General features: G+C 44.7%; 2 protein-coding genes across 5 annotated transcripts; one reads left to right on the top strand and one right to left on the bottom strand.

The window, feature by feature from the left end:
- Positions 1-13452: 13452 nt before the first annotated feature.
- On the bottom strand, positions 13453-41146 carry DNAJC17 (DnaJ heat shock protein family (Hsp40) member C17). 2 transcript variants are annotated; one of them, XM_044293475.1, is made up of 11 exons: positions 40999-41146; positions 36629-36698; positions 32936-32994; positions 32448-32535; positions 31541-31617; positions 30533-30629; positions 20832-20857; positions 16243-16320; positions 14665-14745; positions 13968-14096; positions 13453-13630 (listed from the first exon to the last, which is right to left on the bottom strand). In XM_044293475.1, the coding sequence occupies exons 1-11, from the start codon at positions 41089-41091 to the stop codon at positions 13511-13513; spliced, it is 918 nt and encodes a 305-aa protein (XP_044149410.1). In that variant the 5' UTR covers positions 41092-41146; the 3' UTR covers positions 13453-13510. The 2 variants fall into 2 exon arrangements, with proteins under 2 accessions (XP_044149410.1, XP_044149409.1); XM_044293474.1 differs by lacking the exons at positions 13453-13630; positions 13968-14096; positions 14665-14745; positions 16243-16320; positions 20832-20857 and adding exons at positions 23432-24140; positions 27975-28125.
- A 240-nt stretch (positions 41147-41386) lies between these two features.
- ZFYVE19 (zinc finger FYVE-type containing 19) lies at positions 41387-59074 on the top strand. 3 transcript variants are annotated; one of them, XM_044294937.1, is made up of 8 exons: positions 41387-41537; positions 43717-43838; positions 45146-45202; positions 47373-47533; positions 49556-49701; positions 50895-51006; positions 53846-54064; positions 59046-59074. In XM_044294937.1, exons 1-8 carry the CDS (start codon positions 41484-41486, stop codon positions 59057-59059), a joined length of 885 nt encoding a protein of 294 aa, XP_044150872.1. In that variant the 5' UTR covers positions 41387-41483; the 3' UTR covers positions 59060-59074. The 3 variants fall into 3 exon arrangements, with proteins under 3 accessions (XP_044150872.1, XP_044150870.1, XP_044150873.1); XM_044294935.1 differs by lacking the exon at positions 59046-59074 and adding an exon at positions 56325-56389; XM_044294938.1 differs by lacking the exons at positions 45146-45202; positions 59046-59074 and adding an exon at positions 56325-56389.
- Positions 59075-60014: the final 940 nt, after the last annotated feature.

Raw genomic sequence — 60014 nt, 5'->3', positions numbered from 1 at the left:
GCACATCTGCAAACCTACCAAGACATGGCCGTCCACCTAAACTTACATCCCAGGCAAGGAGAGCACTAATTAGAGAAGCAGCCAAGAGGCCCTTAGTCACTCTTGAGGAGCTGCAGAGATCCACAGCTCAGGTGGGAGAATCTGTCCACAGGACAACTATTAGTTGTATACTCCTCAAATCTAGCCTTAATGGAAGAGTGGCAAGAAGAATGCCATTTTGAAAGCAAGCCATAAGGGTTTACCACAAGCAACGTAGGGGACACAGCAAACGTGTGGAAGAAGGTGCTCTGGTCAGATGAGACCAAAGTGTAACTTTTGGGCCTAAATGCAAAACATCATGTGTGGTAGAAAACTAACATTGTACATCATCCTGAACACACCATCCCCAGCGTGAAATATGGTGGTGGCACCATTATGCTGTGGGGATGCTTTTCTTCAGCAGGGACAGGGAAGCTGGTCAGAGTTGATGAGAAGATGGATGGAGCTAAATACAGGGCAATCCTGGAGGAAAACCTGGTAGATGTTGTAAAAGACTTGAGACTGGGGCAGGGGTTCACCTTCCAGCAGGACAACGACCCTAAACATACAGCCAGATCTACTATGGAATGGTTTAGATCAAAACAGATTAATGTGTTAAAATGACCTAGTTAAAGTCCAGACCTAAATCCCATTGAGAATACGTGACAAGACTTGAAAATTGCTGCTCACAGACGCCCTCCATCCAAACTGACTGAGCTTGAGTTATTTTTTTCAAATGAGAATGGACTAAATAATTTCAGCCTCTAGATGTGCAAAGGTGGTAGAGACATACCCCAAAAGATTTGTAGCTGTAATTGCAGTGAAAGGTGGTCCTACAAAGTATTGACTCTTGAGGAAGACTGAATACAAACGCACGCCACACTTTCCAGATTTTTATTTATTAAAAACCTTGAAAACCATGCATCATTTTCTTTTTACTTCACACAGACTTGCTACTTTGGGTTGATCTTTGATGGGCAACCAAAAATATTATAACAGGGCCAATTAATACCACCATAGAGTGACAAAATATTACCTCTATACTGTTAGTGACGGAAACCCACCATGCGAAGGCCAATATAGTACAAGGTACAAATATTACTGTTACACCATGACTAATACCGTTAACACCACGTAGTGACTGATTAATGCTACAATACTACCACGGAATAAAATCTACAATGCAAAGATCAGAATTATTATCATACAGTGCCCTCTGTAGATCATATAAGTTATTACAATACGGTTAAATCACAGTGACTTACAATTGATGTCTCGTTGTTCACTTTTCCTGTCTTTTCCCATTGGCTCAGACCCCCATGATGGCTTCTTACCAGCGGCGAGTAGTCTCTGCAGAGTTTCCTACACAGATATATTTGTCTTCGTTTTTCCAGAACCTTTTTCCAAATTACACAACAAACTCCTCTTGCTGTGGGCCTTCAAATTCTGGACTTCAAAAACATGTTTGCTCCTGTTTTGGGGAATATTAAGCAGGGGCCCTAGAAAAAAACTGTGTCCAAACTGACTGAAGGCAGGGTCAACACAAGTAGGCAAGGCCAGCAATACCATATTGCAGCACAAAATACCGCCCCGACAGAGCAAAATACCTCAGTGTAACACAATAAACTGTCCCAACAACATTGAAAACCACAGTACAGCACAAAATAATGCCCCAGCACCAATATATACCTCCTCAGAAGCTGCCCCTCTGTGGTGACTTGTGCCAACCGTCACATTTTGTCCTCCTACTTCAGTTGCCACAGGATGGCAATACAGTTGAATCAGGAGGGCACCTGTTGTTTCTGGCCAGGTACATAATTATTTGACACCCCCCATGTTAATTAACTGTGGAAGCGATAGATCACTTATTACGCTACCTAGTTGGCGGCCATAAAGAGGGCTCATGCGGCCCTCCTGAGCACAGGCCCACTGGGAGACTTCCCTGTAGGATCTATGGCCAATCCGCCCCTGACAGATAATAAGGCATGTACTATAGCACTGAGGAGTTCTGTGTTGCCTAAATCATCCTTTAGGGTACTTTCACACATTGAGATCGCATTGTTGGTTTTTGCCGCAATTACTGCTCACATACAGTATGCCCCATATTAGGGCTGTAGTAAACAATTATTTTAGTAATCGAGTATTCTACCGATTATTTTGTACGATTAACTACACTGAACAAAAATATAAACCCAACACTTTCGGTTTTATTCCCATTTTGCATGAGCTGAACTCAAAGATCTGAAACATTTTCTACATACACAAAAGACCCATTACTCTCAAATATTGTTCACAAATCTGTCTAAATCAGTGTTAGTGAGCACTTCTCCTTTGCCGAGATAATCCATCCCACCTCACAGGTGTGGCATATCAAGGTGCTGATTAGACAGCATGAATATTGCACAGGTGTGACTTAGACTGCCCACAATAAAAGGCCACTCTGAAATATGCACAGTTTTGCCTTATTGGGGAGGCCACCATTTTCCCCACGCAGTGCAACACATCTCCGTCGCACAAAGCTGATCAGGTTGTTGATTGTGGCCTGTGGATTGTTGGTCCCCTCCTCTTCAATAGCTGTGCGAAGTTGCAGAATATTGGCAGGAACTGGAACTCGCTGTCGTATACGCCGATCCAGAGCATCCCAAACATGCTCAATGGTGACATGTCCGGTGAGTATGCTGGCCATTTAAGAACTGGGATGTTTTCAGCTTCCAGGAATTGTGTACAGATCCTTGCAATATGGGGCCGTGCATTATCATGCTGCAACATGAGGTGATGGTCGAGGATGAACGGCACAACAATGGGCCTCAGGATCTCGTCACGGTATCTCTGTGCATTCAAAATGCCATCAATAAAATGCACCTGTGTTCATTGTACATAACATACGCCTGCCCATACCATAACCCCACCGCCACCATGGGCAACTCGATCCACAATGTTGACGTCAGCAAACCTCTCACCCACACGTCGCCACACACGCTGTCTGAAATCTGCCCTGAACAGTGAAAATCGAGACTCATCCGTGAACAGAATGCCTCTCCAACATGCCAGATGTCATCAAATGTGAGCATTTGCCCACTCAAGTCGGTTACGACGACAAACTACAGTCAGGTCCAGACCCCGATGAGGACGACGAGCAGATGAGCTTCCCTGAGACGGTTTCTGACAGTTTGTGAAGAAATTCTTTGGTTATGCAAACCAATTGTTGCTGCAGCTGTCCGGGTGGCTCAGACGATTATGGAGGTGAACATGCTGGATGTGGAGGTCCTGGGCTGGTGTGGTTACACGTGGTCTGTGGTTGTGAGGCCGGTTGGATGTACTGCCAAATTCTCTGAAACGCCTTTGGAGACGGCTTATGGTAGAGAAATGAACATTCATTGCACGGGCAACAGCTCTGGTAGACATTCCTGCAGTCAGCATGCCAATTGCACGCTATCTCAAACGTTGCGACATCTGCGGCATTGTGCTGTGTGATCAAACTGCACATTTCAGAGTGGCCTTTTATTGTGGGAAGTCTAAGGCACACCTGTGCAATATTCATGCTGTCTAATCAGCACCTTGATATGCCACACCTGTGAGGTGGGATGGATTATTTCATAACACAGATTTGTGAACCATATTTGAGAGTAATGGGTCTTTTGTGTATGTAGAAAATGTTTCAGATCTTTGAGTTCAGCTCATGCAAAATGGGAGCAAAACCGAAAGTGTTGCATTTATATTTTAGTACAGTGTAATAAGAAAAAATGAATTAATAGATTTTCTTTCCTCTATAAACACTCATCAGCCCCCTGCCATCAGTCCCCAACACCCTTTGTTCTCCCCTGTGCGATCAGCCCTAGTGCATCAGTTCCCCACACTGCCATCAGCTCCACTATCCCTCAGTGCCATCGGCTGACCCCTCAGTTCCACTAGCTGCCTCCCAGTGCCATCAAGGCATAAGCTGTGGAGCAGCATCATGCATGGTAGATGCCAGCTACCACAATAAGCTGCATAACCCGCATACCGCTGTATACTGGCACTGATCCCACATGTATAACAGAAAGCCAGGACATAAAGTGCCACCTAGGCTGTAAGTCTCGCCCCCTCTTCTGCACCAGTGTGACCTTTCATGTCAGCCTCCAGTGCCAGCACATGGTACCAGCAGTGGCTGGCATCACTTGTTACACCATCCCCACTCCCCAGGCTCCTCGCCTGCTTGATCTTGTCCCGCTTCTGCTTGACATCAGGATCCGCAGGCTCCTTGCACACCACTCCGATAGGCTCTTTGAAGGGCCGGGGATTTAACCTGTCCGCGGCCGTGCCCCTGCCCTGCCCTGCTCCCGCAGCCGTCATTCTCCTCCTGGATCTCCCCCTTGATCTGGTCGGGCTTCCTGCAGCTCCCTCTCATGTTCCTCCCAGATCCGGGCGGGGAGGCGTGTGCGCTGCGGAGGACCAAAGGGGGTGCGCTGCGGAGGGGGCTGCTGGAAGAACACTCCACACTGAAAGGTAGTAGACTGCCGACCGTCATTGCAGCTCAACGGAGTGCAGCAAGGTACGGGCCGGCGGGTGACCATGGGGGGGGTGAGTTAGCAAGCACTTCACTCCCACTCCGTAGTCACATGAGACAAACAAATCCTTCATGCAAAAAATTTGCACCGAGGATTTTTTTTGTGTCGAATTACTCGATTTAATCGAGTAATCGTTTCAGCCCTACCACACATCGTGGAAAAATAGTGACACAATGCACTCTGCAGAAAATTTGGCTTTACTTTGTCACACCCCTCACTGCTCCTTTAAATATGTGAACTACTCTATCAACACAGGAAGAAAAATTAAATTGGACAGTAAAAACACCTAATTGACGTTTAAATAAATTCAAATATAAGTAAAAATAAATAAAAATACAAATAAAAAAGTGACATAAAAAAAAAAAAATCCCACCACTAACAGAAACCGTCACCATAGTCAGGGCGACTATGGTGACGGTTTCTGTTAGTGGTGGCATTTTTTTTTATTTATTTTTATGTCACTTTTTTTTTGTATTTTTATTTATTTTTACTTACCGTATATTTGAATTTATTTATTTTTGGCACATAATATGTCCGCCGGGAGGTAATTAAAAGACCTCTGGAGGACACTGACTTTTTTTTAACTGGGGCATCCACAGGAGCCCCAGTTATAGGGTAAACAGCCCCCTGTGGGGGCAAGACACACAGGCAGAGCTGCAGGGTCTCCTTAGACCCTGCAGCTCTGCCCCTCCACAATCTCCTGCCGGGACTTGAGAAGGCAAGAGTGGTAATAAATCAGTCCCGTCTGCAGGGTCCCCGCTGTGTCTCATAGCCGGGACCCGACATGCTCCTGCTAGATTGCAGGAGCAGGAGTTTTAATCCTAGCGCTGTAAGGGCTGCCTGACCGCTTATATACGCGCTATCTGCACGGGGTATGTGCAGATAGGACGTGCAGATAGTCGGTGGGCAGTCAGGAACAGGTTAAACATGAGCGATACAGTTATGCAAAGCAGTTCACGCAGTTCTCCCACAAAATAAATAAAGCATTGCCCACAGGGACGTCAAATGACAAAAGTAATGAGCCCAATACAGAAATGATCTGCCAGTATAAGTAAGTAGACCCCGAGCCTAGACTCAAGCGTGTGGCGGCAGTGCTGGTGTACCGCTATACGGTAGTAGGATTAACTAAACACTGCTATTTAAACACTGCTTTTCTGACAATTTTTTAATTTTATACTGTTGGTAATCGCATATTCTGAGTCTGCAATATCTGGAAGAGGAAGTCTCAAATACCACTAAGAGTCATGTCTTTTTTTACCCCTAGACAGAGGCGGACTGACCGGTCAGGCACTTTGGACGTGGTCTGAGGGCCAGGCCGGGATGGGGGCCCGCCGCAGCCATGCACTGCAAAGTTATTCACCTGGGCCCGGCGGCTGACGCAGCGTCGCGAATTGCGATATTACCTATAGGATAGGACTCAGGAGGGGCCCGGCCCGGACCTGTACGCGAGCCCCGGGCCCGGCCTCGCTGGGGGAGGGCCCATCACCGACCAAAACACCCACAAACTACGGCGGGGCATGGGAGCGCATAGTTCCCCGCCCCGCCGATCACCGCTAAGCCTATGCAGTAGTATAATATCATCACGCGCCTGTGCCGGGACGCAGCACAGTGACGTGCGCCGCGCCTGCCTATCTACGAGTGAGCGCCAGGAGTCTAGGACACAGGTAAGTATTGGCTTTTATTTTATTTTTTTTGTGTGCCAAGCCAACTTTGGGGGACATTACTGGGGGGGTACAGGAGGCAAGGATACATATTACTGAAGGGACAATGGGCGGCAAATTACTTACATGGGGAGCAAACTACTACATGGGGGCAGTGTGGGGGGAAATTAATACTGTGGGGCAGTGTAAGGGGGGGAAAAAAATTACTACTGTGGGGGCAGTGTGGGAGACAATTAATACTATGGGGGCAGTGTGGGAGACAATTAATACTGTGGGAGCAGTGTGGGAGACAATTAATACTGTGGGGGCAGTGTGGGAGACAATTAATACTGTGGGGGCAGTGTGGGAGACAATTAATACTGTGGGGGCAGTGTGGGAGACAATTAATACTGTGGGAGCAGTGTGGGAGACAATTAATACTGTGGGAGCAGTGTGGGAGACAATTAATACTGTGGGGGCAGTGTGGGGACAATTAATACTGTGGGGGCAGTGTGGGGGACAATTAATACTGTGGGGGCAGTGTGGGAGACAATTAATACTGTGGGGGCAGTGTGGGAGACAATTAATACTGTGGGGGCAGTGTGGGAGACAATTAATACTGTGGGGGCAGTGTGGGAGACAATTAATACTGTGGGAGCAGTGTGGGAGACAATTAATACTGTGGGAGCAGTGTGGGAGACAATTAATACTGTGGGGGCAGTGTGGGGGACAATTAATACTGTGGGGCAGTGTGGGGGACAATTAATACTGTGGGGGCAGTGTGGGGGACAATTAATACTGTGGGGCAGTGTGGGGGACAATTAATACTGTGGGGGCAGTGTGGGAGACAATTACTACTGTGGGGGCAGTGTAGGGGCCAATTTGTACTGTGGGGGCAGTGTAGGGGACAATTGGTACTGTGGAGGCATTGTGAGGGACAATTACTACTGTGATGGCAGTGTGGGGGATGTTGCTATTGGGTAGGAACTATAGGAGCATTTCTATTACAAGGACATATTAGGGGACATTGTTTTTCAGGGACACTATACAGGCATTATTACCTGGAGCACAATATAGGATGTTATTATTACTAGGGGCACTCTAGGGGACAATATAATTGCTGTAGACACCACAGGGACATTTGGGGGTCATTTATCAAACTGGTGTAACGTAGAACTGGCTTAGTTGCAACCAGATTCCACTTTTAATTTTAGACAGCTCCTTTTGTAAATGAAAGGTGGAATCTGATTGGTTGCTATCGGCAACTAAGCCAGTTGTACTTTACACCAGTTTGATAAATGACCGCAATTATGAGAAATCTAACATGTCTGTGTAACAAACTCTGTAGAGACGAGATGCAGCTGAAAGAATTTGTCATGGTTGTCTGGGGCAAACGGAGGAGAAGAGGAAAGAGAAGATCTACATGACAGGAGATGTCACTGGAAGTAAGAGGTATATGGTGCTGTATTCCCCTATATGTAGAGCTGGCTCACTACTGTGATCTGCGTCTCATCTTCTGCTCCAAGTCATTTTTTATTATAAGGCTACTATCACACTAGCATTAAAGTTTTCCGGTATTGAGTTCTGTCATAGGGTATCGATACTGGAAGAAAACGCTTCCGTTTTTTCCCCATTCATTGTCAATGGGGACAAAACTGAACTGAACGGAATCCTCCAAAATGCGTTCCGTTTAGTTGCGTTCCCAGACCTGAGAGCAAACCGCAACATGTTGTATTTTGCTTTCCGTCCTGAGATGTGGAGAAAGACGGATCTGACACAATAGAAAACGGTTCCATCCCCCATTGACTTTCAATGGAGTTCATGACGGATCCGTCTTGACTATGTTAAACATAATACAACCGGATCTGTTCATAACGGATGCAGATGGTTGTATGATCAGTAACGGAAGTATTTTTGCCGAACCCTGCCGGATCCAGCAAAAACGCTGGTGTGAAAGTAGCCCAAATTTTAAGATTTGGAGCATTGCTGACAACATGGTTAGATCCATTGTGTGGGGATCATCCAAAAATTCTACTATGACAGTATCTAACCATCTACCCCCATAGCTTATACTTAAACATACAGTTCCTCTTAAGTTACATTCCCCTTGAAGCTGGACCGTCTCATTCATTCTGGAAAGAAAGTCCTGAACAATGGAAGGATCGGGATACATCCACCAAGCTGCTATAGTTTTTCAAGCTTGATAAAATAGTCTCCGATTACCTAAGATCATGTCCCCATCCACATCATCAATGTCTAGTATACCTAGCAGGCAACATTTTGGCTCCACAACTTAGGCTTGTTTCACACTGCCGGCAGCCTGTTCCGGCATAGAATGCCGAGAATCAGCCGGACAAAAGGGCATCTGTCCGGCCGATTCTCGGCATATTTGCTGGATCGCAGCTGGATCACCACCAGACCCCTTATAGTTAATGGGACCAGACGGCAATCTGGTTGGGTCCAACAATGCCGGATCCGGCAGGCTGCTCCCCACCGGATCAGCAAAACGCAAATTTTATACATGGATTTTATACATATGGAACAATAAAGGCTGTTGGAACATTTTTGGAAGCTGGGCCTATCTTGCATTTTTCAGTTGGACTAGTGTTATCTTCCTAGCACCACACAATTGGGTCAGGTGAGCTCAGCAACACAACTTCTTCTCTGCTTGATTACGCTGTCAAAAAGTACAGTCCTCGAGTCCTTGTCCCTTTGTAACATTTCTAGCCTAAGTCTAGGGTTCTTTTCTTCCAAATCAACTCCCGAAATATACCCAGAATTTTATAAAATAACCTAAAAAGCACCCGTAAAAGATGCATCAGAATGAAGATCATTTTAATTAAATATCCTCTACCAATTGGGGACAAGGGTATCTTACACCAAACATTTACCTTATTGCCAAATCTTGCTAACAACTGTTCTAAATGATCTGAGACAGATTTGGGTACCCTTCAAACAAAATTGTGATGGCAAAGGATCCAAGGGAAAGAGAACAGATTTTTTCCCAATTGATGGTCAATCCCGATCTCTTACCAAAATTAGTAATGATATCCATTATGGGCTCTGTTAACCTTTTCACATTACAGCAACATATCATCTGCATAGAGGGAGACACGCTCTTCCCTGCTCCCTCTGTGCAAACCATCAAACTCCCTGGACGCACTTAGGTTCAATTGCCGTAGCAAAGAGGAGAGGAGACAGGGGACAACCCTGCCTAGTTCCCCTCTCCAACGCAAATCTCTCAGATAGTCCCCAATTTGCTTTAAGCTGCGCACTAGGATGGTGATATAGTAGTAGTACCAATTCAATAAATACTGGTTCAAATCCCATAGGATATCCCTAAACTTCTCACAAGTATTCCCACTCGATGCTGTCAAACACTTTGGCAGCATCAAGTGGGAGAACCGCCCAACAACCAGACATCGCCTGAGGAAATTACAAGTTGAGATACAGCCTACAAATACTTATGCAGGTGGCCTTACCCGGCATAAATCCCGATTGGTCCTAACAGACCACAGTTTAATCAACTTATTGGCTAATGATTTGGCTAGGATCCCAACATCATGTGTCAACAATGAAATAGGACGATAATGATCTGGCCGACTAGGGTCCTTCCACGGCTTGGGTATTGCTACATCTAGAGATGAGCGAAGTTTTGAAAAATTTGATTCAGACGATTGACCGAACTTTGTCTCGAAATTCGATTTGTTCCAAATTAATTTGTCACGAATCACGAAAAATTAGGTATACCCAGGCCCCTCTGCCCAATTATATTTATCCCACCTGGTAGGCCAATCTCAGTCAGAAGGCTTGGAACTTAAACTGCAGGGAGAGTGTAGGGAGAGTGCAGGGGGAATTGTATCGCCATGTGCATTATGCTCTAGTGCACCCACATTCATACTTAATCCGTTCTGTAGTTACAGGCAGTTGTAATTTATCGCTGCCTACATCACTGTTCAGAGCACCAAGATTCATAGCTAATGCTTTCTATTAGCTGTCGAATTACTGTGCATCAGTATTACAGGTCAATAAAAGCGACAGGTCTAATTTATCGTCGTGGACTTAACTGTGCAGTCCACCAAGATTCAAGTAGTCAGCAGCAGTGGCAGTAACAGCGTGCACCAAGATTCATAGCTAATCCCTTCTGTTAAAAAGAAAAGCATACAGCACCTTTCAGTAAAGCAAAATGTGCAGGAGCTGTGTCCATAAGGCTCCTTAGTGGAACAAAATAAAGAAATGGAGGCAGCACCAATAAAGTAGTGGAGAACAAATGGTTCTTTTAATGCGTGCTGAGGCAGTCCAAACACATGCTTTGTGATCCCTTCTGTTAGCTGTTGAATTAGAGGTCAGTATTAGAGGTCATTGTTAGCGTCAGGTCTAATTTATCGCCATGGACTTAACCGTAGACTGCCCCAAGATTCAAGTAGTGGCCCCATGACCGAGTGGAGAGGGTGGCAGCAGTGGTACTAACCGTGACAAAAGTGGCCTCGTGATAGAGTGGGGAAGGTGGCAGTAACAGTAGTAGCACCATGACAGAGTGGGGACGCTGTCAGCAGCAGTAGTGGCCCCATGGCAAAGTCGTGAGGGGGTGCAGCGGCAGTAGTGGCCCCATGGTAGAGTGGTGAGGGGGTGCAGCAGCAGTAGTGGCCCCATGGTAGAGTGGTGAGGGGGTGCAGCAGCAGTAGTGGCCCCGTGGCGAGGGGGTGCAGCAGCAGTAGTGGCCCCATGGTAGAGTGGTGAGGAGGTGCAGCAGCAGTAGTGGCCCCATTGCAAAGTGGTGAGGGGGTGCAGCAGCAGTAGTGGCCCCATGGTAGAGTGGCGAGGGGGTGCAGCAGCAGTAGTGGCCCCATGGTAGAGTGGTGAGGGGGTGCAGCAGCAGTAGTGGCCCCATGGTAGAGTGGTGAGGGGGTGCAGCAGCAGTAGTGGCCCCGTGGCGAGGGGGTGCAGCAGCAGTAGTGGCCCCATGGTAGAGTGGTGAGGGGGTGCAGCAGCAGTAGTGGCCCCATGGTAGAGTGGTGAGGGGGTGCAGCAGCAGTAGTGGCCCCATGGTAGAGTGGTGAGGGGGTGCAGCAGCAGTAGTGGCCCCGTGGCGAGGGGGTGCAGCAGCAGTAGTGGCCCCATGGTAGAGTGGTGAGGGGGTGCAGCAGCAGTAGTGGCCCCGTGGCGAGGGGGTGCAGCAGCAGTAGTGGCCCCATGGTAGAGTGGTGAGGGGGTGCAGCAGCAGTTGCAGTAATGTTGTGTTAACACCACAGTTTATTTTTTATGTTCTTCTGATCAGTCAGAACAGAAAGTTAAAAAACAAAAAAATGATTCCTGCATTTTGAGTATGCATAAAGCCTCTTTCAGACGGTCGGTGTTTTGCATCAGTATTTGTAAGCCAAAAACAGGAGTGGGTCCAAAACAGAGATAAAATGATCACCGATCTCGGTGATCGATTGCTGTCGATACAAGTGACGAGCAGCATCAGTAACAATAGACAACGTTAAAATCGATGGGCAGGACCAACAGTTTCCTTCTGATGACGTTGGCGAGCCCTGACGGCTGAAGGCGGTTGCAGCATCAGGTTGTAAAACTAAACAGGTGGCATGATTTTCCAACGCCACTTTATGGTGATGCTCCATATGTTGATGCAGGGCCATTGTGCCAACACTCGCACCCTTGGCTGCAGATCTCCCACCCTGCTGTCTCACGGACACGCTGCCCCCTCTTCACCCGGCTCCCACGTGCGATTGACTACATAATCTACATCAGTCTGTTCCTCACTAATGTCACCTTCACCTTTCTCTTGTGCACGTCCATGACGTCTCGCAACATGTGCTCCCACCAGACTGTTATCGGTAGTTGAATGCCCCAAGGAATCTGCAGCGGACCTCTCCTCCGAGTCTGGCCTGTAACTGCTGACTCATCACAAAGCTCACCCTCGCTGTAAAGGGGAACAGAGCCAGCAGCATGACTTATTTGGCTAGCAAGAGGAGCAGCAAAAGCAAGAGGCAGGTTCAGGACAGGTGAGGGCACAGAGGCAGGAGAAAAATAAGAAATACTAATATTTTTCATCAGTCCTCAGCTCAGACCCCCGATGTTAATACGTCCCCCAATCAGATCTCCATGTGAATGACCCCTATGCTCAGATCAAATATAAAAGAAACTAAAACAAAACAAACTCCTGGTCCCGACACCACCGCTCCTCCCATCCAGCGCACAGCGTGAGGTCACAGCATGCCGACGTCCTCGCGTTGTGTGCAGTCACAGAACAGGGAGCGGTCAAGGACCAGGGAGTGGTGAGTACAGAGACTGGGGAGCGCTGCATTCACCTCTACCTGGTCCTCCGATACGAATGAGCGCTTCCATAATTAGTATTAGTATTCCCCCCCATAAGACGGTTCTACTTTACACCAGTTTGATAAATCTCCCCCTATATATTTACATACAGTAATCATATGGACCCTTAGAACAGAAGAAATTGAAGTGCAAAAAACTTACCCGTTACCACCCAAAGAAAGTAAACAAAAGTGTGACACCCCGATCACACAGATGATTGTTGGGAGGGAAGCGTTCCCTACTGGCAATCGTCGGCTTGAGAAGACTGCTGCTAGTACATGTAGTGGTGTCCTCCGCAGCATGGCCATCGCTGGTCTCCGTGCTCTACAGTAGATCGTAATTAGACAGCATGCTGACAGATCTGGATTGCCCAAACATGGTGCAATCTTGGAGAAAATCTGCCCGTCTAATATAGCCCATACATACACTTAAAAATTAAGTCTGCCTCCTCTACTAGTCTCCCAAGTGCTGAACAGGAGATCAGGGGATACGCCATGTTTCTCAGAGGGGAATGCTCCTTTTAGGAATCACTGGTAATGCTGTTCCACTGCACATTATGTCTAGAGCAGGACCTAGTCACCTAACCTCGCACCATGCATAACTCACACGGTTTTTCCTGAATTGCTCTGTTGCTTACAATAGAATACATACAGGTCTTCAGTGCCCCCATAACAATGCCAGCCACATAAACGCCCATAACTTTGTCATCCCACAGTGGACGCTCGTTATGTCAGCCAAGACATACACCGATCACTGCAGGGAAACGAGAACCATGCAGCCATCTAATGTTTCCTACTTCAGGCAGGTACCTCTGTGCCCTGGTGGTTGGGCACCATGCAGAAAGGCATCACTAGCATCAACGTGACTGGCTATAGTCAGCCAGCAGTACAATGGCTACACACACTTCTTTTGAAATCACACAAACATGCTAAAAAAGTATAATAAATTTAATACACTGTATTAAAAAATAGATTTGCTACAATCAAGTTAAGTGTTGGCCTCTTCATCTTCTTTCTGGAGCTGTTCTATCAATCTCTGACGCTCTGCTGCTTGTCTCATCCTCATTAGCACTAAACTTTCATAGTCCCGTTCAGATCGTAGAGGGTCCTGCAGAGGGAAAAACTCATCAGTATGCCAGAAACACAAAATGGGTTTTTCACACAGCATTTTTATTTTATTTTTTACAATTTTGGATTCCACTGAAATCCCTTGGCAGCTGTGTGCTTTCTGCCTCCCATTCTTTGCAATAAGAGGCAGTGTAGAAGGGACACATCCCTTCGAGATCAGGAGGCAGAAAGGACATTGGCATCTTTCATTAGAACTTTGCATGGTGCCATTCCTCCGTTATTCCACCTGGTGATCATCGCTGTCATCCTATACCAGTTCTGTAATGAGTGGTTACCCTTTAAACCAATCCCCTTTGGTGTGGTGAGCACCTTCTTACCTGAGCTGAGTAGCCGCTTGAAGCCGTTTTGCCGACAGTCTCCGGCATAGCAGATGGTGGAGGAGTATCAAGCCAGGAGATTTGCAGAGGATTATTTAACAAGCCAGCTTCATTTCTCACAGCCAGTTCCTACAAAATAGGACATCTTTGATCCTACAAGTTCTTCAGATCATATCATCTGGATTTTTACCATTTTCAGTCACCTGTAAATTTAGGATGTTACCAAGGTCCACATGCCACTCCATGTAGGGACTTGCAAATCAAACTTGGAGGCTGGTGCATAGCAGAAACCACCTCTGTCAAAGTTATATCCGAAACTATCCCCGAAAGTAGTTGTCTTATGATGTAAATGGCAATGCTGAGGGCCAGAGCTATGGTTGTCCCTTTTTTACTCCCTACGCCATGCCTACTTGTACATGGTCTACTGTTTGGCACAACAGGAGTTGTCCACTACTTTTCCTGTCCTCAAGATAGGCCGTTAATATATGATAGTCGGGGGTCCGACCCACCAATCAGATGTTTAAGAGTAGCTCCAATGCCAGAACCAAACAGCTCTGTCCATCGTGTAGTGGAAGTGGTAGTTCCAGGGCTGGAGCTGCTCGGACACAGCCGATTGATATAGATAAGGGATGTCGGGCCTATCGTCAGGAGTAGTAAGAGTGGACAATCCCTTTAATAAATTTAGATGTAAACTTACCGCAGCTCTAAAAGTTGCAAATTCAACTATTGCCGACCCTTTCTTCTTGCTGGACACTATAATGTTTAACACTTCTCCATACTGCAATATAAATAAGTACGGTCAGTAATAAAAGGGTGACATGTTGACCTCGCACTGGTGTCTTCTCACCAGACATTTCAATATGACCCATCACAAATGTAAACTTTTGCACCAGTGTGATCAGAACTTGACGTATGAATAGATGCAAACATATTGCCAAGGCCTGTTCACACGGCAGAAAATCCCCCTCTCATCGTTCATATGGCACAGATTTTAAATAATCAGTTTGAAGATGCCCTTTAATGTAATCACTTTAAGGGGTTGTCCGAGATTTTGATATTGATGACCTATCCTCAGATCAGTGGGGGTCTGACTCCTGCCACTCTCCAGGGACTCTAAGGCCTACTCACAGCTAGTCAAGCACTTGAATGGGAATGAGTTGCACATTGGCCACATGACCAATGAAGGTGACGTCACTAGGAAGAGCTCTTCATGCCGTAAGTCTGACCTCCACCGATCAGAACTGATGTCCTACCCTAAAGATAGGACATCAATACCAAACTCTCAGACAAACCTTTTAATAATCATGTAGCAACTTTGTACAGAATAAATCTTACATGGGTTGTCACCCAGCTTTCTTACAACCCTGAACGAATGACAAGGCAGTTTTGTTATACAAGGATTATGGTGGAGCACAAGAGGCAAACGTAAGCGCAAACACAACCTTAAAGAGGACCTTTCACTAGAATAAAAAATCTAAAACTAAGCCTACAGACATGGAGAGCGGCGCCCAGGGATCTCCCTGCACTTACTATTATCCCTGGGCGCCGCTCCGTTCTCCCGGTATAGGCTCCGGTATCTTCATATGTTTTGGCTCAACTGGGAGGAGCCTGCTCTTGTTCTCCTGGGCGTCACCTTCTCCTATGCTGTAGCGCTGGCCAATCGCAGCGCTCAGCTCATAGACTGAGGGTTTTTTTTTCTCTCAGGCTATGAGCTGAGCGCTGCGATTGGCCAGCACTCCAGGCTGGGAGAAGGAGACGCCGGCAGGTTCAACTGGGTGGAGCCTAACATATGAAGATACCGGAGCCTATACCGGGAGAACGGAGCGGCGCCCAGGGATAATAGTAAGTGCAGAGAGATCCCTGGGCGCGGCTCTCCATGTCTGTATGCTTAGTTTAGATTTTTTATTGTAGTGAAAGGTCCTCTTTAATTCATATATCTATACAGGTGCATTGCTATAAAAGATCATTGCTAAAGAAGCTGGACATGGACAGGAGTTGACCTCACTGACTTCTAGGCATGCTCTGTGACCAGTACAGAGCTGTGCAGCGAGGGGAGTGGTAAGTTGTATCACCTATTGTGAATAGTGGATTCATTGTAACTCTGCCTGTGATGATAATGAGATGACTACTGAAAAGTGATCTGAACAGATTACAAAGTATTGTCATATTAAGCCAAGTAGCCAGTGTGAAAATTACAGGATTTTTTTGTATTTTTTTTTTTAAATACAGATTGTGACATTGAAAATTAAAAATAACTGAATATGAATGAACCAACCTTTTGTAGGAGGCTCTGAAGAACGTCCTCTGTGTATCCTCCTCTTCTCTCGTCATCCTTTTTGCATTTCCATTTTAGCTGTTAATGATAATGGATGAGTTATGTGGAAGCCCATATAGGTCAGGCACAAGCATGAATATCTGTGAAGCTCTGGTATGACACCACTACAATTGCGACCTCAAGATGGGATTTTTAACCCCTTATACCCCAGGCCAGCTTTCGCCCTCCTGCCCAGGCTTTTTTTTGCAAATCTGACATGTGTCACTTTATGTGGTAATAACTTTGGAACATTTAGGCCTTTTTCAGACGGGCGTAACTTGTGGGAAAAGGTGCGGGTGTGCGCGATTTTTCCACGCAAGTGCAAAACATTGTAATGCGTTTTGCACGCGCGTGAGAAAAATCGGCATGTTTGGTACCCAAACGCGAACTTCTTCACAGAAGTTCAGGTTTGGGATCGGTGTTCTGTAGATTGTATTATTTTCTCTTATAACATGGTTATAAGGGAAAATAATAGCATTCTGACTACAGAATGCATAGTACAATAGCGCTGTAATTTACCTCACCTTAATCCACTTAATCGCACAGCCCGGCTTCTCTTCTGTCTTGTTATTTGCTGTGTGCAGGAAAAGGACCTGTGGTGACGTCACTCTGGTCATCACATGGTCCGTCACATGATCTTTTACCATGGTGATGGATCATGTGACGGACCATGTGATGACCGGAGTGACGTCACCACAGGTCCTTTTCCTGCACACAGCAAATAAGACGACAGAAGAGAAGCCCGCTGCGCGAGCAAGTGGGTTGAATTTTTTATTTATTTTTTAACCCCTCCAGCGCTATTGTACTATGCATTCTGTATTCAGAATGCTATTATTTTCCCTTATAACCATGTTATAAGGGAAAATAATAATGATCGGGTCTCCATCCCGATCGTCTCCTAGCAACCGTGCGTGAAAATCGCACCGCATCCTCACTTGCTTGCGGATGCTTGAGATTTTCACGCAGCCCCATTCCCTTCTATGGGGCCTGCGTTGCATGAAAAACGCACAATATAGAACATGCTGTGATTTTCACGCAACGCACAAGTGATGCGTGAAAATCACCGCTCATGTGAACAGCCCCATAGAAATGATTGGGTCGGGATTCAGTGCGGGTGCAATGCGTTCAACTCACGCATCGCACCCGCGCGGAAAACTCGCCCGTGTGAAAGGGGCCTTATTTATCCAAGCTATTCTGAGATTGTACTTCATGATAGTCATAAATTTGAGTCAATATATTTCACCTTTATTTATGAAAAAATCCCAAATTTATCAAAAAAAAAAATTAATTCGCAATTTTCAACATTTTTAAACAGAAAGTGATACCTCATAAAATATTTATTACTTAACATTCCCCATATGTCTACTTTATGTTGGCATCATTTTGTAAAGGTCATTTAATTTTTTTTAGGACGTTAGAAGGCATAGAATTTTAGAAGCAATTCTTAAAACGTTTAAGAAAATTTCCAAAACCCACTATTTAAAAAGGACCAGTTCAGTTCAGAAGTCAATTTAAGGGGTTTACACAGTGAAACCCCCCCATAAATGACCCCATTGTAGAAATTACACCACTCAAGTTACTCAAAACTAATTTCACTAAAACTCTTTAGGGTTAAAAGGAAAATTGAGATTAAATTTCTAAATTTCACTTTTTTTGGCAGATTTTCCATTTTAATCAATTTTTTTCTTTAACACATCAAGGGTTAACAGCCAAACAAAACTCAATATTTATGGCCCTGATTCTGCGGTTTACAGAAACACCCCACATGTGGTGGTAAACTGATGTAAGGGCACATGACAGGGCGCAGAAGAAAAGGAGCGCCATATGGTTTTTGGAAGGCAGATTTTGCTGGACTGGTTTTTAGATGCCATGCCCAATTTGAAGCCCCCCAGATGCACCCTTACAGTAGAAACTCCCAAAAAGTGACCCCATTTTGGAAACTAGGCGATAAAGGTGCCAGTTTTTTTGGTACTATTTTGGGGAACATATGATTTTTAATTGCTCTATATTAAGTTTTTTGTGAGGCAAGGTAACCAAAAAATGGCTGTTTTGGCACCGTTTTTATATTTTACAACATTCATCTGACAGGGTAGATCATGTGCTATATTTATAGAGCAGGTTGTTACGGACGCGATGATATCAAATATGTCTACTTTCGTTCTTTGTTTCAGTTTTACATAATAAATAGTGTTGAGCAAACTTGTTTTTTTAAGTTCGGCGTCCAAAGTTCGGGTTATCGAAGAATCCCGATTTGGATTGTGCTACCACGGACCATAACGGAACTTGGAATCCTTAACAGGATTCTTCGATAACCCGAACTTTGGACGCAGAACTTAAAAAAACAGGTTTGCTTTTTTTTTGTCTCCATTTGCTGAACGCCTTATTTTTTTAATTTTTCTACCGATCGTCTTGTGCAGGGGCTTGTTTTTTTGCACGTTTGTATCGATACAATTTTGGGGTCCATATGATTTTTTGAGCATTCATTATTATGCTTTGTGGGGTAAGGTGGTTGTTTTGGCACAGTTTTTATTTATTTTTAAAGCCGTCACATGAGGGGTTAGGTCAAGTGACATTTTTATAGAGCAGGTCGTTACAGACGTGGCAATACCTAATATGCATACTTTTTCATATTTATTGAAGTTTTACACAATAATAGCAGTTTTGAAGCAAAAAAAATTAATATTTTAGTGTCTCCATTACCTGAGAGTCATATTTATTTATTTTTCAACCGGTTTTTATATGTAGGGGCTAATTTTTTTGCGGGATGAGGTGACCTTTTTATTGTTACCATTTTGTGGGACATACACCTTTTTGATCACTTGGTGTTGCACAGTTTTTTTCATTTTTTATTTTTATTTTTTTTATAGCGTTTATCGGACAGGGTGGATTATGATATATTTATAGAGCCGGTCGTTACTGACACAGTGATACCTAATATGGGTGTTTTTTTCATTTTTCCCCCCTATGTTTTATTATAAAATCAGGCGAAAGGGGCGTTTTTTTCTTTTTTTACTTGAAACATCTGTATTGTAATGCATTGCCTGTTAGTGTATGACACTGAGTAATACACGAACAGGTTGCCTAGGAGACCGGGCCTGAGGCTGGATCTCCTCGGCCCCCGTAGAAGGCAGGCCCCAATGCCGTGCAAGGCTTTCGGGAGCCTGTGCATGGCATCGGGCTTCCTCGTCACCCATCTGGTCCCCGCCACAGCAGCGCGGAGACTAGATGGGCTCCTTCACCCGCCGCAAACCCCTTCTATGCCGCGGTCAGCGCTGACTGCGGCATAGAAGGGGTTAATCCATCTGGCGGATACAGCAGGGGCCTGGCTATCAGGGACTGCGGGGCCCCTGCAGTGATCGGGCGCACACTGCTCCGGTGCCCGCCCGTTCACCATGACGTAATAGTACGTCAAAATGCAGCAAGTCACTTGCCGCCATGACGTACTATTACGTCATATGTCGGCAAGCTCTGGAAAATGACATGTCCTAAAGACAATCAGGCATCATCTTGACTGCTTAATCTGAGAAGATACACGGATGAAGCCCACTATATGTAAGCAACCACGGAGGCCATGGGCACAACTGTTGGTGCAGATATAGTTTACTGGATTTTTTATTTTATTTTTTAAAGGTTTTTAATTAGTAGTGAAACAAAAACTATAGAAATCTGTTGTCATAATTGTACTGACCTGCAAGTCAATGGGGTAATTTATCAAACTGGTGTAAAGATTCCAACTAAATAAAATAAAAAATCTGTTCTAAAAACAAAAACCCCATGAAAAGGATGGAAGATAAGACTGATCACAGGGGGGTCCAACAGCTGTGTCTCCCACCCATCCCGAGAAGGGCAGTCCCGAGTCTCCACTGTGCTTCATTCGATTCTATCAGACCGCCGGAGATAAGGGGAGGTTGCACATTGGAAATGTTGGCCAACAAAGTAGTTCTTCAGCTTTAGGACGCATGCAAACGACCGTATGTATTTAGCGGTCTGCAAAAAATATGGATGACGTCTGTATGTATTCTGTATGTGGCAAAATGGAACAGCAGGCCCCTAATAGAACAGTCCTATTATGGTCTGCATTACGGACAAGGATAGGACAGGTTTTATTTTTTTGCGGAACGGACAAACGGAAACTTCCGTTTTTTTGTGTGGACCAATTGAAATTAATGGTTGCGCATACAGTCTGCAAACAAAAAAATAAAATAAATAAATAAAAAGCGGAACGGGCCCGGAAAGAAAATAGGTTCATGTGCATGAGCCCTTATGTGAAGGAAACTTGTAAATAAAAAATTTCTCACCGTTTTCAAAATCTCTGCTTGCTTTCAGAGCATGGGCATGAATGGCAATATGTAAAACATGGTGAGGAGTCAAGATGCAAAGTACATCAGAAAGCTGCATAACTTATTACACAGTGGTAAGCTATAGGTTCTAGTCTAGCCTTGCAGCGCTGGGGTCCTAGGTTCAAGTCCACATCTTGATGGAGTTTGTATGTTCTCCCATACTTGCACTGGTTTCTTCAAACACCCCAAAGACATACAGACAGTACATACCTTCAGCTTTGCGGGTCCTGCAGATTCTGAAAATATAAGGTAGTAATAGGAATTAAAGGCTTTGTGAAACTCATGTACCCAAGGATCTCGATTCTATAGGCAAGTATTGTAAGGGATCGCTCTCTCAGGGGGCCACAATCAGACTTTTATTTCGTCACTTCAGCACCATCACACATAAACACCTGCCCGTCTGGGCTCTACCTCACACAGAGATCCGGCTTCCTCAGCCATATATGGTCCAGCAGCCTCCAGGCTCTGACCACACCAGCACCCTTGGGGAGAGATGGTCCAAGTCCTCCCGACTCTGACCGTGCGACCCTCTTTCGGTAGGTGTCACTTTACAAAGCCTTGTGGCCGAGACCACACAGAGCCTCTCAGGCTTCCTCAGCCTTTGGCCTCTTGCACATGAATTATGTATTCTGCGGTCCGTATTTCACGGATCTGTTGTTCCGTTTTTTGTATCTGTAGTGTTTCCGTTCCGTATTTCCGCAAAAAATTATCTGTTTGGTTTCCGTATGCAATCCTTTTTTTGCGGATCGTAAACGGAAACAGGAACTTTGTAGTCATCATTTTTGGACGCATCCCCTTTTTCACCCCCCCCTATATGATTGTTGGTACTCCATTTTATGCAGCATTGAGAGCTTAGTTGGAATCCTGTGTTTGGCAGACATTGTATCATGGCTGGCGATTCGGAGGAACTGGTTCTCTTGTGCTGGCCGATTTCTCAGGACCAGGAACAGCAGCCAACTATGCTGAACGTGGAACCGAGGAGGAGGAGGCATTGGGTTCACCCTATTGTCTCTCAGCGGCGCAGGAAGGGTCATTTCCACACGAGGTACATGGAACTGCGACAGCATCCTGAGAAATTTCATGGGTATTGTCGTACCCTTGTTAGCGGCTCTGCGCCCTGGCCTCACATACCAGGACACAAATATGAGGCGCTGCATTTCTCCCGAGGAACGCGAGGCATGTATTATTTTATATTTGTAGAATGTGCAAACTAATAACTCTTCCTATTTTTGCCATTTGTAATAAGTGTGATGGTGTAGCTACAATGTGATAATATGGTGCGTATGTAGATTTGGTGTGAGAGTATTTCTGGGTTGCATAAATTTTTGGGGGATTTCAGGATTTTTGGCAGCTAGGAATTCATTTTCATCTCTGCATTTTGAGTTCCTTCTGGGAGTCTCAACTATTTCTCGGATAGTTTGTCAAACCTGTTATACGATTTGGCAGTGACTCCGGACACGGTGATGCCAGAGCCCAAGGCGGAGGGCTTTTTATGTTGATGCGCAGTTTCCAAACTGCATTGGGGCTCTGGATGGCAAACACATACGTGTCAAGAAGCCGCCTCACTCTGGGTCTCGGTTCTACAACTTTTCAGTAGTGCCGTTGGCTTTGGCAGAAATTGTGGCTATCGGGGCCTACGGGAGCACTACAGAAGCGTGCACTCAGTTCTTCTAGAATGTGAGAGAGACTTCAAGCCAACCAGCTAGCCCTCCCAGAGGCCAGAAGGCTGCACGGTTCTGCGGGACCATTTGTAATTGTGGCTGATGAAGGGTTTGCTTTGGCACCACATGTCATGCGCCCCTTCCCCAGACACAACCTGGATGACAGCAGACGTATCTTCAACTATCGGCTGAGTAGAGCCCATCAGTATGTGGAGTGCGAGTTTGGAATACTCTCACACAAGTGGAGAGTATTCCTGTCATCCTTACAGATGGCACCGGAGAATGCCACCTGGGTTTTCAAGCATGTGTGATCCTGCAGGATTCATGATGCTCCCTCAGAATTTGATTTATTAGAAACTGGTACATCTTCTTCACCTGGAGGATTGGACCAGACCCTTCATGGACGACCTGGAACTGCAGGGCTTGTAGTTCGGGCCTGCTATGAAGAATATTTTTCAAGTCCTGAGGGTACATTGCCGTGGCAGATGGACGTACTTCATGGCAGACTATGAAGTGATCTGGACTCTGGTCATCATTTTTATTTTATTTTTTTCTAATGAGATTTTTTTTATTTTGGTGGTGGAGGGGGGTTATCTGTAGATAGTGTAGGGACTCACAAGATAAAGAGGACCCTTGACGTGGGCTTGTGGGCTGGGGTTAAACTGTAGCCAAAACTTAAAAAAAAAAATCTGTGTTAATTCATGTTCATTTTTGAAATATGCATGAGCATGTTATTTTTTTGTCTATATAAACCCTGTAATACCTCTTTATAATGATATGTGTCGGATCTATTTTATGTTTGATGACGCGCCCACCTGTTTAGATATTTTTAACAACATATTTTATTTCTTAAGGCATGCAGAACACTTCAAGACGCTGTCCAAGGTCCCGGCTTTGGAGGTTATCCCAGCACTTTAGAACACTTAGAAAATCCTTTGCCATATGTATGGTTGTCTTAAAGTATATTCACAGCCCTAGTTGTAATTAATAAAATAAAAAAAACTATGTGTATTAAGTTTGTACTTTTTGCATTTCAATAAAAAACTAAATGGTGTTATTGTTTGAATGTTATAACATATTGAATAAAAAAGGCCAGACATTTTCATTTTCATATTTCTTTATATGATCAATGAAAAGTAACAAAAATGAGAATGACTTTAAATTCAGCCTGTATAAAAAAAACAAAAAACACCACAACATAAATAAAAAATGATAAGTGCATAAGCTCCCTTATGAAAGGTCCCGAGAGCCTTCATAATGCGCCCGGGAGCCATATTCATGCTCCTGTGGGTATAGGGGCTATGAATAATAAGAGCTGGGCCCAGCATGGTGTGACACCATGCTGGGCCCAGGTTGTGGGTCTGTGGATAACATTAAAGCCCGCTGCTTCAAGTTATCCAAAGTCCACACAAGCTCCATTGGATCCATTGGTGAAGCCATGATCATGGCCACGGAAGACATAATGTTGACAAATAATGCTTTTTTCTGGCTAGAAAAACTTTCTATCAGGGGAGCGAGCCCACTGAGCATGCGCTCCACTTTCCTTTCATCCCTTCTCTGCCTCAAATACTCAAGCACCTGAATATCAATCAGGGCTCGAGTATTTGAGGCAGAATCCAGAAGGTCTCTAGTCCCCCTTCTCCGCCGTGGCTGTCTCCTGGGTCGTTCTGGGCTGGATGGAACTGCAGCAGCTCCCTCCAAAGCGGAAGACTCCTCCTGTCTCTCAGGACGACCCAGCTGTTCTACAGATTCGGCCTCTTCAGTCACAGGACGAGGGGATTCCAGGGGACCAGCAGCTTGCTCTTCGTCTGTCGAGCTCGTTGCATGACCCCCTTGGTCCTCCAGGCTGTCAACGGTCCTGTGAATGAGAGCTCATTTTGAATAAATAATGTGGGTATAAAGGGTATTACCATATAAAACACATTTAAGAGCCCACACTGGAACACCGGGGTCCACCAGCATTTTAAAAGGAGTAACGTATTGGGTTGCTCAACCGGGAGTATGAATGATTAAGGTGCAAACTGCTAAAGACACACCCAGTCTAAGATATTAGCAGGCACTCTTTACAAATGGCGTACGTATTAACTAAAACAAAAAAAAATCCACACACATTTATAAATAATCAGAGAGTAAACCTAGCAGCATAGGTAATTAATAAGCGGATTATCTATTAGTAGACTGTAGTTGATCCTCCAGATTCAAGTATTCACAACTTCATATATGCAGATCGCTAAGACAATGATAAGTCCCTAAATCAACTGTAGTATTGTGGGATTTTCAATCTTCCCTCAATTACAGATGTGTAGGGTCTCTGTGTTTGATCAATCCTCAAGTAGAAAATGTCAATGGGACAGCTGTAAGAGCAGCCATGTTTAAGGAATCGGCACCAAAACTGACAGGATATAGTACATGTCAATTAAACCACCGTTTATGGAATCGGCACCAAAACTCAGAAAATATAGTACATGTTAATTGAACCACTGTATCCAGCGATTTTTAGAGTAGCGGCACCAAAACAGATAATGAAGGAGTTACGTTTAGGGGTAAGTGGGTTTCAGACCGGTGTACCTAGACGCGTTGTCCCGGGTGTTCTTCGGTACTTTACGGCGCTTACCTCTCAATGACTTGTCTCTCCCTCCTTCGTAGTCCCGTAAGTAACGTCTGCTGTATGTCTCCGGTGTCCCACTGTCACGGTTTTGGCCGTGACTCCTTGGGAGCCGCATACTGTTGCCCGCGGTTTGGGTTGTTGTTTCAACCGCAGCTTGAGGCATGATGTTTCTTGTCTCAGGTGCGGTTGCCGCAGACAACAGGTGTGTGTGCGGTCCCTTGCAGTTTGTGTGCGTGTATGTATGCACTGTTGTTTGTCTGTGTATTGTGTGGTGTGCACTGGCACCTTTCCTGCACTGTGGTTGCCCGTGGCAACGTTTGGTGATGTGTACATGTGGTGGCAGTGTCCCGGCCTTTGGGCTGACTCCCAGGACACGGTTGCCACCCATGTCGTTGCCAGCGGTAACAACCACAGTGTGTTTGTTGTGTTTGGACACGGTTCCTTTAAGTTGGTGTTTTCCCTTTCCTGTGGTGCTGGAAGGGTTAACTCTCTTCCCAGTGTGTGTGATGTCACTGGGTGTGTCTGACCGGTGGGTGTGGCCACTTAGGCCTATATAGCTTCTGTCTTTGGCATGGCTCAGGAGGTTGCTTCAGTCATGCTTTGCTGTAGCAGCCTCCTGTGGTTTCTATCTCCTTGTAAGGGCCACCCTTCCGGTCATATGTTATTATTGCGTGATTTGCTGTTGATGTCCTGTGCCTTTGCTTTTTGTGCGGCTACGGATGCCCTGGTCCCTGTGTGTCTTCATGTGTGTGCAGTTTACCTTTGTTTGTGTGGACAGCGTTTGCACGGGTTCCAGTCAGCTAGGCTGAGTCAGGTATGTGTGGAACTGTTAGGGTTCACCTGTCTTATCCGTAGTCCTGTTTATGTTCCCCATCTTCATGCTGCTTGGCCAGTGAGACTCCTGCTCCTCCGTTCCTAGGAGGAGTGGGTTGTCTTACCCTGCTCCTTAGCCCAGGGACCGGACGGAGGGTAAGTCAGGGCTCCGAGGTTCCTTCGCATGGGTCCTCCTACCATCAAGGTCGGCCCATGCAGGTAGGAGACAGGGTCAGCGTTAGGGACGCAACAGGAGGTGACCTGCTCCCTAATTCTGTGTTCCTGGCGAGTAGCGACTGGACATCTTCCTTCACCGCACGGCTGAGGATTTCCCCCATCCTCAGCCGTGACACCCACGTGGAGTGAGGTAGCGCGCGTAGTCTCTGTTCGTGAGAGCAGACGTCAGCGCTTACCTCACTGGGATTCCTCCCACGTGACCGGCGTTGTAGCAATGTAGAGTGATGGTATCCAGGAAACAATGTGATGGATTGAATCCGGTGCCTCTGCAAATGTTCGTATGGACTTGTTGATCAGTTTTGTCTTTTATAGAGTTGTAATTAGGTCCAATAGGTCTTGGTCTTGCAAGCTGATAAATTAGTCCCTGACTTCCTGAAACGCGTTTTGGGACCTGTAGTCCCTTCATCAGTGAGTGGGGACTACACATTCTATGTTGGTTTATATAGGGTATATCTATTAACTTTAATCAGATACAATTCACCTGATGTGCTGGAAAGAGTCCGGAGTGTTAAAAAATACATGGATCTGGATTAACTGGTTCTTTGAAAATATAAAACATGGTTTGACATAAGTAAAGACATGCAATAAAACAATGATTATAATATATAGTTAAAAGAATGTTAAAAAATGATTAAAAACATTTTCCATATATGTCGGTCTCCTGCGGATCATCAAGTCCATACGAACATTTGCAGAGGCACCGGATTCAATCCATCACATTGTTTCCTGGATACCATCACTCTACATTGCTACAACGCCGGTCGCGTGGGAGGAATCCCAGTGAGGTACGCGCTGACGTCTGCTCTCACGAACAGAGACTACGCGCGCTACCTCCCTCCACGTAGGACTTCGGAGACTTGCGTACAAGCACATACAGCAGACGTTACGGGACTACGAAGAGGGGGAGAGACAAGTCATTGAGAGGCAAGTGCCGTAAAGTACCAAAGAACACGCGGGACGACGCGTCTAGGTACACCGGTCTGAAGCCCACTTACCCCTGAACGCAAGTCCTTCATTATCTGTTTTTGGTGCCGCTACTCTAAAAATCGCTGGATACAGTGGTTCAATTAACATGTACTATATCCTCTGAGTTTTGGTGCCGATTCCTTAAACATGGCTGCTCTTACAGCTTTCCCATTGACATTTTCTACTTGAGGGTTGATCAAACACAGAGACCCTACATATCTCTAATTGAGGGAAGATTGAAAATCCCACAATACTACTGTTGATTTAGGGACTTATCGTTGTCTTAGCGATCTGCATATATGAAGTTGTGAATACTTGAATCTGGAGGATCAACTACAGTCTACTAATATATAATCCGCTTATTAATTACCTATGCTGCTAGGTTTACTCTCTGATTATTTATAAAATGTTTATGAATTTTAATATGAGTTTTAGTTAATAAATACGTACTCCATTTGTAAAGAGTGCCTGCTAATATTTTAAGTATTTTACAATATTGATGAACTATTTTAAAGTATTGCCTGTCATTATTAAAAGGCTGGAGAAGCTCTTAATAAAAGTGGTTATTTGGGTTCCCAAATGGCCCCCCAAATAAAACCGAGTAGTGTAAAGTACATTATTGGTTCATGTATTGGTCCACTGTTCCCAGTGCAGGGGGCAAGGTCTGTTTCAGTACTGGCAGTGATGTACCGTCCACACCGACTCCCGCCTAGCAATGCTGACGAGCTGTTGACGGGACCTGCACAGATGGATGTTCCTTTCATCGCTCTCCTCACCCGTTTCAGACGTCACCCATTTGTGCAGGTCATGTCAGGAGAAACAATGCTAGATGGAAGTCTTCTTCTAGCATGGTCTGGACAAGGGCAGCTTGTCTACCGGCTGAAGACAAGAGTGTGCCAGGCATCTGCAATCCAGGGCAAGGGAGAGACTAGCATAAAAAATTACTTCTATGCTGTTATCATTCATAAAAAAATAAAAAGAAAAAAATAATAATATATAAATAAAATAAAGCTTTTTTCTTGGGCATGTATACAATTATAACAACTACTAAATACATTTGGTACTCACGGCCCAAGATCCAGCTCAGGTCTCAAACGCTGAAGCTGCTTAGTATAAAGATATGGCTTCTTGCGAAGACCGCCATCGCCACCGTGTCCCTGGGAAATTACGAGCTCCCGCCGAAACTGATCTCGGCATGAGCGGGTCTTCCCTCGTTGCCCTGTAGAAATATAACATAACAACCATTGTAAGTGTACACGTACACACACGTATAAATGGTTAAACAAAGTGTATACATGGAAACCCATTTATGTTGATCCCATATACAGTAACCTGTATTGTACTACAATTGTGCAATACACGTTTGTAATAACTTATTTTGGCCATATACAATTAATGGCCCTGTAAACACACATTTCAGTCTATTTGATTCTAAAGGGTTAGGTCACCCAAGCAGATAGCATTTATAATGTAGAAAACGTGACTACAAGCCACTTTGTAATATATTTTTATGACCCCCCCCATTTCTTCCTACGTTGGCTGGCTTCATTTTAAAAATCACTTCCTACACTTCTTGTTTCCATGGTTACGAACACCATGAAATCCAGCTGCAGCGACAGCGCTTGCACAGTACAGGAAAAAAAGAGCTGGACTATCCAGGCTCCAGTGGTCCCAGCCACCAGAGAGGGTGGCACTTTTCCCTATACTGTGCAAGCATGGCCGCCCCTGCTGGATAGCAGGGTTGTTCTAACCAGGGAAACGTGCCCCTGCTCAAAAATGTGCCCAACGTTATATATTTCAAATACAGGGATACACAATATACGGCTTAACAGCGGTTTACAAACTACAACTCCAACCATGTCCAGACTTAATAAAGAGATCCGCCTACAGCAGGCCATGGTAGGAGTTTCACTACAGCAGGAGGTGGCCATCGCTGATGTAATATAACAACCTCAGGGTGCCCCTTCACAAAATAATTTCCTAATCTCACTACTTCCACCATATACAGGCCAGTGCATCAAAGGTAGACATAAACAAACATTTTCAGAGCAAAAAACATCCGCATAGGTTGGCTTACCTAATTTGCGCCGTTTGGATGAATTCGCCTTCTCCCACTCTCTGGCCAGCATCTCGCAAGTGAGCTCATCCCATGCCCGCTCCTTTGTAAGGCGATCGTGGTATGGATCGCTGCGGGTGTCCTACAGCTGGGGACGCTCTTGTATGAGGGATGTCAGCTTCTCTACATCCATCATGTGTTGTGAGGCAAGGCAGACACGCTGGGGCCTGGTTCAGCACCCTACACATGTGCTCAGCTAATGTTTGGTGTTGCCAAACACTACAGCATGGATCCGCAAAAAACGGATAACATACGGATGTGTTCCGTATTTTTTGTGGACCCATTGACTTGAATGGAGCCACGGAACGTTATTCGCGGAGAATAGGGCAAGCTCTATCCTTTAGCGGAACGGATATACAGAAATACGGAAACGGAATGCACACTGAGTACCTTCCATTTTTTTGGCGGACCCATTGAAATGAATGGTTCCGCATACGGTCCGCAAATAAAACGGAACGGACACGGAAAGAAAATACGTTTGTGTGCAAGAGGCCTTTCTCCCCCCAAGTCATACACAGAGGGTTGTTTTATCCCTCCTTGATTACAGCAGCAGGCCTCACCTACGATCACCTCCGGCAAAAGACAATACATGTAGTGGAAGGGTGTGGACTGCCAGATCCCACTACCAAACCTATCCCCCAGTCCACAAGAAATCCAGCCCAGAACATCTAGACAAAACGGTCTCGGCAAACTACACTTTGCCGAAACCCCTGCAGCTTTCTGGATTTCAGTTCTCTCACCCAACTGAGGTATCTGGGTGGGATATACACGGCTGAGGTATCTGGGTGGGATATACACGGCTGAGGTATCTGGGTGGGATATACACGGCTGAGGTATCTGGGTGGGATATACACGGCTGAGGTATCTGGGTGGGATATACACGGCTGAGGTATCTGGGTGGGATATACACGGCTGAGGTATCTGGGTGGGATATACACGGCTGAGGTATCTGGGGGGGATATACACGGCTGAGGTATCTGGGTGGGATATACACGGCTGAGGTATCTGGGTGGGATATACACGGCTGAGGTATCTGGGTGGGATATACACGACTTATACTGTACACATCACCACAGTTTGTAAAGACTTGCAAGAATAGAATGTAAGCTCTGCTGAAGTTAAAAGGGACATTTGTAGCATATAGCTGATATAATCGGAGCGGGCCCCAGAGGAGAGAGCAGCACCTATCTAGAAAAAATAATAATAATATTGGTCCAGAAGTAAAGGGAGAGCAAGCCACAAACTTGTCACTATCCTCAAAACTCAAACATCAGGACATCCTAAAACAAGAAGACGGTAAGGTGTACCTGTACCTGAATAGATGTAAGAGTAGAATGTATCTTATGGGAAAGTGCCACCTTCCTCACTGTATAGCATCTTAAATCTGCTCTCCCCCTTACTGGCTTTCTTTAAATGTTCAGAAACGTTCTGAGAAATCTGTCTAGTACTCTAAATACTAAACAGGTAGCCACAGTCCCTCAGTGAAACAGTAGAGTAGAATTTCTAGTACCTTGTGTCTTCTGCAACGTTTCCAACCTGATCTGCTCCCGAACCAACCTTTGCTGCTCTTCCAGTTGTCTTGACCCCTCTTCACGCAGTCGTATTATCTGGAAAGCGTATGAGACAACACCAGAAAACATGAGAAGCAGGAGGACCTGGGTATCTTCCCTTTGTCAAGCATATAGAAGCTTTCGTTTTACTAGTCTCGGTTCAGGTTTACTGAAAACTGCAGGGAAACGCGCTCCTACAGTGTAACGTTATATTGGACAATTTGTTCCCCGAGTCCCTGTGGACCACAAATGGAGGATGGATGGTATTTAATGACTATTTCATGGAGCACATCCATAAATGAATGCATACGTATGGAGCTAACAAAAAAAAAAAAAAAAAGTCATCTTTTGTGAATTAGCTGTGGCCCATTATTACTATTATTGGTCAATGTGTTACTGTACGCTCAAAAACGTTTGATGGGACCTAGTGACATATTGAAGGGTTTAATTGGCGAGACCCCCACCAATCGCTAGAAGGAGGAGAGAAAAGTGCTCACATAGTTCCTTGTCTGTCCTCACTGCAGGAGATGGGCTCAATAGAAAGTCATAGCCCATCTTGATTCGGTCACCTGCAGCAGAATACTTCTCGCTCCTCGTTCTAGCGATCGGTGGGATCTCGGCATCAGACCCCCACCGATCACAACCTTTCATATGTGGCTCAGACATATGAAAAGTTTTTAGAAGGTGCAGATTCACTTTAAGGACCACATTGCTTCACATAATATTAGACCCCATTTGCTCTTTAAAATAAAAAATAAAATAAAAAATCTCAACTTTAAATCACGGATACCCAACCTGCGGCCCTCCAGCTGTTGCAAAATTGCAACTCCCATCATGCCCTAATAGCTATAGGCTGTCCAGGCATGCTGGGAGTTGTAGTTTTGCAACTGCTGGAGGGCCGCAGGTTGGGCATCCCTCCTCTAAACGAACCCTTTCATTGACTTAACGCTGCAGAAGGCACGTTTTACCTCTTGCTCGAATGTCCGAGCAACATACGCCTCTTCCTCGTCTGTGACTTGTGCTTCTTTCTCCCTAGCTTCAAGATCTTAAATGGAGAAAGAAGATGTGAAAGTTCAGGTTTAGTAAACCAGGATGTCTGGACTTGTCACTGCTTTGTATGCTGCATTGACTCTGCTAATAACCAACAAGGGGTATTAGTAACTCCGGCAGTCACATAAGCCAGAGTAATGAACACTTAAGGAAACAAGTTCATGAAAGATAGGACAAAGACTACAAAAGGGAAGGAAAACAAGAAGAACCAGTGGGGGAGGGAAGGAATGAAATCAGGTCAAAAGTCTTGTTCGCTTCTTAAAAAGAGAAATAACTTAGTTAAGAGCTCCACACTGCTACTATAACAAGAACAAAACAGAGGCCGAAGATCTTTTGGCTTCCTGTTACAGCGTAAGGGTGGTTGCAATGCTGCTTTCTGCTCTGGTCCTTTAATCACTGAGGGTCGGGTAGCTGCATGAGCTGCTGGGTCTTAGCAGACCCATATTAGCTCTGCAGTGAGTCTCACAGAAAAAAAAATAGCTGCCACCAGGCTGGAGCTTCTAGCCCCACCTCCAGGCAAACTATATAATAAATAAGAACAAAATAATACTAAACTAAAAGAGTGATGTAAAAATAAAGCCCCATGCATCACCGGAAAAAAAAAGGCCAAAAAAAGACTTACATAACCAAACTGAAAAAAAGGGTACAAAAAATAAATGGAAAATTAATTTGGTCAGGAAGGGGAGGGGGTTTAAATGGCCTGGTCTTGAACTGGTTAATTGTGCACATTCTTTGTATACGCTGGGAAAATCTGCTGGTGTGAACAGAGCCTAATTTCGAAGCATGTTTTTTTTTATAGATTTATTCAACTGAGGATATTCTCACCAAGTTTCACCTTCTTTCTTTTCTCATCAAGTTTCTGAGTTCTCTTTGCTGCAGCTTCTTTGGCTTTCCTAAGTTTGTCATACGCTGCCTGAAAGAAATAGCACAAATATGTAGGAAACAAAGCAGGCGACTGGCCGTTCATAAAAGGGGCTTTCTGGGACTTGATGTCGATGATATATCTTCAGGATAGGTCACCAATATCAGACCGGTAGGGGTCCGAAACTCTGCACCCTCACTGATCAGTTGTCCGTGGTGGCTGAAGGCACCAGAAACTAGACGCAAGCAGAAGGCTTTTTTTCTTCTGACCTTACCAGGACTCAAAGAAGAAGAATAAAACCAAGTCACCCCCATTCTATTTTGGGAAGGGGTCCAGCTCAGGCTCCATAACTATAAAATCCCTTTAGATGGACACCAAACCAATGATCTCCTCGAAGAATCTAGTCAATAGCCATTTTACCTTAGCACAGCTTTAGATCACACATGCTTACCCTGGCTGCTCCATCAGTCAACACTTCTAAAGCCTGGGACAACTGGTGGAAGAGCTCAGCTGAAAAATAAAACACAGGAAAGAAGCAATTACTCAATGTAGCCCTACACAACGGGAAAAAACATTTGAAAGACTCGAATTTCCTTATGGCCACATTCACACGTCATTTGTGAGACAAAACCATGAGGCATAGCTCTTCATTATATATCTCCAGTCCTGATGTAAGGTTACAGATACCGATACCCGATTTACTGACCAAAATACGCTCATGTGAAAGTGGCTTTTGGCTCATGTGGGTCTTTCTTTCACGACGTAAAACTGCTGTAAAACATTATTCAGCACACTTACTCAGACTTAAAGGGGTTGTCTCACCTCCAATCTTTCGGTGCTTTAGGGATGGTGCCTGCTAATATGACTGGCGGCTGTAATCCCGCTCCTGCCCTGCGCGTGCGCACTCCCGAGGCTACTAATGATTCAATGGCGGCCTCTGTTGGCTCAGCAGTGTCATAGCAGCCTCAAGAGTCCTCTAGTGATGGAGATCAGGATGAAACCATATCCTGGACATTTTACTTTATAGCTTCACATGCCTGCAGAGGATTTTTCTTCTCTTGAACCGTCCTCAGGCCTCTGCCATTGGCAGGAGCAGCTCAAGAAAGCATATACAACGTGGCTGGGATGGGAGGGTGCTACTGCACATTAGTGATTAGGTGCGCTCACTCCCGCAATCCCAGCCACCAACCAATCCAGCTCTTCACTACCCAGTGAGCAGACGTGGCCACCGCTTCGGGTGGTCGTAACCCCTGACAACAGGCATTCTCTAAGGGACGATAGATGACAATTATCCAGGAGAGGCGGCGGTATTACAACACAGAGTATATTAATAGGTGCCTCAATATAGTGTTATATTCAGCATAAGTATCATTGTGCCAAGTGAAACAACCCCTTTAAACATACACGTGCAAGAGTAGGCCTTCACTTTGGGGCTAGGGCTACTACACACAGACTTTGCCACTACTAAATGGAAGTTGCAGTCAAAAAGGGTGCAGCAAGCTTCTTGCAACCCTATGGCCCACATTTACTATTGTAGCTCTGAATTCTGGCGCTTCTCATTTTGGACATATTTAAGATGCAAGGATGCCAAAAAGAATAATCTACTGCGCCTTGCTCATGGCTTCAGCAACAACATTTTGTACAAAAATTCTGGCATAAAATTCGGTCACAATGTAAGCCAACCAATAGGTGGCATAAAGTTAGACATCCAGCCTGAGCCCCTTTGATAAATCTGGTGCGTCTGCAGATCAATTGTCTAAGCTCTAAATCTTATATAGCAGGGATCAGCAACCTCTAGCACGCCAGCTGTTCTGAAACTACAACTCCTAGTATCCTACTTTTACTTCTGTGGGAGTTACAAGAACAGCCTAGCTAAAGGGGTTGTCTAATCACAGACAATGGGGGCATATCACTAGGATATGCCCCCATTGTCTTATAGGTGCGGGTCCCACCGCTGGGACCTGGATCTATATCGAGAACGGAGCCCCGAAAGTGGTGGAGAGCACACTGCACATGCACAACCACCCTCTAGTCATTTCCCGAAAATAGCGGGGCGCTGGCTTGGCTATTAATTGTTCGGCCCATAGAAGTGAATGAGGGCAGTGGCCACGCAAGCGCGGTGTGCTCCCATTCACTTCTATGGGGAGATCGCTTACTGGTGGCCGGACAGGAACAGAGGCACAATACAGAGGAGTTTCAATAAGGAACAACTGTCCATATTGTGAGAAATACCTACAGTCAGGTCCATAAATATTAGGACATCAACACAATTCTAACATTTTTGGCTCTATACACCACCACAATGGATTTGGAATGAAACTAACAAGATGTGCATTACCTGCAGACTGTCAGCTGTAATTTGAGGGTATTTACATCCAAATCAGGTGAACGGTGTAGGAATTACAACAGTTTGCATATGTGCCTCCCACTTGTTAAGGGACCAAAAGTAATGGGACAGAATAATAATTATAAATCAAACTTTCACTTTTTAATACTTGGTTGTAAATCCTTTGCAGTCAATTACAGCCTGAAGTCTGGAGCGCATAGACATCACCAGACGCTGGGTTTCATCCCTGGTAAAGCTCTGCCAGGCCTCTACTGCAACTCTCTTCAGTTCCTGCTTGTTCTTGGGGCATTTTCCCTTCAGTTTTGTCTTCAGCAAGTGAAATGCAGCTCAATCGGATTCAGGTCAGCAGTCACATCATCAATAAATACAAGAGAACCAGTTCCATTGGCAGCCATACATGCCCACACCATGACACTACCACCACCATGCTTCACTGATGAGGTGGTATGCTTAGGATCATGAGCAGTTCCTTTCCTTATCTATACTCTTCTCTTCCCATCACTCTGGTACAAGTTGATCTTGGTCTCATCTGTCCATAGGATGTTGTTCCAGAACTGTGAAGGCTTTTTTAGATGTCGTTTGGCAAACTCTAATCCGGTCTTCCTGTTTTTGAGGCTCACCAATGGTTTACATCTTGTGGTGAACCCTCTGTATTCACTCTGGTGAAGTCTTCTCTTGATTGTTGACTTTGACACACATACACCTACCTCCTGGAGAGTGTTCTTGATCTGGCCAACTGTTGTGAAAGGTGTTTTATTCACCAGGGAAGGAATTCTTCGGTCATCGACCACAGTTGTTTTCCGTGGTCTTCCAGGTCTTTTGGTGTCGCTGAGCTCACGGGTGCGTTCCTTTTTTTTAAGAATGATCCGAACAGTTGTTTTGGCCTGGCCTAATGTTTTTGCGATCTCTCTGATGGGTTTGTTTTGTTTTTTCAGCCTAATGATGGCTTGCTTCACTGATAGTGACAGATCTTTGGATCTCATCTTGAGAGTTGACAGCAACAGATTCCAAATGCAAATAGCACACTTGAAATGAACTCTGGACCTTTTATCTGCTCACTGTAATTGGGACAATGAGGGAATAACACACACCTGGCCATGGAACAGCTGAGAAGCCAATTGTCCCATTACTTTTGGCCCCTTAACAAGTAGAAGGCACATATGCAAACTGTTGTAATTCCTGCACCGTTCACCTGATTTGGATGTAAATGCCCTCAAATTACAGCTGACAGTCTGCAGGTAAAGCATATCTAGTTTGTTTCATTTCAAATCCATTGTGGTGGTGTATAGAGCCAAAATATTAGAATTGGACCAGACTGTATATGTATAGCAGCCTGAAGATTCCAAGAAAGAACAATTTACTTTGGTGTGAATGGAGAAGAAAATGACTTATCAGTTAAAGGGGTTGTCCTGTGAAGACAACTTATCCTCTATAACAGGGGTCAGCAACATTCGGCACTCCAGCTGTTGTGAAACTATAGCTCCCAGCATGCTCCATTCATTTCTATGAGAGTTCTTAGAAGAGCCGAACAAGTATGCATGCTGGGAGTTGTAGTTTTACACCAGCTGGATTGTCGGAGGTTGCCTGCCACTGCTCTATGCACAGGATAGGGGATACGTGTCTGATCGATGGGGTCTGACAGCCAATCACTAGAACAGGGCCCTGTGTTCCCCTCCATTTGAATGGAATAACGGACACGCATGTGCGCTGCCACGCTATAGGACGGCCAGTGCAAGCGCTCGGCTATGATGATCCAACAGACGATTCCAGGATCCATAATGTGTGCGATCTTCTCACCTGCTCGTGGGTTATCTGGGTTTTTGTCTGGATGGCAAGTTAAAGCTTTCTGCCTGTACGCCTTCTTAATCTAAAATGGAAAAAGAAGGGTTAGTTTTGCCGCTGTGCTACACGGTGAAGCCACTGTATGTTCACATGAAGGGTTGTGTGGGAAAATGTGACGTGGAATCCACAGCAGAGACCCAAGGGTGGCCTTCAGGTTTCTGCCATGGGTCTGCAGGTGGATTATCCTGCGTTCAGTGGGGCTAATCCGCATGTGGCTACCTGCTGTGACTGCCGTGTCAAGATGGGATTGTATCCCTTGACGTGGATTTTAAATCCAGAAGGAAAGAAATCTGCAAGATACGTATGCAAACACAGCTTCCCATCGAAAACAATGGGGATGTGATATCGACAGTATCCCCCATAACAGTGAACTCCACAGTCTCCCACCCCTTAAAACACTGAACCCCCCCCCCCCTCCACAGTCCTCCGCCACTTTAAAATGGGACCTCCACAGCAGCCCACCGCTTGACAGTGACCTCCTCAGGGGCTCACCCCTTTAACAGTGACCTCCACAGCGCCCTGCCCCTTTAATACGGGGGCTACACGACGACATGCGTCTTGCAACATTTTGTCTCAACATTTTTTATAATGATAGGCTATGGTGTGACATGTGACATGCTGCGACACGACAGTTGCAAAAAAATAAAATAAAATACATCCAAGATAGATTTTTCTGCAACTGTTGCATCGCAGTCGCAGCATGTCACATGTCGCAGTGCGACATCATAGACTATCATTATAAAAAATGTTGCGCATCGCATGTAGCAGTGTAGTTGTGCCCTATGTGTAATTGTGCAGCCCTAGCCTAAGGGTCCATTCACACGTCCGCAACTTGGGTCCAGATCCGTTCCGCAAGGTGCGGACCCATTCAATGGGGCCGGAAAGTATGCGGACAGCACACCATGTGCTGTCAGCATCCGCAATTCCGTTCCCAAAATAAACTACTGCGGACAAGAAAAGGCATTTTCTATTACAGTGCCGGCGATGTGCGGTCCACAAAATGTGGAACGTACATTGCCGGTGTCCGTGTTTTGCGGATCTGCAATTTGCGGACCCCAAAACACCTACGGACGTTTGAATTGACCCTAAAGCTGACCTACAGCAGCGAAGAAAAATGGCTGGGTTGTTATGGAAACCTGGAGTAAAACTGTGTATGTGGAGACTAAGGGCCTGTGAGCTTCTATTGGCTGATAAGGGACATGTGACCGTGTATGGCAGTTGGGATATGAAGAGACAGACTTGCAGGCTTGTATTGGCTAATGCAGGTAATATTTTGGGAACGGTACGTCCTAGAGAGCTAAGACCCCCCCCCCCCCCCACAAGATTTCTTTCCAGCTGGATGTGTATACCAAGTTTCGTTGAAATCGATTGTTCTGTTTTTGAGTGATCGCGGAACATACATACATATAATTATATATAATTCCATATCTCAGCGGGTTTTTTGTTGTTGTAAAGGATTGTTGTTTGCTGACATCTAGTGGCCAATATAAGAACTGCAATACTTCAGTATTTATGTCATAAACCAGTAGTACAGTAAGTAGCCCTCACCTACCTGGCATAGAATTTCTAATCATATCACTACAACACAAACTCGAGATTGTGGCTCCACCGCATTTAGGGGGTCAAATTTATTAAATAAACAGCAGATGGAGGAAGAGAAATGCTGCTCAGATTAGGCCCTCTCTCAGACCACCTCTTCTACACCAGGTAAAGCCTTGGTTCTGGGGACCATTGGTGGCAAGCAGCCTTGTATTGAAAGGGCCCCACTACAGCCAGCAGCCCCTGACACCTGCAAGAAGCCCCCTTTTCTTTTGGGAAATTTCCAGCAGACGTCTTCCTGTTAAAAGCTCCTATAGGAAGAAGGAGCTGGTCGTGGAGGTAGGACCTGCAGCTCCAGTAGGATTCTGATAATAGCCCAGTGCTGGCCCAGCTATCCCATAGTGGCCACCGGCTCACCCTCCATTCACTGCAATAGTAATAGCGATGCTTGCTCGGCTGTTTTCGGAAGTACTGAAAGGAGAGGACACAGCGCGTCCCTTCACTTCGGAGGTCCCGTTCTGGAGTTAGGAGCCGGTCCCAGAGGTAAAACCGGCACCTATCTTTCCAGAGATCTTGAGATGTGAAGACACCCTCCGGGCTCCGGGCTACAGACATTGATGACCTATTCTCTGGAAAGGTCATGGATACCAGATCGGTGTGGGTACAATACCCAGCACCCCCATCAATCAGCCGTTTCAGGATGCCGTGACAGTGTATGTGTCCTTTATGGCTCTGGCGCACTGAAAGGGGTATTCCCATCTCAGACACTGGGGGCACATCGTTAGGATAGGAGGTGAACACTTTTGCAAGACCCTGTATATGGAGCCGTCTCCAGGGGGTGAACACTTTTGCAAGGCCCTGTATATGGAGCTGTCTCCAGGGGGTGAACACTTTTGCAAGGCACTGTATATGGAGCTGTTTCCAGGGGGTGAACACTTTTGCAAGGCACTGTATATGGAGCTGTCTCCAGGGGGTGAACACTTTTGCAAGGCACTGTATATGGAGCTGTCTCCAGGGGGTGAACACTTTTGCAAGGCACTGTATATGGAGCTGTCTCCAGGGGGTGAACACTTTTGCAAGGCACTGTATATCCACTTCAGCCCCGCTAGCTGAAACCCCCTTCATGACCAGAGCACTTTTTACACTTCGGCACTACACTACTTTCACCGTTTATCGCTCGGTCATGCAACTTACCACCCAAATGAATTTTACCTCCTTTTCTTCTCACTAATAGAGCTTTCATTTGGTGGTATTTCATTGCTGCTGACATTTTTGCAAAAAAAAACGACATCCATATATACATTTTTCGCTAAATTTATTGTTCTACATGTCTTTGATTAAAAAAAAAAATGGTTTGGGTAAAAGTTATAGCGTTTACAAACTATGGTACAAAAATGTGAATTTCCGCATTTTGAAGCAGCTCTGACTTTCTGAGCACCTGTCATGTTTCCTGAGGTTCTACAATGCCCAGACAGTAGAAACACCCCACAAATGACCCCATTTCGGAAAGTAGACACCCTAAGGTATTCGCTGATTGGCATAGTGAGTTCATAGAACTTTTTATTTTTTGTCACAAGTTAGCGGAAAATTATGATTTATTTATTTATTTTCTTACAAAGTCTCATATTCCACTAACTTGTGACAAAAAAATAAAAAATTCTAGGAACTTGCCATGCCCCTCACGGAAAACCCCGAGGTGTCTTCTTTCCAAAATGGGGTCACTTGTGGGGTAGTTATACTGCCCTGGCATTTTAGGGGCCCAGATGCATGAGAAGTAGTTTGCAATCAAAATCTGTAAAAAATGACCTGTGAAATCCGAAAGGTGCTCTTTGGAATTTGGGCCCCTTTGCGCACCTAGGCTGCAAAAAAGTGTCACACATCTGGTATCGCCGTACTCAGGAGAAGTTGGGGAATGTGTTTTGGGGTGTCATTTTACATATACCCATGCTGGGTGAGAGAAATATCTTGGCAAAAGACAACTTTGTATAAAAAAAAAAAAAAAGGGAAATGTTGTCTTTTGCCAAGATATTTCTGATATTTCCGAAATGGGGTCACATGTGGGGTATTTATACTGCCCTGGCATTTTAGGGGCCCTAAAGCGTGAGAAGAAGTCTGGAATATAAATGTCTAAAAAATGTTACGCATTTGGATTCTGTGAGGGGTATGGCGAGTTCACGTGAGATTTTATTTTTTGACACAAGTTAGTGGAATATGAGACTTAGTAAGAAAAAAAATAAAGAAAAAATTTCCGCTAACTTGGGCCAAAAAAATGTCTGAATGGAGCCTTACAGGGGGGGTGATCAATGACAGGGGGTGATCAGGGAGTGTATATGGGGTGATCACCCCCCTGTAAGGCTCCATTCAGAGGTCCGCATGTGTTTTGCGGATCCGATCCATGCATCCATAAAAGTCATACGGACGTCTCAATGGAGCCTTACAGGGGGGGTGATCAATGACAGGGGGTGATCAGGGAGTGTATATGAAGTGATCAGGGGTTCATAAGGGGTTAATAAGTGACAGGGGGGGGGTGTAGTGTAGTGGTGTTTGGTGCTACTTTACAGAGCTACCTGTGTCCTCTGGTGGTCGATCCTAACAAAAGGGACCACCAGAGGACCAGGTAGCAGGTAAATTAGACGCTGTTATCAAAACAGCGTCTAATATACCTGTTAGGGGTTAAAAAAATCATAGGTCAGATTTTTCCAACTTGAAACTGATAGGTTGCTATGGGCAACGGCTCCCCTCTCCATCAGTCACATGGACAATTGAGTGACTTGGGGTTTTCTTACCTGTTTCTCAGAAGCCTCAGCGTCTATACCAAGCAACCCATACAAATCCATCTGCATCAGCTCCTTGGACGCCGCCATTTTTCCTGAAGCCATCCTGATGGCTTCCTAAACGACAATATGTACCCCAGGAGTAAACCCGTGAATTTGAGCGGCTTTCCGCTTTCGTAGCCTGCTGGGATATGTAGTTCCTAACAGCTCCAAGTCGCCGCGCAGCCTCAGGGAGAAAACTATAATTCCCAAGAGGCAACGCGGGGAGGTGTGGCCAGTTCCTGAGAAACCCCAGCCGCGCGCTGCATGCTGGGAAATGTAGTGTAAGAATGCGTGTAATGCATGGAAGCAGATGAGTGAGCGGACTGCTTTTCCCAGCATTCCACGCTGTAAGGGCAGACTAGACTATTTCCTGAAAGTTGTGAGGTTTGTTACCTCACTGAGGACTGGAGCAGGAGCTGTCAGTGGTCACAGGACATGTGTGTCTGACGCCTGGCATGGACGGAAGGTGCTTCGGTTGTGCTTCCAAGTTTTCTATATTCAAAAAAGAGGTGAGTGTCCATTAGTGACTCCATAGAAGTGCATTGCCATTGATGGCCTCCTGTGTGTGCTCTGTAACTGCAGTGAAGGCTGGTTCTCTAGAAAACCACAATTGTGATAAATGTCTGATGTCAGAGTTTGTGCTTCTGCCTTATTCAGGGAGGAAACAAAGACTGAAACCTGCACCTGCCATTTTAGGGTACGTCACACTAGCGGGTATCGAGTTCCGTCCTAGGGGCTCAATACCGGAAAAACTGATCCGTTTTATCCTAATGCATTCTGAATGGAGAGCGTTCCCTTCAGGATGCATCAGTTCAGTCCCGCTTACGTTTTTCGGTGCATTTTCCTCTCCAGCCAAAAATCCTGAACACTTGCCGGATCCGGCATTAATTTCCACTGAAGTGTATTAGTGACGGATCCGTTCTTCCGGTCTGGGCATGCGCGGACCTTTAAATCTGTGAAAAAATAGATAAATACCGGATCCATTTTTCAGGATGACACCGGACAGACTGATCCGGTATTTCAATGCATTTGTCAGACGGATCCGCATCCGGACCCGTCTGACAAATGCTATCCGTTTGCGTCCGGATCGTATGGAGCGACAGAACTACCTGCCGCCAGTGTGCAAGTACTCTTACATATAGAATGAATCAATGTAAAATGATTTATCTTATTCCGATCCCCCCTTTACAGCTTGTACGACAACTTAGAAGTGCCGCCACAAATCTGCTGGCTTCAGAGCTGAAATCGGCATTCTGCTACCTACCTATCTCTCTCCAATACATCTATCCGAATAGTGGTGTTTTTTGTTTTTTTTTGGTTTTTTTTTTCCATTTATATTCCATAGTGCTGTACACAGATGCTGCTCACAACCTGAATAAAGAAAGTGATTGCCAGAAAGCGGGTGGAAACCGGCGGCTGTAATTACCGTTCTTTTGCTTATGACGACTGTGACATCTCGGACATGCTTTCCTTGTATTAGAGGAGTCTCCATTTATCCGTTCCATGTGATGTAAAGAGTTAAAGAGCGTCTGTCAGCATGATCAACCCTAATAATTGGTTGGGGAGGATCATGCTGAGTGCAACAACCCCTGCCATGTAGCTGTCTGATCACTCATTGTGGACAAAATACGACTTTATTTTTATGACACAGGTGCTTAGAGCACCGAGAGACAGGCCTAACCCCTTGGAGCACCGCTTCCCCTCTACCTTTCAGTCTTAGGCTACATGCACACAACTGTATGTGTTTTGCAGTGTGCAAAAAAAAAAAAACGGATGACATCCGAATGCCATCCTTTTTTTCTTTCTTTTGGGCGGATCCATTGTAACAATGCCTAAAACGGACAAGATTAGGACATGTTATATTTTTTTTTTTTGCGGGGCTACGGAACAGACATATAGATGCGGATAGCACACGGTGTGCTGTCCGCATTTTTTGCGGACCCATTGAAATGAATAGGTCCTCATCCTATCCGCAAAAAAAAAAAACGGAACGGACATGGAAACAAAATACGTTTGCGTGCATGAGGCCTTAGTCACGTGCTCTCTCCCAGTGATAGACAGGGCCAGGCATCAAGCCTGTTCCGATACCTAGTCCTGAAATATTGCGCATGTGCTGACGACATTTCAGTTGGCGCATGCACAGTAGATCTCTTAGGTGCTCCCATGGCTTCATGATCTATGTGCCGCTGCAACGGGCTGATTCACACAACCCTGCTCAGTCCGGTAAACACGATCCATGTGTTCCGCATCTCCCGAACCGGACGCGGCTTCGCTGACCCAAAGTGATTTATTTTAAAAAAAATGTCATGTCTAGCATTTTTTTTTTTTTTTTTTTTTTTTTTTTTTTTTTTTTTTTAGTAAAGTGTCCTCCTGTAATGTGACTGCAGAGCTGCAGAGCTGTAATAAAAAAAATCTGGAGGCAGACAGCGCCGCACACTGTGTAGTGGCCATGGTGAGGTACTACAGCTCAGCTCCCTTTCAAGAGAATTTGCTGGTGCCAAAAATGACACAGTGTCGGGAGCCTTTTGCTTCCCCACCATACACTGCCAGTCTCCGGTGCCACGGCAGCCCGAAGCAGCTGATCATGGGGGTTCCAGGTGTCGGACAGCCAGTGATGTGATATTGATGACATCCACAGAACCCCAATAATGTGATATTAACGATGCATTCATCTGATCTCTTTCCCAGTGTGGCTGCAAGTCCTGTCGGCACGCGTTCTGTGCAGGATGCCTTGCGTTCACAGCAGTTTTACCTGCGTACGGTAACGCCAAGCAGAAGGTCTGCAAGAAATGTCACGACAGTATCAACAAGTGAGTGCTCAAGACAATGGAGGAGATTTATCAAGACCGTGCAAAGGAAAACTGGCTTAGGCTACTTTCACACTAGCGTTTTTTTGCAGATCCGTCATGGATCTGCAAAAACGCTTCCGTTACAATAATACAACCACGTACATCGGTCATGATCGGATCTGTTTGTATTATGTCTTCTATAGCCATGACGGACCCATCTTGGCTATGTTACAGATAATACAAACAGATCCGTTCATGACGGATGCAGATGGTTGTATTATTGTAACGGATCCGTTTTTGAAGATCCATGACGGATCCCCCCAAATCGCGAGTGTGAAAGTAGCCTTACTAATTTTGGCTAAAATTCATTTTTTTCAATCACAAACATCAAAGTGATAAGAATATGGCTTAATGAGTGTTTGTGAGGTCAGGAGATCAGAGATAAGGCTTCACATAAGCCGTCAGCTGATGGAACTCAAGAGGGATCGTCTGCAGGTAGACTGATTTCTGTCCACATGCTTTACAAAAACTGCTGAAAATAATAACCAGAAATGGGCCAACTGACCCAAGAAAAAGTGCACATCCAGAAATGTTAAAAACATATAATTTTATTAGACCATAAAGACACACAAACAGCTTTAAAAATTGTATACAATAGACAAAGTGCTGGTTGACACACAAACGGCTCCCACCGACGTCCACAGGTAAGGACACCATGTAACAAGTCCAGGTTATACAAGAACAAATGGTGGCAGAAAACGGAAAGGACAGATGACAATCTGCGATACAATAATAATAATGTGGCATCGAGACACCTAATACCTGTATAATGTACAGCAAGTAAACCTGGACCTACGTAGGTGGACAAAACTGCTGGAAATGTTTAATAAATGATTTTTAGCCAAAAATGAGTAAAATGCTATCATGAAAAATTGCCTTGAAGGTGTACATGGCCTTTAACTTCTGCTCAGATGGGATCAGTGTGCGGCTGCAGCCAATGACCGGCCTCAGCGGCGTGTCACTGCTGGGTCACATGTCTCTTGGGGACACGTTACTGCTAGAAAAAGCCTGGACAACCCCTTTAAAGCTCACCTGTTACTGTTGGCACTGCAGGAGCTGGGACTACGTAGAAGTTTTGACATTCCTTTATAGACTTTAAAGCCATGTACACCCTTGGAGCGATTTTTTATTTTTTTTAATTAAATTTTAAAAAATATATATTTTTGTAGTAACTTTTTAAGCTTTTTCACAGTACATAGCCAGCTGCTGAGAGGCAGAGTTATCATCCAGCATCATGTTTTTTTTTTTTTTTTTGCTGTTTTTTTTAGTGCCAAAACACCAAGGAACGATGCATCTAAATGGTCTCCACCAGAGAATTACAAGAAGTAAGTATGGATGTTTTTTTTTCACTCAGCGAATTATTATCCCTTCTATGGAAGGTGGCTGCACACAATTGTCCTCCAGGATCTTTGCTTCTTGGGACTGGTCAGAGTCCCAGGCCCTGGTCTCCTGGCACACTATTGTGCAGTGGTGTACCCACCATGGGTGCAGACCATGCTGTTGCTAATGAGGCCTGGGGCATGTTGAGGCCCAGCACTCAACTACTTCTCTTCCCAGCAGTGAATGTGATCCTATGTGTCCTGGATCCAATGCTCTCAGCTGTGTCAGCTGGGGTGGACTGGTCATCGACCCTACAGGGAAACTTCTTAGTGGGTTTATGCCCACGGGGGACACCTGAGCCCTCCTTATGGCCACCAGCCAAGTAAGTAATGATCCAACACTACTAGAGCTGGGGGCATCAAGTACCTATGTTCCTGGCTGGTGGCTACAGGTGCCCTCCTGACTTCTGAATTCAACTGTATTGGAGTAGGAGGACAGAACTAGGTGCTGGCCACCAAAGTGGGGCATCTTCTGGGGCATTACTTTGCTCTGCTGGGGTGGTATTTTGTGCTGCGAAATGATATTCTTGGCTTTGTCTACATGTGTTGGCTGCCTTCTGTCAATGTGGACCCGCCTACAACATGGGGCCACTATTTCCAGGGCCACTTTAAGTTCCCAGTCCACCCCTGTCTGTGAGACCTAAGATTCAAACCGGTTGTTGTTTCGCTCTGTGCTCCTCAGGGCAAAAATGGTGAAAAAATAAATGTTAAACCTTTACTTGCCCCAAAACGCCCTCCTGTGCCCCCCCCCCACACTTTCCCCTAGCGACCATACCATACAGCTCCACTTTTTTGGAGGCTTTTTCTTGTGTTAAAAAATTTCAAAAAGATATGAAATGAAAATGTTAACGTTGTCACAAGCCGGCATATGACAAATACCCATAGGCGTTACTCCGCATAGGAGGCATTTTCAGTTTTGTGGTCAGAGACCAGCTGAGATGGGGTTACCTTCCTAACCTCTTCCTCATTTTCTAGCAATTCAAGATTAGCTAACCCGCCCTTTACTTTCTGATGAATCTGTTTTTCCTCCTGGTCGACCGACCAACATACATGCCAGGCCCCCCCACCTGGTAGACTCCTACCAACAGAGTTGAAATGAGCCCATTTTGGGGCTATGCAATACGATCAGGTGCAGTCAAAAGATCTGCCCAAACCGAAGTGTCCCAGTGGGGCAATGTGCCGCTGGTAAACTAGAAGGACAAGCGGGAGGTCCGTGTACTTACCTCTGTACACACTGACAGATCCAGCCCCGTCCCAGTCCATGGAAGCAGAGCTGACCAGCAAGCCTATCCAGGACTACAATAAGCTTATGGGCGAGGTGGATCTTCCCGAGCAGGTATTGCAGCCTTACAGCGCCCTAAGGAACATAGTACCAAAACTGGTGCTGTACAACGCATTTGTTTTATAAATTATACATTTTTTACACTGACTTTGCATTAAAGGGGTTGTCCAACTTTTATTAGGCGATGGGCTATCCTCTGGATAGGCGGTCACCAGCTGATCGGTGGGGTGATCTGACACCCTGTACCCTCTCTAATCAGTTTTTCGGCTGTAGCTACAGCTCTGTCTACTCTGTAGCGGACTGACCTCGTCACTGCAGTGCTGTTCACTTAGGAATTCCCTAATGTAATGTTAATATGGGACTGCAGGGTATTTTGGATTCCCCCTACTCCCCTGCGGGCACCACTTACTGATGTACTACTCACAGGAGCCGTGGATGGACATCTCTATAACCTCCTATATACGCCTTTCCCGTTCTGATGATGCATAGTTTTTATTAGATTTTTCTAATGGACAGACACAGCGGTTCTGATGATGCAGTTTCTAAATGTAAACTTTAAAGGGGTTATCCCATGATTAATGTAAAAAATAAAAATAAAAAAAATCCGATATCATATAGTACAGGGCAGTTTCTTTCTAACAAACATTCATTGCTAGATTTATTTCAAGCTGGCGGCTTAGGGGACGTGCACATTCTTGGAACTGAGCATGTACTTCCATCTCAGTAAGCAGGACAGAGAAATTAGGAAAAGAGCAAACACCAGGTGGCGCTATAGAGAGATTTTGGGACTTTCTTCTTTTATATATTGCAAGTAAATTGTATTCTTTGTTTCAGGAGAATGGCAGCCCTGGAAGCCAAGCAAAGTCTGAATAAAGAGGGGCAGAAAGGTCAAGGGCAGTTATGTATTGGAAACCACGTCCGGTATCAGGGGTTGTCTCCAGAAGACCAAGCTATTGCAGAACGACTGGCAAAACTCAAGCAGGAAACCAAACCTAGTGAGTAGCAGTAAATATGTCATCTATGTCTCTAGACTACAGATGAGCAAATTTCTTGCCATTGGATATGTGTATGAATCGATTCTACCTGAATGGAACATGTTCCCATTGCCCTGAAAGTCGGTATACAACACTCTGGTCCTCTAGGACTTATATTTATAGGCTTAGGAAAGCTAATTTGAATATCTTTCCCAGAAACCCAGAGGAGCGTTGTCTGGCCTACAATACTCATTCTCTCTATCTCTCTCTCTCCCCTGGCATATTGTGAAAATGCCACCCAGCATTTTATAATCCTAGTCATCAAAGTGTAAAGTTTTGTTAAAAACAATAAAATAAATGAAGTTTGTGGCTAAGTTGGACTGAAGCAGAGCAGAACTAAAGCCCCTCATAGTGTCCCTTGTAGTAATAAAGCCCACCATTGTGCCCCCAGTAGTAATAAACCACCCATAGTGTGCCCCAGTCGTAATAATTCCCCCTGTAGTTTCACAGTAGAATTAAAGCCCCTCTGTCACTGAGAGATATCTGAGAAGCTCTCACAGACGTTCTTCTGAACCTCCTGCTTGAGGTTCTTTTGTTTTGCTTTCGTTTTGTCATCTCGTTAGCCTCTCTCAGCTGTCATGTAGTTGCACTGATTGCATCCCTTTAAATCCCCTCCCATACTGCATCACTTTGCGGTTTATACAACTTCCTGAAGTGTGTACATGCTGGATGCTACAACTGATGCTTCTACAGATAAGTCTGTTCATTTATTTGTGTTTTCCTGTTTGCTTGATCCTAGATGACCCTGACTCCCTCCGTATTAAGTGTAGGGAGCCGGTGGTTGTGTCCCCTCACTATTATAGGGTGTTCAGGTGTCATACAGTCGAGGCACGAGGGCATGCAATTTTCTATCATAGAGATCTTTGCATGGGCTGAGAAGACAGGGAGAGTTTCAGGGCTTAAATAGGGGTCTCCCTTTTGTTCCTTAGTTTCGGATCAAGCCAGTCGGATCCTTTTTTTGTAACTTCTTGTTTTCTGTTACACCATCCGTAACACCCTCATAGTTCCCCCTGTAGTAATAAAGCCCACATAGTGTGCCCCAGTAGAAATAATTCCTCCTGTAGTGGCTCAGTAGTATTAATGCCCCCTATAGTGCCCCAGTAGTAATAAAGCAAACTATAAGACCTTTAGTAGTAATAAAGCTCCAATAGTATTAATGGCCCCTATAGTGCCCTAGTAGTAATATAGCAAACTATAGGACCTTTAGTAGTAGTAAAGCATCTATAGTGTGCCCCCAGTAGTAATATAGCAAACTCTAGCCCCCCCCCAGTAGAAATAAGTCCCCCACAGTGTACCACAGTTTGAGAAGCAGTGATAGTACATGATAAAACAGCCTGACTGCAGCCGCCACTAGAGGGATCTCAGTGCATAGGAATTTATACATTTGCCGTTTAGCTGTAAAAATCTCTGTGCACTGAACGCCTCCTAGTGGCAGCTGCTGGAAATTGCCATGTATCTTTTTCTGAAATGGAAGAAGGATGCCAAGCCTAATTGCAGTTACTCGCTGTTTCTCCATGGTAGGCATTAGGGATGAGCGAATTGACTTCAAATGAAACATCGGGAGTTGATTCGCATAAAACTTTGTTTGAATACTGTACAGTATTAGAATGTATTGGCTCAGATGAGCCGAAGTTATTACTTTGTGAAGTCTTGCAAGACTTCGGGTAATGACTTCAGAAATTAATTTCTACTGTTAACAACCTTTTACCAAACTCGGGTTCCGTTCCAAGGGAGCCAATATCATCGGAGCCAATACATTCGAATACTGTTCGGGCGCTCGCTCCGTACAGTATTCAAATAAAGTTTTATGCGAATCGACTTCGGATGTTTCATCCGAAGTCAATTCGCTTATCCCTAGTAGGTATGCCACTGCCAATAGTATTGAAATATTGAACAGATACAAATGTATGACAAACTTGATAACCTATCTTATTAGATCGCATATCATATTTATGACAGATATCAATCTTTCTCATTTTATAGAAGCAATCCCTTCCACTGCTGAAATAGAGTCCAGGATAGCGGCTTTACGTAAGGAGACACAAGCGCCTGCCCCGTCCTTGCAAGAAATGGAAGATCGACTCGCTGTATTACAAGGGAGGGTTCCACCATCGACAGCAACCAAGCCGGTATTACTGCTTGCTTCCGAGAGACCATATTGTCATTATGCCTAGTTTCGGCAGATTTAAAGGGGTTGTCCAGTTTTTTTAAAGCTCATCTGTGAGCAGATTTGTACCTATGACAAATCTGAAGACATCTGTGTTGGTCTCATGTTCATATGTGCCCACATTGCTGAGAAAAATGAAGTTTTAAGATATGCAAATTAACCTCTAGGAGCAACGGGGGCGTCGCCATTACACCTAGAGGCTCTGATCTCTGATCAGTGGAGGGTCCAGTTTTATGCTTATAATTAATACATAAAATGAAAGTACAATAAAATACCAAGATAGAAATAATTACTGAAATAGCTGATTTTTTTATTTAATTATTTCTATCTAAGTATTTTATTGTACTTTCATTTTATGTATGGGCTGACATATGGAACTCCTTAACAGAGATCATGGGAAATGTTGTTTTTGGTCGGGTTCCTTTAGAGAGCACGAGTCGTTATGATTAACCCTATTAAACCAGCTGCAGGTCCCGGGTCTATGGGAATCAACATCCTGTTGACTGGGCCATATGTGACTGCTGCAGCCAATAAGTGGCCTCAGCGGTCACCTATGCAGTGTAATTAACCCTAAGATCGTGCATTTTTCACATTGACCACTAGGCCTAAAATATGAGCAGAATTCCTGTTCTTTGGGAACAGCCCCATGGGCCGTAGACACAGTGGTCAAGAGGAGACCTCACTGACTTCTATGGTAGAGTTTGCTAGGTGTGATCTGTGCAGAGGTCAGGAGGGAGCAGATAAGCTGTGATATCACCTATTGTGAATGGTGGATCCTGTGTTATCTATACAGAGGTGCTGCCTGTCCTGCCTGTGATATTGTGATAGCGACTGAAAAAGTTACCTGTGCAGAATAGGACGTCTGAACAGTATTAGGCCTCGTGGCCAGTGTGAATACTGCAGGACTTTAAATAGTTTTTAAATATAGAAAATGTAAACAAAAATTCTGGAAAAAACTGGATTTAAACAATAGGTCATGTTCTGATAGTTGATGTATTTGTTTTCCTTGTACGGTCTGTATATGTAGAGTACTCGTTACTCAATACTTACCCCTGGAAAAAGGTAGCAGGAGTTAACAAGCAGTGGCGTTCCTCTACAATATATATTTGACTCCATTTTTTTATGTGTGGTTTTTATTTTATTTTTTATTTGTAGCAACATCAAGCACCTGATACCAGAAGCCAAACACAAAAAGTAGACGACCTGCTAACCCAACTGAAAGATGAGGTAGCCATAGATCAAAAGTGTGACCCAGATCCTCAGCAAGGTAAGTAAATATACACAGTAAGGAAGAACTCCCGCAAACATTTTTATTCTCTGACCTGCTAGAAAGGTACATGATGTAATCAGTAATGAAGTAATCTTCTCACCAGTGAGTGTATTTATGAGTTATAACCTCCCTTCTACTTCTCAGCTGTGTCATGTGATCACATCTCCAACTGACACAGGACAGGAAGTCAGTTACTTCTCCATTCATTTCTATGAGACTGGCATTAAGGCTCCCATAGGAATACATAGAGCAACTGGCTTCCTGTTCACATATAAGATGTTGTGCGAAATGGAGTCAGACTGTTGGTCACATGACACAGCTGAGGATCAGAAGGGAGGTTATATCTCACAAATACAGACACTGGTAAGAAAAGTACTTTCACTACAGATTACATCATGTACCTTTTATAGCAGGTCTAGGAATAAAAGTTTTTGTGCCACTTTACCTTTTATTCATTTATCTTGATGGATTTAATAAAAAACAAAAAAAATTACAGTTCACCTCTAATCAAAACGTCAAGTGACTTTATAATGATAATCCAAAACGTGTTCTTTCAGAGGATACAAAAACATGCACAATTAAAGGGGTTGTCCAGGATTAGAAAAACATTTCTGCTTTCTTCCAAAAACAGCACCCCCCTTGTCCACAGGTTTTATGTAGTATTGCAACTCTGCTTCATTCACTCCAATGGAGCCAAACTGCAATACCCGACACAGCCGATGGACAAGGTGGTGCTGTTTTTGAAAGAAAGCAGCAGTTTTTCTAATCCGGGACGACCCTTTTTAAAGGAAATCTTTCACATGGGTTACCAATATGAAAGTACAACTATTGCCATGTAGAACAAAATACCTTATTTTTTTATGCACCCTTCATTCTGCATTTCTGGCTTTCATTTTTGAGTAAATCCACTTTTTGTATTATGCAAATTAGGCAGTAAGGTGCCCAGAGGGGCATTATCTTTCTGGTGCCCAGGAACGCCCCCCTCTAGTGCCCAGCCCGCTCTCCATCAGAGCCCAAGCACGCCTCTCCAGGGCCGAAACTACACGCCCACCAGCATTTTTTTTACTTAGGTTTTTTTATGCTTTCCTATGCTCTTTTGATGATCCAAAATATATGATAATCGAGCACCTTTTTTGTGTTATTGATGCCAGATCAAAGAAATCTTAGGGCTAGTTCACACTGCGGATTCTTCTTCGAAGGCAAAAGCTGCCACGTATTCCACGTCAGAAACCCGCTTAGAGTTTGGCCCGTTTGAATGGAGCTAAACCATGTGTTTCCAGTCACATCCATCAGAAGACTTTTTTTAGATCATAGAGAAGGCACAAAGAAAGCCAAAATTGATAAAAATAAGTAAAGCAGGGTAGTTATTCACCTTCTCATGTAGATTTGGAAATGCGTGCCACAATTTCACTTGCCATAGTGGGAAACGAGTGATAACATTTATGTCATATTAAAGAGGACCTGTAACATTTGACACGTCTGTTTTTAGTAACTACTTGCATTACCCATGTACTAACAATTCTGGAGCATCGTGTCTTATGACTCTATGTTGTGCCATTCCTCTATTATTCCTGCTAGAAGTTATGAATGAATGAACTACTAGCCATTTGCAGTGAAGTTCCAAATGGGTGTTAACAGTTTGACACTGGCAGCACTGGTTGGAGTCAGATCGTGCAGGGACACCCCCTCAAATGGTAACACCCATCTGGACCTTAATTGCAGACTGCTAGTAATTTATTGATAAGTTCTAGAAGGACTAATAGAGGAATGACACAGCATAGAGTCCTATGAATAGATGCTTTAGAATTGTTATTACATGGGGAATGCCAATAGTTACTAAAACCGTATTACATGTATCTTGTTGGATAATGAAGATGCATGATCCTGCAGGATAGAATGCCTTATATAGATCCTGCAGGATAGCCATTAAAAGGTCATCGTCATTTAACTCTCTAAGAGGAGCCATCATCAAAATGCTGCAGCCCCTCTCTTTTGGCAATCAGTGGAGTTCCCACTGCATGAACCCCTAAGGGTGGTACACGTGGCATAAATGCTGCCATTTGTGTGGAGAATTCGCAGCATTTACAGTACAATCAAGGTGGATGGAAACCTCACAGCATAGACTGACTTGCGCTGCATTTTTTCAGTTCTCAGCATGTCAATTTATTCAAAGATGAAAAACCCATAGCATTTTCTCCAGCCAATTTTAGAAGATTTTACACATTTTTGGCCAGATCCAAAACACTCGCCCTTGGGACCATACTCTAAACTCAGACAGGTCTATCAGCAGATCTGATCAAACTAATCTGCTGCCTGCCGTAGGTAGAGACTGGAAAGAGGAGGACAAACATACTTATTGTGAAGCTTTTATCTCCAGGAGTAGTGTGATTATGAAGTTTTATTCTGCTCCTGCAAGCGCTCGGGAAGGGGCTTCACTGTGAAGTGCATTCAGCTGCTTCACAGCCCTCCCCTCTGCATGGCAGCTGTAGTGTTCTCCTGGTTGGATGCTACAGCTGTCGCTCAGAACAGAGGGGAAGAACTATGAAAGAGCTCAATGCTGAAAGCACTTCACAGTGTGGCCCCTCCCTGGGCATGTGCAGCAGAATCTAGCATAACAAAACTTCATAATCACCCTACTCCTGATGATAAAAGGTATGTTTGTCCTGTTCTCCCCAGCCTCCACCTACTGCTGGCAGCAGTTCAGCAAGGTCAGAACTTCTGACAGACTCCCTTTTTAAAGATTTAGCCATTTGTTTAAATGCAGAACATTTTTTCCACTTCTCCTGGTGACAATATGTATATTTGTGTTTCTGATATGGTATGATGTCATTTCCAGAATTCCCTTCTCAACCTGTAAATGACCTGGGTAAGGCGGATAATGTGGATGGCTGGACGGGCCTTTATACTGAATTAGATGCGGCACAGCTGGAAAAGGAAAAAGAGAGGATTTTGAGCAAAGCGGCAATAGAACTACAAGATGAGAACACAAGGCAAGAGAAAATGTTGGAGATAGCGAAAAGGCTGGCAGCGTTACAAGGGAGAGATCCTGAGAAAGGTATGTACATAGCTATTGATGACTGTTTAACATACTGTATACGTCATTTGTATACCTTTTACACATAAGACAGAAACTTAAAGGGGTGTTCCAGTAGTTTGAAGTTATCCTGTATCCCTACCGCTGGAACCCCCTCCGATCACGAGAATGGGGGCCACATATCCCCTGCAGCCTCCCTGAAATGGAGAGAGAGCGGCTGGTCGGCATGCGTGCAGCCGCTCCATTTATCTCTATGGGAATTCCAGAGATGGTGGAGCACTGTACTCGCCAATCTCCGGAATTCCCATAGAAATGAATGGAGCGTCCATGCGCATGTGTGACCATTAATTTTAGGGGGGTTGCAGGGGGTATGGGGCCCCCGTTCTGGTCATTGTGGGGGTCCCAGCGGTACTCTCCCTGTAGACAGATTCTGTCGGTCATTCATACTGCACATTTTCTGCAACGCCAGCGGGCTTGAACATTGGTTGGAATGGCGGAGCACTGATGCGTACACTGCTCCTGCGCTGTAGAAGATAGGTAGGGTATACAAATGACCAGGGCGCTCTGTCCATCGCATCATTGAACGCCGTATAATGCAGTCGCTTTACAGCGCAGAACGGGGATCGCAGCCCAAACAGAAAGCAGAGCATAATTAGTAAGTTACCGTAATTTTAAATTATGAAGACATTTTCAGTACTCCGATTTCTTACAATATAGGTGTGTCTGCTCCTCCTCTCATTGGTTGCTTGACGCACATGGAAGTGACTAGGAGCAGCACACCATATGTGCAGAGTCTGCGCTTCTGAACATAGATGCCCAATGGTAGGTTTAGTGTAGGACCTGCCTGACTGAGACCACCTTGGCGCGGGTAGGCGGGCACAGATGTGTTTTGATCAAAATATATTGGCTAAGAGACTCAGATTTTATTACATCAGAGTGAGGGCTTAGTCCATATATAATGCTAGCATCTATTTTGTTAGTGCACTATTATCTTTTTTTTTTTCTGTGATTTCTTTTCACCTATATTTCGCCTATATTTTTTAACGTTTTTATACTGTTATCCTATTTCATTATCCAAATTTTTATGCTAGATTAAAGGGTAGCCATCTTGCCTGAGCCGCTGTGAACAGCATTTAGAGAGATGCTTTACAGCAGCCACATGGACTATAGATACAGTGATCAGAAGCGGATGTCATGGTTTTTTATTGGACAAGAAAAGCAGAAAAAATGGAGAGGGGTTTCTAGGCAGAACAAGTAAGGGAAGGAATTGGGGGCGCCACAGAGAACAGCGGTTAAAGTGAGGGGCTACCTTCTCAGTATAAATAAATGTCACAGGAGATCGGTTACTGGGCAGCTGCACTTCCACCTCTGTATTGATGGAAATGCGTGGTCGTCCAACACCACAATAAACTGGAAGCATATGTAAGTAAAATAATGGTTGTATCAAAGACTCGTGTCCATACAGTGAAAACAGCGCTGATGTGTCAAGGAAGTATTCACTCTACTTGAGAGGGGGGCTTACAGGGGGAGCACATAACCTGCCCCCACTCCGCTCACCCCAGACTCAAAATGTTGTGGATATACTTTATCACAAAATCTACGCGTTTCGAGGAATAACAATGCTCTTCCTCAGGAGTAGGCAAATAAACATAGAAATCAAAGGCAACACACGTACTTGTATACGTCTCCAGATATTTCTACTACCAGTCGTCATCCTGTGTCATTTGGAGACTACAATTTGCACTTCTGAAATGGAAGTACGCGTGACATAACCTCCGGTAAGGAGTCAGGAGGAACGGGGGCGTTCCAGTGTACAGAGCATTGCGCACATATCCGGTGGTACAATAAAGAGACGGGAGGGCTGGATGTGCTTCATCCCGGAGCCCAGACAGCGCTGGTCCAGGAGGCTGAGAAGCATCTCTGCGTTTCATAGCGAGTTCCACCGTGAGGCGCTAGAGACTATAGGTGGTTAAGGACTGCATTTTATATAATTCTGTCTATAGTTTCTTGGTAATATTTACACATTTATAGTTTATTCTTATGGCAGATTGATGAACAAGTGCCCCTTTATCCATATTTATTCTGGATATTTTCCTTTTTCTTTTTTTTCCTTTTTTTTTTTTTTTCTTCTTCTGTTCTTTTCTTCTATTTTATGCTGTTTTCATAGTTCCCAGATGTTCACACACCATTGAAATTGGATAATTTTTTTTAAATGTGAGAATTATCATGTTCTGTAAATATCTTTTTATGTGACGATTCACCACCACATTATTATATTCAGATAGACTGAGGATTCCTGCCAGCGGTGCCGCAGTCCTAAACCACCTATAGTCTCTAGCGCCTCACGTGGAACTCGCCATGAAACGCACAGATGCTTCTCAGCTTCCTGGCCCTGCGCTGTCTGGGCTCCAGGATGAAGCACATCCAGCCCTCCCGTCTCTCTGTTGTACCACCGGCGCGCATTGCTCCTCACACTGAAACGCCCCCAGCTCTTCCAGCTCTTTACCGGAAGTCACGCGTACTTCCGTTTCAGAAGCGTGAATTGTAGTCTCTAAATGACGCAGGATGAGGATTGGTAGTAGGAATATCTGGAGACGTATATAAGTACGTGTGTTGCCTTTGATTTCTATGTTTATTTGCCTACTCCTGAGGAAGAGCATTGTTATTACTCGAAACGCGTAGATTTTGTAATAAAGTATATCCACAACATTTGGAGACCGGGATCCATCTTGAGACTGGTTGTATGATCAATGTCTACAAGGGGTGCTGGGGCACGTTATGTGCTCCTCCCATAACCCCAAGAGCCTTTTGATACAACCTTTTTTTTTTTTTTTTTTTTTTTTTGCCTTTTGTAGTCTTGCTGTTAATTGACTTCTGAGAGAGTTTTCTAGGCATGCTCTGTGACCTGTACAGAGGTCATTTTTCAGGGAGTTGGTAGATAAGCTGTGACCATCACCTATTATTGGTAGTATCGTTACCTTCCGTTGTAATCCTGCCTGTCATGATAATGAGATGACTGATGAGTGGAAAATAATAATAAAAATTCACCAAAGGTATTTTTAATTTAAAGACCTAATGTAAACAATAGTTCATTTGTGATGACACATTACCATTAGGCTACATTCACACGACCATATGTGTTTTGCGGATCCGCAATTTGCAGACCGCAAAACACATACGGTCGTGTGAATGTAGCCTAATGGTAATGTGTCATTGTTACAATTGTACACATTGTAACAATGCCTATCCTTGTAAGCAAATTGGACAAGAATAAGACATGTTCTATCTTTTTTTGCGGGGGCTACGGAAGGGACATACGGATGCGGATAGCACACAGAGTGGTGTCCGCATTTTTTGCGGACCTATTGAAATTAATGAGTCTGCATCCTATCCGCAAAAAAACTGAACTGACACGGAAACAAAATACGCTTGTGTGAATGTAGCCTTAGGGTAGGAGGCCACCTCTCCATTGATTTTATTGAAAAGCAGACCGCTTTTAGTTGGCATATGTGGGACCTCTGTTGTCCTGGTCGATGCTAATACCACCTCTGAACCTCTGAAATTCTCCCCTGTCATGCATTTATAGTATTTGGATGGAAATGCCCCTTGAAAAGTGGACATCTGAAACCAGTTGTTTCTCCTCTAGTAAATGTGTCCACCATTCTCTCTTACTCCTGTGCCCGTTGCTATACCATGCTCGGGAGGGATTAGAATGACAGCAGGTTTACAGACGTGGAACTGGACAGAGCCCTGAGTGCCACTGATTCTCGGATTTCACGGTGGTTCTTAAATTCCAGTTTCAACTGTGTATAGAAGCCATTCATGTCTAGGTACAGATGTCCTCACAGACCAGAAGAGAACCTGTACTTGGTCACACGTTTGCAGCAGCTAATTGCTGGAACGTCACTGCTGAGTCAGTGGGGGACATTTACTAAAGGTTTTACGCCACTGTTGTGGTATAAAAAATTGGAAATGATGGCGCATGCTATAGTTTCCCCATAATTTGTGACTTTCTACAGTGGCAAGAAAGGGGCAGGGCTTAGTGGGAGGGGCGGGGTTTCACATGGCCCGCCCAATTTACTATAACATAGTACATAAGGCCGAAAAAAGACATCTGTCCATCCAGTTCGGCCTGTTATCCTGCAAGTTGATCCAGAGGAAGGCAAAAAAAACAACTCTGAGGTAGAAGCCAATTTTCCCCACTTAAGGGGAAAAAAATTCCTTCCCGACTCCAATCAGGCAATCAGAATAACTCCCTGGACCAACGACCCCTCTCTAGTAGCTATAGCCTGTAATATTATTACGCTCCAGAAATACATCCAGGCGCCTCTTGAATTCCTTTATTGTACTCACCATCACCACCTCCTCAGGCAGAGAGTTCCATAGTCTCACTGCTCTTACCGTAAAGAATCCTCTGCTATGTTTGTGTACAAACCTTCTTTCCTCCAGACGCAGAGGATGTCCCCTCGTCACAGTCACAGTCCTGGGGATAAATAGATGATGGGAGAGATCTCTGTACTGACCCCTGATATATTTATGCATAGCAATTAGATCTCCCCTCAGTTGTCTTTTTTCTAAAGTGAATAACCCTAATTTTGATAATCTTTCAGGGTACTGTAGTTCCCCCATTCCAGTTATTACTTTAGTTGCCCTCCTCTGGACCCTCTCCAGCTCTGCTATGTCTGCCTTGTTCACAGGAGCCCAGAACTGTACACAGTCCTCCATGTGTGGTCTGACTAGTGATGTGTAATGTGGCAGGACTATGTTCTTATCACGGCATCTATGCCTCTTTTGATGCAACCCATTATCTTATTGGCCTTGGCAGCAGCTGCCTGACACTGGTTTATACAGCTTAGTTTGCTGTTCACTAAAATTCCTAGATCCTTTTCCATTCAGTAGGGGGATATGTACCAGAAACAGTACAGTAATGGCATACCTTCTTGGCGCAAACACGACTTCAATGGATGTTGGTAAAACTTTTTATTTTTTTAATTAATATTAGGTAATAAGCGATAACGTGTTTCGGAGTAATTATACCCTTTTCTCAAGTCTGTGGGGTCCGTGCCGATGCAGAGAGGGAAGCTTCTCACATGTGGATGATCCAAACTTTGGGATCCAAACAGCCGCAGACAGCGCGCCGCTGTTTCTGGTACATATTCCCCTACTGAAACTCCTTCAGAGAACCGGCCACTCCACTCACGAGGATTGAGAGGTACCGGCAGCACCGACCTACCGCCAGCACGAATATTGTGCCTTTTTGATGCACAACATCAAAAGGTGAGCACAAAAATTGGCAACCCCTTTTTCTCCTAAATACCTTTTCAATCTCACTACCCTATGAGTGCCTCTCCCTTTCTTGCCACACGTACCTAGATCCTTTTCCATGTCAGTGTTACCGAGTGTTTTACCATTTAGTATGTACGGGTGACTTGCATTATTCCTTCCCATGTGCATAACTTTACATTTGTCAGTGTTAAACCTCATCTGCCACTTATCTGCCCAAGCCTCCAATCTATCCAGATCCCTCTGTAGTAGTATACTGTCCCCTTCAGTTACTTTACACAGTTTAGTGTCATCTGCGAAAATTTATATTTTACTATGCAAGCCTTCTACAAGATCATTAATAAATATATTGAAGAGAATAGGGCCCAATACTGACCCCTGAGGTACCCCACTAGTGACAGTGACCCTATCTGAGTGTGTACCGTTAATAACCACCCTCTGTTTTCTATCACTCAGCCAGTTACTTACCCACTTACAGACGTTTTCTCCCAGTCCGAGCATTCTCATTTTATATACTAACCTTTTATGCAGTACAGTGTCAAATGCTTTGGAGAAGTCCAGATACACGACATCCATTGATTCGCTGCTGTTAAGTCTAGAACTTACCTCATAGAAACTGATTTAAATTAGTTTGGCATGACCGATCCCTCACGAAGCCATGCTGATATGGCGTTACTTGCTTATTTCC

The sequence above is a fragment of the Bufo gargarizans genome, chromosome 5, assembly GCF_014858855.1.
Source record: "Bufo gargarizans isolate SCDJY-AF-19 chromosome 5, ASM1485885v1, whole genome shotgun sequence".
In the NCBI taxonomy this organism is placed as follows: Eukaryota; Metazoa; Chordata; class Amphibia; order Anura; family Bufonidae; genus Bufo; species Bufo gargarizans.
This window is presented reverse-complemented; position numbering and strand designations above follow the sequence as displayed.

Coding starts and splice junctions, on each gene's coding strand:
- ZFYVE19 (XM_044294935.1), top strand. CDS start 41,484: ATGGACGGAAGGTGCTTCGGTTGTGCTTCCAAGTTTTCTATATTCAAA. Junction 47,534..49,555: donor CAAGCAGGAAACCAAACCTA/GTGAGTAGCAGT, acceptor CTCATTTTATAG/AAGCAATCCCTTCCACTGCT. Junction 54,065..56,324: donor AGGGAGAGATCCTGAGAAAG/GTATGTACATAG, acceptor TATTATATTCAG/ATAGACTGAGGATTCCTGCC.
- DNAJC17 (XM_044293474.1), bottom strand. CDS start 41,091: ATGGCTTCAGGAAAAATGGCGGCGTCCAAGGAGCTGATGCAGATGGAT. Junction 31,618..32,447: donor AAGAAAGAAGGTGAAACTTG/GTGAGAATATCC, acceptor TCTCCATTTAAG/ATCTTGAAGCTAGGGAGAAA. Junction 28,126..30,532: donor AACGTTGCAGAAGACACAAG/GTACTAGAAATT, acceptor ATATTTCTACAG/GGCAACGAGGGAAGACCCGC.